The 72,089-nt window shown below is 34.6% G+C and overlaps 1 pseudogene; it reads left to right on the top strand.

Moving 5' to 3' along the window:
• The first annotated feature begins 18,717 nt into the window (after positions 1 to 18,717).
• LOC116154503 (potassium/sodium hyperpolarization-activated cyclic nucleotide-gated channel 2-like) lies at positions 18,718 to 71,070 on the top strand (annotated as a pseudogene).
• Positions 71,071 to 72,089: the final 1,019 nt, after the last annotated feature.

Raw genomic sequence — 72,089 nt, 5'->3', positions numbered from 1 at the left:
CAAGTTCTTTATTTAGTCATCCGCTGATGGGCATTTAGGTTGTTTCCATGTCTATACATTATTTTAACTATAGTCGCCTTGCTGTATATAAAATCCTCATAATTTACTCATCTTATTCATCTGAAAGTTTGTACCTTTTGACCCACCTCTCCCCATTTTCCTCACTCCCCAAACACTGGCAACCACAATTCTGCTCTCTCTCTCTTTTTTTTAAATAAGCTCAATTTTTTTTTTTAAGATTTCTATGTGGACCTAAGTGACACTATAAAGTATTTGTCTTTCTTTCTCTGGTTTATTTCACTTGGCATAATGCCCCCAGTTTCATGCAGTTTATCACAAATGGCAAGCTTTCCTTTTTTTAAAAGACTAGGTAATTTTCTACACATACATACATTTCATGTTTTATTTATCCATCTACTTCAATTATTTTTGCATCTTGGCTATTACGTGCAATGCTACAATAAACGTGAGAGTGCAGCTGACTCTTTGAGATAGTCATTTCATTTCATATGGTTATGGACTCAGGAGTGGGATTGCTACATCATATGGTAGTTCTATTTTTAATTCTTTGAGGAACCTCCATACTTCTTTTTCCATGATGGCTGTACCAATTTACATTCCTTATTTTCCACATCTTCACCAACATTTGTTTTTTTTTTTTTTTTTTAATAATAAGACATCCTTACAGGTATAAGGTGATATCTCATGGGGTTTTGATTTGCACTTCTCTGATAATTAAATAATATTGAGCATCTTTTTATATACTTGTTGGTCCTTTGGAAAAACTATCTATTAAGTTTCTTTGCCCATTTTTAAATTAAATTATTTGTTTTTGTTATTAAGTTTTAAGAGTAGCTTATATATTTAGAGTATTAAAACCCACGGAAGAAAACATAGGGAAAGGCTTCCTGACATTGATTTTTTTGGATTTGACACCAAAAGTAAAGGCAATGAAAATAAAAATAAATTGGACTACATCATATTAAAAAGTTTCTGCACAGAAAATATGAAAAGAAATCAACAAAAGGAAACCTACATATTGGGAGAAAGTATTTGCAAACCACATGTCCAATAAAGGGTTAATATCCAAACTGTATAGGGAGCAAACTGACATGTGTAATTTTTCATCCTTCTCCATCATGGAAGAAGCCTGAAGGGATTTTCTACTGCAAGTCTCTGCAAATCAAATAGTTTTCTATTTGTTAAGCATAAATTTAAATTCCAAATCAATTTTTGAGTTATGCTGGAGTTGGGGCATATGAAAAAATAGCTTTTGTTTGTTTGCTTTTGGTGAGCTATAAGGACAAAACAAACAAACATACAAAAACACCTAAGAAGGAAGCTGCTGCTGAGGTTTTCATGCTGTATAAGGACCTTTTAAAATTATGTTACAGATATAATTATTTACTTAAGGGATATTAGATGCATTTCTGATTCCTAGCCATACCCTGTGTTTCAACAATGAACATAAAAGGTAGTTGTTTGATTGTTAGGCCTTTTTCACCCTGTACTTGTAAAAAATTAAATCAAAGAGAAACGTGTATTTTTTAGTAAATTATTCTTTCTCATATTCATTTTTTTCTGAGAATGCCTTATGTCTGCTCTCCCTTCTTATTTTAATTATCCTCAATACCTTCTCCTTGTGTTGAAGCAAATTATAATCCTCCGTGAATCTTGCATGAGCTTTAGTGGACAGAGAGAAATCCTTTAGTAGTGATCAGATGCCACTGAGATTCTACACTAATAGATTAGGAAGTAGCTGGGAGTTGATGCTTTCTCTGGAGGCATTCCCACTCTGAGCTCGGGCCTCCAACCACGCACAGTTAGTCATTCAGTTGAAGAATGCCATATGGGAAAGAGGTGGCCCTTGAAGCTCTGAGATGTCATGGAACTATTTCTCCCTAGCAGTTATGCAGGTTCTTCCTGTAGGACGTGTCGGCTCCTCCGTGGACAAGAAGAGATTTACCTGCCAAGTCAAAACCTTCATGACCACAGACCCTTCTGATACTGTAACACTAGGGCTGGTCTCCGAAGGGGCACCATTGTGCTAATTCAGCACAAGTTTCCTGCTCTCTTTTGTCAAATTCTCCATTTCATTTCATCTAAAATTTGACCTCACTCTCTTCCTGGCATACTAACATCTCCTTGGAAATAGTGTCAATCAAACCATTTTTTTTGGCACAATATGAGGATTGTCTGAGTAGTTATAATATTATTCAAGGCTGAAAATATTCCCCAGCTAAAATCAGAGACTTAGCATAAGTGTTGTATTAATCAATAATATTATTTAGAGTTGAGATAAGATTGGATATGCACACAAGTTTGCCTTGTAACCACGGCATCTCAGAAGTGAGCAGGAGGCAGGAAGAAATGTTTGCCCACTGATAGAGTAGGATGATCCCCAGTGATGTGCTATTAAGATATATGATATGCAAAATTAATAACTCACTGAGAGTCCATGATAAATGGGGCAGATTTTAAGGTCTTTGATGAAGACTCAACAAAGGCCATGCAGAAAAGTATGTGTGTGTGAAAGAGAGAGAGACTGAGAATAAATTCAGAATGAACAAATAAATGCACAGCAAACAGAGGAATTTACAGGTTATGAAACAAAAAGCTTTAAGAGAGAGTTAAGAAAAGGTACCAGAGGGACAGAGAGATAGAAAGAAAAATTGAGAAAGTCATAAAAGAGGAAGCTGACAATAATGGAACTGAGAATAAAACTAGATGGCTAGGATATTAGGATTAAGGATATACCCACTTCTTTTTAATATTTTGGGAATTAGGGTTGTGTTCTTTGGGGAAATTTACTTGAATTCGACTTTGTCTCTTGAATGAAGAATGAGAAGAGAGAAAATCAGTGTCCTCACCCTTCTGATATTCCATAGTTCATAACTTGTGAAGCTTCTAAATACACACACGTAATTTGAACTAAGGAATTTCATTTGCCATGATAAATCAGCTCTTGAAATCCGATATTATTTTTTCTCACTCAGTTAAATAAGGTCGACACATGATAATGTACAACTCTCCAGTCAGAAAATAAGTATTACCTCAGCATTTGTCTTGGACTCTGTGGCGTGATTGCATTTCGGCACCTCTTATGACAGCAAGCAGAAAAAACAAGCTGAAGGTTTCATTTCGAAAATTCAAAAATAAAGATTTTTATCTTCTATCTTTATCTTTTACAGAAAAAATAAAATATTATCACACTTCCTTGATGAAAGTAAAAGGAATGGCACTAAGGAAGATCTATGATCAAATGATTGACAGTATGGCTTTGCTGACTGCAAAAGATTTAGGTGTGTGCCATTGTAATTCACATTCAGAAATGGCAGTCGATAGAGTTTCTATCCTTGAGTAAGTGAAAATGTACTGGTATGAGCGGAGACACTTCCACTCCCAAGCTATTGAATTATTTCCTAACTTTTCCGAATCATTTCTGCCCTGGACTGCTCCCAATTCTAACTTCCAATCCCCAGAACTATATAACTATCCTCTTAGCTTGAGTTGCCCCTGAAACAAAGATTCTACTAACAGTAGTTTATTTAGAAGACTAAGAATAAACCAACAGGGGTGTAAGAAAATGAGACCAGGAAAGAACAAATATAGATCCATTGTAACTGGTTTAGCTACACTGGGGAAGGTCATGCCACCGTCATGCAACTGAGGGGCACGTGGACAGAGATGTTTAAACAAAAGCTCCTGTCAAATATCAGTTGAAGTTTGAACTTGAGCATTTCAAATGCTGCGTGCATGAGAGAGTGTCTTCAGCTGCAGAGACAGCTCTCAAAGAGACGAAGGGACCAACAGTTGGGGGTGGAGGGCAGAGTGTGCTGATTTCATAAGGCTAAGGGGACTTTGTACACACCTTAATAAATCCTTGCAAACCTACAGTGATGGTCTTTTGGAAAGCTGCTTTCATAAGAGCACGGTTATAGGACAGAGTGCTTTCAATTCCGTTTCGAATATTTTAGGAGATAATATAGAGTTGTGTGGAGGCTAGTGGCGGATAGTTCTCAAGTTTGGTGTTTGAGCAAAATTACTAAAAGGATGACCTAAAGCTATGAAAAAAATGCAGGGTTTGGATCACGCAGCTTCTCAAGTGGGTTACAGAACGGATCTGCCAGGGAAAGCTGTTTACGTGTGGAATATAACATCAAGTGCTTTAGAAACACTTACTGACCAGAGGGGCGAGGTGATGCATGAGAAAACGGTGGTACTTTCATCAGAGATACAAAAATCATGATGATGTTGGAAGTGAGGTGGAGGAGAGTGATGTGCACCACTTATAATCTCTGTGACTTTGTGGTATGATTCACTTATCCTTTAGCAAACTTTCATAGGTTTCTAATTAAGATTACACATTGAAACATTAAATTAAACAAAACCATACCATACCGCATAATTATTTTATAACAATTCTGTCATCATAACAGTAACTTATTTCCAAAAATAAGGAAAAACAGAATCTCGCCATTCCACTATTGAGCCCAGACTGCATATTTTATTTGTTTATAAGCATTTTAAGAGGATTAAAAAATCGTGCCTTTACTTCTTAAATACAAAACAAACATATTTAGGTACAAATGACTCTAAAGTAGAAAGTGATAATTCTTGATTTTTCCATGATTCTGCAGAGATTTCATTTGATGTACCCCATATGCACATTAATGACCCCAAGCCCTCTTCCCTGGGAACCCCATTAACAACTCCAGGTGAGGCTGAAGAACCTGGCTTGCCTTTGCTTCATGCTGTTCCGTCAGCAAGTAGCAGGATAATTGCTGTTCGAGTACTATGAGTATTTTTACTGTTTGGCCAAGCAGCTCAGCTGCACTGGTTAAGAAAAAGATTAACAGGTGCTTTTCAAGCTAAACTGCACTCCTGCTGCCGCATAGCTATCCAGGCTGTAGGGTACCCCTGAGAAAGGTGGGGAAGTAATCTTTGCAGATGCGCTGCACAGTTTCAGTTTTGAAAGATCAGATGCTTCAGAACTGACATAGATGTGTCAGAAGACACCAAAAGACAGTGAACTGTCTTAGGACTGTTACAAATTAGGTGTGTTCCTATGGGCTGAAATAACACATAGAGAAATTGGAGCATGTAGGGTCATTAGCGGAATATTTAATTAGATATCACCCTCATCGGATATTTCTGTAAGTGTGTGAAAGACTGAGGTGAAGAGATGGAAGGTTGAAGTTTCAAACTAGCAAAAAACATTAAAAAAAAAACTAAAGTAACTTTTTAAACTGGTTTGTGGTCTTCCTACCGCATGACGACCCAATAGTGTTTGGACTTGACACACTTTCCAAATTGAGAATGTTTCCAGTAATGACTTTGATGAGAGAGGTCACTGAGGTTTAGAGATAATTCATCCCATCTAAGATCTAAACATAAGTATGTTTTATCTGCAGGGGGAGAGCAGACTTTCACTTGTTTCCAGAAATTATTAGAGAAGTTTTCTTAATTGAATGCACGTGTTTTCTCAGTTGAATACAGTTTTTATTCATTTACTCAACAATTAATTATTGAATACCAACAATGTGCCAGGCTCTAGAATTAAAAGAAATACACCATCCATCCATGCTGTTGGGGGGTTGATGTTGGAAGATTATGAAAAAAGAAAGCCATTAAGGTAGTTACTTGTTAGTTTAATAAGTCCAGATGTGATTAATATTCCAAAATACAGGCATAGAGTACATGACAAATTTCAGGAAAAAGGCCGATTCTAGTTTCTGTTTTTCTAGAAGTCTCCCATAAAAATATGACATTTGAACTGATATTTTGCTTCAAAGGGGTGATTGTTGGTTGGTGAGGTGAAGAGAAGGGGAATATTTAGCAACTACATCATGTTCAAAGTCCCTGAGAAGAGAAAGTTCTTGGTGCATTTTGAAAATCTAAGGAAGATTAAGTTTGACTACATCACAGTCAACCCAAGAGTCCAAATATGGTGAAGGAGGCAGAAGAGATAGGAAGACATCATGTACTTCAGTCTTGTAAAGTATATTAAAATTTTGCATGTTTCCCTAAGGGCAAAAAAAGATGGATAATTTTGACCTAGAACAGTGATTTTTGATGGAGGATGATTTTTGCCCTCAGTAGGCATTTGGCAATGACTAGAGACATTTATGATTGTTTTATAAGGAGAGAGGGGCTACTGGCATCTGGTGGCTGGAGGGGAGGGATGTCACTAAATATGCTTCAATGCACAGGACACAGCTCCCACAAAAAATTATCTGGCCCTAAATTTTAATAGTCCCAAGGCCGAGAAACAATGACTTCCTAGAGTAGTGCACAATTGGATTTAAAAATCACAGTGTTTGGAACAGGTTGAATTCAAGGGAAATGACAGAAGATGAGGGATAAACAGGAAGCTGCTGAGGTGATGTAAGCAAGAGGAAATTGTAACTTGGATTTAAGTTGTGGAAAAATTGCAAAATGTCAAAGGTGATGAAAAGGTGAGATCAGGCACTGTTGCTGCTTATGCATTTTATCATGGATTTGTTGGCTCAGCTTTTCGGTATAAGGCAGCATCCTGGACCCTACAGCTCCTCCAGATGCTGCTGGAAATCTCCTTAACTTCTCCAGTTATTGGGCCAGATTCATATTTAGTCCTGCAATGGTTACTCCAACTTTTCCTACTGGTCGTTGGATTACCGATGTTGGCGATGTGCCAGTGGTGAGACACGATGAGTTCTAGTTTATCCTTGTGAACTCATTTTCTTTTTATGATTAGTCTTCAAAAATGGTTTGGCTATTCTTGAGAGAGACTTTATCTTTCATGGGATATGGAGGGTGAACTTTCTGATGGGCTATTATATTATAATTATTCATGGAATTCCATTAAATTTAAATAGATCAATGCACAGATAACTGCATTTATAAGATTATATGTCTAAGATGATATCTTTCTATATACTTGAATATTTAATATGCTCTTCAAAATATATTTTTTACCATATATATATATATATATATATAAAACATATTTTTATAGATCAGTTATACAGATTCTGCCATTGTGAAGAGGATTTTATTACATTTTGTTTTAGCTATTTTCTAGATTTCAGAATTGCTGCTATCTGAATCTGAGGGCAAACATTGGCAGGTTCTTGTTTCTAGCAAGATGACACATATGAAAATTATTTTAAGATGGTGAACAAGAGGTAGATCCCCACTTAAAGCCCAGGGCTGTGTTGATTTCCACCTACATGGGAAATATGACCAAGAAAAATTAGTGCCTCTCCAACCTGGGAATGGAATATTTATCCTGGGAGCTTCAGACTTATGGAGACGGAAAACACAAGTAATTACAAGGTTCATTTAGTAAAATATAGTACCCAGATGTGAACAGTAATATTTCACATTTACTCTTCACATGGTGCTCAGATGTGAATAAAATATTCACATCTGAGCACCATGATTTAAGTGAATATTAATTACAAGATTGCAGCAAGAAACAAACAGAATTCTCAGAGATGAGAACCCATGCCTTTTTTGTTTATTTAATTTACAGCTAGAGTTTGCCGTGACCAAGGCTATCCTTTTATTGATGGGAAGAACTAAAGCAAAGAACTTGAAGATTTGGTTAGGACATCTACACTTAAAAAGATAATATCAAAAATAATTAAAAAAAAACCTCTCTAGCTTGAAGACATGAAGACTAAGGAATGTATAGTACCCTTCAAACATCTGGGGAAATATTTTTTAGCAAAAGAATACATTTATAAAATCAGTAAGATTATTCGGAAGTTTTAGAGTTGTGTTTTCTCTAAAAAGTAGAGTTTTTCAGCACATGATTTAGTTAGTAAGATGCCTGTTGTAGAAAGTAAGCCCCTTTCACAGATTAAATATAAAAGGAGTTTGTATGGGCAATGATAAGACTGTATATTTGTGTTTGTTAACAACTGACATTAGAGAGATCCTTTGGATTTGAATTCTATTTTTAAAATATCCTTAATCAAATATAATGGACAATCAAGTTTGAATACCATTATTTTAAATGATCTCAAAATTCCAAATAAAAGATTCTACGTTTTTCAGCTATTAAAGAAAATATACGTTAAAGAAAAAGAACTGTCCTTTAGTTTACTATTATTGCATTAAAAAATCCCAAAACAGTGTCTTAAGAAAAATAGGTATTAATTTAGCTTATTTTTCTTGTTTGAGCCAGATTTACCTGATCTCTGCTGGGCTCATTCATGACCTACAGTCAGCTGGTTGGTTAGCTTGGGGCTGACTGGTCTAGGGGGACCTCATTCACGTGTGGCACTGGCCTGGCTGGTGAGACAGGGACCACTGGGCCACAGACCTCTCATCCTCCACCAAGCAAGTCCCTGGAATTATTCGCTTGGCAGTAGTAGCATTTCAAAAAAGAGAAGGTGATCATATTAGACTTCATACAATCTTATTTCAGAACCGATGTACTGACTCTTCTGCAATCTTACATTTTTAAAAGCAATCACAAGGCCATTCTATACTTAAGGAGGTTAAGTAGGCTCCATTTCATTGTGAAAAGTCATATTGCAAAGGGTATGATACCAAAAGGGTAAAGATTTGGGGATATATTCAACTGATCTACCAAAAAATGAAAATAATCAAAGATGCATGTAAACTGAACATACTGATTACAGTGTATCTGTTGTCTCTGGCTTAAAGGAACTGGCTTTGATGCTATTTCATAATTCTCTGATTTCCACTGACTTCTTACTCATTGTCATGCTTACTTAACACCTATGTCATTAAAATAACGCACTAGCTGAAACATGACAATACTAGTGTCGCCCTGATGCTTGTTGAATTCACTGCTTGGGAAATAAATAGGTAAAGAGTAGTGAGACGTCTTCATCTGTAATTTGAATAACAAGAATTTTATATAAGCTTGAAAAGGAGTTGTCTACATGGTTCTAATCTACAATGTGACAAAATTTGAAAGATTTTTACTTTTATTGTTTTAAGAGAACAGTTGGAAAAATCACTAGATGACAACCATTGCTATTCTGTTGCCATGAGTTTCGTGATACTGATGTGAGGCTGAAGTAAATTATCACTAACTTGGAGAGCATAGTACTGCAAACTTGGAGCCTGAGCATTAAAATTGTTGAAGGCAGACAATTCCTTTAAGGCATAGGTTTGAATGTATATGGTGGTTAGTTACATTCTCCATCATGATAAATGTTTCTAAAGTACATATTTGGAAGAAATATGCCTAACTGTACAAGTTGTTATCATTTTTCACCTGCTGCCAGGGAGTACTGAGCTAAGAATTATGCTCAATTGTCGTATTTTTTTTTTTAAAATCACATATTTCCTGGTGTGTTCAATCTTCTCAGCTTAAAAGCATCATTGTACTTGAGCTAACTTATTTTCTCTTATTGGATCTATTCTTTTTCCTTTCTTTAGATTTAGCTTATTCAAAATCATATCCGAAAATAGTGGGTAAATTAAAACATCAAAGGAAAATAATTACAAATTTCTCTGTCACAATTTTTATCTTCATTTAGTTGGGAATACTTATTATAGAAATTTTAGCTAGAGATAATGAGGCAAATAATGTATTTCCGATGAGAAATAGCCCTAGATTCAGATTATAAAAATAAATTGCCTCAGGTGAGGCCTTAACCCCAATTACTTCAATTAGGTGTTTCATGGAATTCATTACAGTCAATTAATATTTGTTGAATTTGTATTCACAACACTTTGATGGGTGCTATCAAAATACATAGACAAAGTGAACTCAGAACTTCTATCCCTGAAAGTTTACTTTGAAATACAGCTATTTAGATTCCTGTAGTGATTAATCAATATTTTATAGGTTCAAATTTTTAACCTATGCATTTGTAAATTCTTTAAGATCTTTGGTTTGACAGTATCACTACTTCCGTTGTTCTAGGATCTATTTATTTCAACTAATGGTTGTTCATAAATGGATCCTACACACTCCCCTCCAAATTCATATCATCTGGTTTCCAGATTTGCTAATGTTCAAACTTCTCCGCATTCTCTTTTCATGTTACTTCTGGCCACATCAAAACATCTGGACTAGCCTACCGCTGTTTCTCACAGCACCTGTGAAACACATTTAAGAATTAAAAAAAAAAAAAAAAAAACAGGTTATAATGTTGTAAACAATGACATCCATTCATTTTCCTGAAGTTTTCACAATTGAAATTTATGAGTAAAATACCTTGTTGGCACTATTAGCTGACAGCTAGTGGTGACACCGTAGGACGAAGCAGTGGAGGTTATTATTGTGGGAAGAAAATGTATTCCATAATTTTACATACAAAGAAACTGAAAGTCACAAAGTTTGGACAACTATTCTAAATGAAAGAACTAGTAAGTGGGAAAGTCACCAATTTTGGACTCTCTAATCCCAAGACTACATGAAACACTTCTTCACATAATTCCGACAGGAGTTACCAAGGACGTATTCTTCCTCCAAAGGGCACTCATTTAAATGTATTAACTTGCCTCTCTAATCCATCACTCACTGGTCTAAAAAGGAAAGTCCGCTCTCATTAGGGACAATAGAAATCTCTAGTTCTCAGAATCATTGCTCAATCTATCTAAATCTGTCAGAATCCTTTCAAGAACAGATAAATGGTAGAGTTTTAATACCCAGTTGTTAAGACTGTCCAGCTGCCCAACGAAGTCCCCAGTGCAATAAAGAAAGTGGGATGGTTTATTGACACAGCTTCATATCTTCCATATTTTGATTTTTCACTTGGAAAAACACATATCATTAACAGTACCTTTATTTTTTATGGTTTACTATGCATTGAGAGTAATTATTTGACTAAATTATCATTTTATTCAATACATTGCAGTATATTCAGTGTATTGATGAAATGTTTCAAATAAATGCTGATTATTCTATAATCTTGACATTTAAACTGAAGCCAAAACTATTTTCTGTGAATTGGCTCAATATCCATATTGGTCTATCTTTGCCTATATATTTGCTGACATTGGAGATGACCAGGACACTCCATCTGTCTGTCTCTAACTCTCCCTGTCTCTCTGTCTCTACCTACCTATCCATCTGTCTGTGCATACATCTATCTTACTTTTATGAGTAATATGTAACTTCCAAAAACTATGTATATGATGAGTTTTAGTTTTAAAATGCTTATATATATACAAATATATATAAAATGAGATTAGATGCTCCAAGTTCCTATAAAAAGCTGATACGTTACATCATATCTGTCCCAAAAGTGGAGAATGAAAAATATTTAAACAACACATTTTCTTGTGTTTTTCAAGAAATTCATATAGCTGAATTAAGAAATTAGAAAACATATGGCAAAGTGCCACATCTGACAGAATCTAGGAAACAGCCCCGCTCACTAAGCTTTGGGACTATTCCTTAAGAATCTAAACTGTCTTTTTAGATTCATGCCCATTGCGCTGGACCAGGGGATCTCCATGTGTGGTCTCCAGACAATTTTTCAGGGAGTTCAAAAGGTAGAGGTATTTTCATAATGATGCTGTGACATTTTTTCCCTTTTGTCTGTCTTGATATTTTCCCTTCTGATTCAAAAGCAATGAAAGGTCCAATCATTGGTAGCTTACCCTGAATAAAGCAGGGCACCAAATTGCATTCCTAGTCCTGCGTTCTCTGCCGCCACATACCATACACAAACACAAAGTCTTGCTGAAAGATGTCCTTGATCAAGCAGTCAAATATTGCATTCATGTAATCCGAGCTCTTTAGTGCAAGTCTTTTTTACTATTCGATGTGACAGTGAGAGAAGTACCCATCGAACACTTGGCTGCCTTTCAAATTATAAGGGTTGACTTGAGAAAGGAAGTCACGCGGTTGCTCTGGCTGTGAGCTGAAATGACAAAAACTTTTCTTAGAGCACAATTTATACTTGAAAGAATGTCTGAATAGTAATTTATAATTATTCAGACTTGGGTAATTGTTAGACATTTTCTCAGAAAAGGATCAAAGTGGGATTGTTACTTCAAGGAAAGAATGGGTAGTATTTTTAACAGGAAATGAGATCTGAGCTTTCAAACAAAACTTAGATTTCTGGAAGACTTGTATCTGCCACTGTGAATTTAGCAGTAACCCAGTACCTTAAGACCCGTATGATGAAATTGATAGTGATATTAGTGAATGTGGTTTTAAAGAAAATATAATGAAATATGTCAAAAGTTGGAAAATCTGCATAACTCAGTGAAACATTTCCAAATGATCAGTGCTTGATATTATAAGATTATTTATGGATAAGGGTTTTATTCAAGTTCAGAACAACAGCTTTTTACATAACAAAGTATAAAGAGTTTCTTGATAGGATTTGAAATTCCAAATCGTAACTAACGTTTAAGATAATACCCCTTGTCAAATTTGGTGGAAGTATCAAAGAAGAATATCCACAAGTATCTGAAAATGCTATTATATTAAAATACCCTGTTTTTAACTGATTTCCATACTGCTAAAAGGCCAAATTTCTTCATATACCTTAACCAAACCAAGATAGGACAGTAGATTAAATGTAGAAGCAGGTGAGAATCAAGCTTTTTTTTTTTAAAGCAGGCATTAAAGAGATTTGCAAAAACATAAAATTATTTTCTTCAGCAATTAATTTTTAAATAAATAAATATAATTATTTTCTATAAAAATTTTTTGTGCTATTAATAGTTTTCTTACTAATTTAAATTTAACTAATAAATAATATCTTTTTAGTTTTAATTCATAACATATTAAATATCTAAAGATAAAAATAACATGAAGCAAAGTCCTCAAGAGAGCAATAATTTTTGTTTAAGCCTTTCATTTTTTTAAGGTCACAAAATAGTGTACTGTAATTTTTAATATTTTTAATGTTTAATTCTTAAATTTAAAATTATTAAATATTTAACTTGTATTATTTTATTTTAAATTATTTTTTATTGAAGTATAGTCAGTTATAATGTGTCAATTTCTGCTGTATAGCACAATGTCCCAGTCATGCATATACATACATATATTTGTTTTCATATTTTTTTTCGTTAAAGGTTATTACAAGATGTTGACTGTGCTATACAGAGGAATATTTTTTTAATCTATTTATATATAGTGGCTAACATTTGCAAATCTCAAACTCATAAATTTATCCCTTTCCACCACCTTTCCTCTGGTAGCCATAAGATTGTTTACTACGTCAGAGAGTTTGTTTCTGTTTTGTAGATGAGTTCATTAGTGTCTTCTCTTTTTCTTTTTTTAGATTCCACGTATGAATGATACCGTATGGTATTTTTCTTTCTCTTTCTGGCTTACTTCACTTAGAATGACGATTCTAGGTCCATCCATGTTGCTGCAAATGGCATTATTTTATTCTCTTTTATGGCTGAGTAGTATTCCATTGTATAAATATACCACAGCTTCTTTCTCCAGTTATCTGTCAACAGACATTTAGGTTGCTTCCATGTCTTGGCTATTGCATATCAAGCTGCTATAACATTGGAGTGCATGTATCTTTTCAACTTAGAGTTCCCTCCGGATATATGCCCAGGACTGGGATTGCTGGATCTTATGGTAAGTCTATTTTCAGTTTTTTGAGGAATCTCCGTACTGTTTCCCATAATGGCTGCACCAAACTACATTCCCACCAATAGTGTAGGAGATTCCCCTTTTCTCCACATCTTCTCCAGCATTTATCATAAGTGGACTTTTGAATGATGGCCATTCTGACTGGTGTGAGGTGATACCTCATTGTAGTGTTGATTTACATTTCTCTGATAATTAGCAATATTGAGCATTTATTCATGTGCCTATTGGCCATTTGCAGGTCATTGGATAATTGCTTATTTAAGCCTTCTTCCCATTTTTGGATTGGGTTATTTATTTTCTTCTTATTAAGTTGTATGTGCAGTTTATATATTTTGGAAATTAAACCTTTGTCAGTCATATGATTTGCAAATATTTTCTCCTATTCTGTAGGTTGTTGTTTTGTTTTGCTCTTGGTTTCCTTTGCTGTGCAAAAGCTTATGAGTTTAATTAGGTCCCATTTGTTAATTTTTGCTTTTATTTCTATTGCCTGGGTAGACTGCCCTAGGAGAACATTGCTAAGATTTACATCAGAGAGTGGTTTGCCTATGTGTTCTTCTAGGAGGTTTATTGTGTCTTGTCTTATATTTAAGTGTTTGAGCCATTTTGAGTTTATTTTGTGTATGGTGTGAGGGAATATTCCAACTTCATTGATTTACATGGTGGTCCAGTGTTCCCAACACCACTTGCTGAAGAGACTGTCTTTTCTCCATTGTATATTCTTGCTTCCTTTGTCAAAGATTAATTGACCATAGATCTGTGGGTTTATTTCTGGGTTCTCTATTCTGTTCCATTGATCTATATGTCTGTTTATATGCCAATGCCATGCTGTTTTGATTACTGTAGCTCTGTGCTATTGTTAGATGTCTGGGAGGGTTATTCCTCCAGCTTCGTTCTTTTTCTTCAATATTGCTTTGGCAATTCTGGATCTCTCGCGATTCCATTTAAATCTTAGGATTATTTGTTCCAGTTCTGTAAAAAATTGCCCTGGGTAATTTGACAGGGATCACATTAAATCTGTAGACTGCCTTGGGCAGTATGGCCATTTTAATAATATTGATTCTTCCAATTGAAGAGCATGAGATATCTTTCCATTTCTTTAAGACATTTTTAATTTCCTTAATCAGTGCTTTATATTTTTTCATGTATAAGTCTTTCACCTCCTTGGTCAGATTTATTTCTAAGTATTTCTTTATTTTGGATGCAATTTTAAAAGGGATTGTTTACTTTCTTCTCTTGCTATTTTATTGTTAGTGTAAAGGAAGGCAACTGATTTTTGTATGTTAATCTTGTATCCTGCCACCTTGCCAAATTCTTTTATTAGCTCTAGTATTTTTTTGGGGGGGTAGTTTTTAGGGTTTTCTATATATAGTATTATGTCATCCACATATAGTGAACATTTTACCTCTTTTCTTCCAGTTTGGATCCCTTTTATTTCTTTTTTCTTGCCTGATTGCTGTGGCTAGAGCTTCCAAGACTATGTTGAATAGAAGTGGTGAGAGTGGTTATCCCTGTCTTTTTCCAGATTTTCTTGGGAAGGCTTTCAGTTTTTCACTATTGGGTGTTATGCTGTCTGTGAGTTTGTCATAAATAGCTTTTATTATTATTATTATTATAACCAATACCACAGCAATACAAAAAGAAAACATAAGAGAATACTATGAATAACTATATGGAAATAAATTGGATAACCTAGAAGAAGTGTACAAATTTCTGGAAACATACGGTCCACCAAGACTGAATCAAGAAGAAATAGACAACTTGAACAGATGGATCATTAGAAATGAAATAGAATTAGCTACTAAAAAAAAAAAAAAAAATTCCGTGCAAACAAAAGTCCAGGACCAGAAGACTTCACTGGGGAATTCTACCAAACACACAAAGAAGAACTCACACCAGTCCTTCTCAAACTCTTCCAAAGATTGAAAAGAATGGAGTACTCCCAAACTCATTCTATGAAACCTCCATCACCTTGATACCAAAACCAAAGACATTGCCAAAAAACAAAATTACAGGCCAATATCATTGACGAACATAAATGAAAAAAATCCTCTACATAGTATTAGCTGACAGAATCTACCAGCACATAAAAAGGATCGTACACCACGATCAAGTTGGATTCTTCCCAGGGACACAAGGGTGATTCAACATATGCAAATCAGTCAGTGTGATACACCACATCAACAAAGGAAAGGACAAAAATCACATGATCCTCTCGATGGATGCAAATAAAGCATTTGATAAAGTTCAATACCCATTTATGATAAAAAAAAATTCTTACCAAAGTGGGTATAGAGGGAACATAGCACAATATAATAAAAAATTATTTAGTTTTTAATTTTATAGATTTTAATATTTTAATTTGAAATTTTAACATTCAAATTTTTTAGCTTTTTAATTTTTTGAACTTTTTAACTTTGTAACTTATTAACTTCAAACTTTTTCAGTTTATTTAAAAGTTGCAAAGATATTATGTAGTGTTGTCATATATCCCTATCATAACTTGCTGTAATTTAATACTGTTCATAACTATGGTACAAAGAAATCAGTATTTGTTCAATAGTATAGATTGAACTGCAGGCATTTTAAAAACTATTTCTCCAGTTTTTCAACTAGTAATCTTTTTAAATTTGTCTCTTTTTTTTTTTTTAACACTATTGTGGTACGATTCCAGTACAGTAAACTACACGTATTTCAGATGTACAATCTGATGAATTTTGATAGAGTTATATACACCAGTGAAACCACCACCAGCATCAAGATAGCTAACATTTCTGTCACTCCTGTTTCTGTTTCAGAATCCAACCTAAGACGCCATATTACATTTTAATGCTGATTCTAATTGGTATCCTGCAACCTACAACAGTATCGTAGAATTGTCTTATCTTTCACAAACTTGCCAGTTTTGAAGAGTAGTAATAACGTATTTTTGTAGAATTTTCCTCAGTTTGAGTTTGCCTGATGTTGTTTTGCAATTACACTGAAGTTATGGGTTTTGTAAAGAGTAGTACTGGGGTGCGTGGGCTTTTTCACTACATACATCAGGGGCCACATAACATCAACATGATGCAGTTGATCACTGTGCTTACTACTTGCCCCTTTTAATACACTTTTCTTAAAACAGAATCAGTAAGTTAAGCCTAGCCTCCAGTGGAGGGGAAATAACAGCCTTGGAATCCTGTCTCTCAGAGTTTCATCACTAGTTTTAGCATTGTTTTCAGTGAATCTCACTTGCAACGACTATGCTTGTGGTTCCACTGGTGATTTTCTATGTCTCTGATTCTTTATATATTTATTATTTGGAATATTTCTACAAGGAAATTTGTTCCACTTAAAAAATGTGTTTATTTTTATTTATTTATTTAATAATTTATGTAAAAATCCATTGATTTATGTGTTTTATTTTTTGTCTCATAATCCAATCCTATTGTAATTAATATATTCCACCTTTGGCCATTGGGAATTCTTTCATTTTGGCTCCCATGTCCCTTTATTATGCCCCCATCCTTTTATTATGGGAGCAGTTCCTCAATTTCTGTTACTAAAAGATGCCTCAGCTTATTTTGTATTTTCCTTATCCTGGCCCTATGATCAAGCATTTCTCCAGAGTTCCAGTTCCATAGGTTGGAGGATGGTATTGGAAACAGAGTCCTGAGAACTAGGTGTGCACAGCACTACCCAGGTGTCACTACTTCTCAGTGATCGTTGTTGCTTCTTCTGTCAGTTCAAATATGCTCTTCAACTACTCTAGTAAAACTTTATTTCAGTTATTGGGCTTTTCAATTCCAGAATTTCTATTGGTTCTTTTAAATAACTTCTCTCTCTTTATTGAGATATTTAGTGAGATATAGTTGTCATACTTTCCTTTGTCCTATATGCATGTTTTTCTTTAGTTCCTAGAACATATAAAGGCCAATTTAAAATAGGTGTCTACTCTGTCCAAAATCCAAGTCCTCTCACAGACAGTTTCTATTAAATACCTATTTTCCTTTGTAGGGACAACTGTTTCTTGTTTATTTCCAAGTCTCCTATTTTTTTTTTTATTTAACCCTAGAGATTTCAGATAATATGTGGTAGCAATTCTGGAATTAGGTCCCCCAATGGTTGCTGTTGCATTTTTGTTTTTGCTAACATTGCTGTTTGTTTATTTACTTTTCTAGACTAAACCTCTAAAGCTTTTATTCCCTGCAGTGTGCAGCCACTGATGTCCCTGTATTTTTGTTTTGTTTATTTTTAAACTTGTTCTCATCCATTTGGGCTGCTATAACAGGACAGCATAAACTGGGTGACTTAGGAATTTGTTTCTCATCATTAGGAAGGCTAGGAAGCCCAAGGTCAAGGTGCCAGCAGATCTGTGTTTGGTGAGAGCCTGCTTGTTGGTCACAAATGTCTTCTTTCTTCTGGGCCCTCACGTGGTGAAAGGCAAAAGGAACTGTCTGGAGTCTCATTTGTAAGAGCACTAGTCCCAATCATGATGGTTCCACCCTCCTGACCTAAGCACCTCCCAAAGGCTCCACCTCCACTGGGGACTGCATTGGGGATTGGGTTTCAACATATGAATTTCAGTCTATATCAATTGTGTCTATTTTAAATCCTGACTTCCTGCTGATTGGTCCTGGGTCAGCAGTCAGCATAAATCAGTGGTCAGCCAGTGATTATTCTTAAGTTTCCTGAGACTGTAAGCCTTTTACCTTTGGAAGAAAATCTGTGTGCACTTAGGTACTAGGGTTGCCGTCAATGTACAGGTAGTGTTCATTCTGCCTTATGCATCGCTTACTGCTTGTGCGTTGCTTCAAGAACACCCAAGGTGAAAAACTGCAGCCATTCCCCGTCTCTCCTGGACTTGCACACAACTTTCTCAATCACCAGGAATGAGTCAGAGCTTTCCAAAACCCTCTATGTTCTTCCTGTTCCCTAGATACAACCTTTAAATATTTGGCTGTGCTATTGTTTGTCCAAATTAGTATTGCAGCTTTCGTCAGCTTCTATGTTAAACAGTTGCAGCTGATTGTTTTCAATGCCTGAGAATAAAGTTTTGGGTTTTTTTAACTCTCTCTCTCTCTCTCTTTTTTTTTTTTTTTTTTTTTTCCCTTCCTGAGCTCTGCATCAGCTCAGTCAAAATACCCACAGAGTAAGGCTTTTCCTGGTAGCTCCGTGTTGGGTCATACAGTGGCAATATGCCGGTGATGGCATTTTCCAAGGGCTCCACAGGTATGCTTTTTCTGATGGCTGAGAGGTTAATGGGTTTTGAGGCTGGGGTTTAGTAGTAGTCCTAAATTAAAAGCCCACAAAACCCACAGTTCGAATTGAGATTTAGTATTTTCTTCTTGAATAAATATTTTTCTATTTGTTAACCTTTTTTTAATTTCCAAAGGTCAGTGTTTGTGAAACATATCTTGAATAAGTGCTGTGCTTTTAGATGAATTTTAGTTTCAAATAAATTTCCAGTCAAAATCCTAGCTATTGACGTTGTTGTTGTTATTGTTATTATTATTATTTGTAAATGACAAAATGATTCTAGAATTCATCTGGAAGTAGACTCCAGTGCAACCTGACACATTTAGATAGAAATACAGATATAAATAATTTTTTCTAACACCATCACTGTTTTTGAATGATGGGATACTCCATGTGTTATCTGTTCTATTTCTTGGCTGCTCAAGGATACTGGTTAACATACAGATTCTGAAACCAGACTTACTCATCCATGTATCAGCTGTCTAATGCTAGACGGATTTGGTAAAATTGGAATGAAGACTTGCCTACTTTGCAAAGCAGTTAATAAGAATTAAGTGAATTAATTCATATAAAGCATTTACAGTGCCTGGCACATAGTACTCAATACATGTTAGCCAATTCTATTCCCAAGTAGTACAAAAAAGAGATCTCTTTTCTCTATTGGATATAACAATAAAGAACATCTTTGAATTTATGTTACTGTTTCATGAAAAGTTCTGTAGTGATATTTCTAATTTGGAAGTACATTTTTAAAATGTACTTTCCATGCAGATATAAATAAAAGGGTCAGAGGGAGACACAACTAATCATATTCTTAAATTGCTTTTGGAATAACCTCTGGTACAGACCCAAACTCAAATTCATTTCCATTTTCTCTGAGTGGGAACGTCCCTGATCTCCAAGTCATTACTTTTAATGTAATATCATATTCTTCAGCACTTTCTAGCTTCAACTGAAGAGGACTCAAAGAGTGGACTCTCAGGGCTTGAAGCTCTAGTTCTTTACCTGTCTTTGATGAAAGCAATTCCTTCATACCTACAGTTTCCTTCTAGGCAACAGGCCTTGGTGTTACATTCACCCTTAGTTAACCCTCTGATTTAAACCTGACTTCTATTTCTTAGAATTTCCTGGGAAAATTAATATGTCTTGTACAAGAGACCCTATAGTTCTCATTCCTCTCTCCAAAGCCATATTTATAAAGTTTGGAAAAAATACCACGGGGAAAAGGAGGAGGTGGAGGGATAAATTGGGAGTTTAGGATTTGCAGATACAAAGTACTATATATGGAAGAGATAAACAACAAGGACTTACTGTACAGCACAGGGAGCTATATTCAAAAGCTTGTAATAACCTATAATGAAAAAGAATATGAAAAGGAATATATATATATATATGTATAACTGAAACACTGTGTTGTACTCTAGAAATTAAAACAGCATTGTAAACTGACTATACTTCAATTTAAAAAAAAACCAGGAAAAATGTAATAGACAATCCCATAAATTCACATTTACACAATTACTTTTGATTGCTCTTACACTGTCAATATGTTTTTCAAAACATTTGTGTTTCACAACATGCCATCACTTTAGGGTCGCTCTGTCAGGTCTAGCAGAACCACAATTTAGGTAAATTTGCTGATTAAACCAGTTATGTTATACTATTATTTAAAAAAAAAGAAAACATTATTATTTTAGCATAGTGCAGCATATTTTAAAAGCAATATCACAAGGTGATCACTGTAACATTAAAAAAAATTCTTGTACCACAAACACTTTAATTTTTTGTTAAAGAAAATAAAACATATTATATGAAATAAAAATAAGATATAAACATATAAAGTAGATGGAAAAGAATTCAAATTCCCAGTGTTTAGAGATAACTATTGTTAACTTTAGAAAGATATTTAACATATAAAGTTATATATGTAATGTCTAACAAAATTTCTGGGATGTATACTCTGTTGTGACTTTCTTTATAAAATGAACAAGGTATATTCACTCTTCCATATTGTAAAATGCTCTGAGACAATTATTTAATTATACTTAAGTTCCACTTGTTACTTAACCAAAATCATGCAATGCTTATTTTCATCTATAACTTTCATATGCTTCCTTTTATTTTGCATTAAGAAATTTCCTAAAAATGGCCATTTAGGTCAAAAGGCAAAGACTTTTTAACAATTTGGTTACATAGTAACAGATTATAATTTTGAAGTGAGATTTTATTTATTTGGATGTGTGAAAATAACAGTGATTGTAGAGCATTTGGAAATTATTGCTATACATAAAGGAAAAATTGAATCACTTAAAATCTGGACACTTACTATTTATTCAAATATTTTAATATGTTCAATAATTGTTATATGTGTATATATCTGTGTTTCTGTGCATATATGTGTGTATATTATATATAGAAAGAAAGAGAGAGAGAGGGAGAGAGAGAAAAAGATACTGATACAACATTTATATATTTTATATGTATATTTCATTCTCATCATTCATTGTAGTTGTGTTCTATAAAGTTACAATGAACTCTGAATTAATGAATACTGAACCATTGTTCCTGGACATAATTAGGTTTCTGTGAGCGTCTAGCCATAATATTTTCATTAATTGATCAATACGTAACATTGTTTATCTGTGCTTCAGCTTAAAGACTTTATATTCAATGTATGTTGTTGATTCATGAACATTGAACTCACACTCACACTCAACAGAACTATTGCTTGTGCCTGAGTAAAGTTTATCTAACACACATATTTTCTCAGTAAAATATATCATATCTCTCTTGTACTCAGGAGTAATGGACAGCACTTCAGCACTATACTTGGGAGCCATTTTAAACAACAAAATTACTAGCAGAAAGAGTGAAAATGTGACACTACACTGAAAAAAATAATACTATTTTTAGAATATGAGAGATGAAGCAAGAAGGCAGAACATAGTCTTGTCTGATCTCAGCTGGGAACCTGAGTATCGGGCAACTCAATTTTTTTGCTCCACAGCACATGTCTGAATTACCGCGAAAGTATCTAAATACTGATTTGGAGGTTCAAAATAAATTTTAATAAGTAAGCAGATGGCAAATATGGAGTCCATAAATAATGTGGATTGACCGCAGATATTTATATCGATAGAGACAGAGAGAAAAGTAACATTTTGTCTAAATGAGGCACAGCTACTCCATAACCAGAAACAATATTTATAACCTTACTTACAACAGAAAAATAGTCACACTTTTTCCCAGAGGCTAAAGCTAAAATGCTTGCTGACTTTCGCGGTTAGATTGCCTCTCTGATTATATCAAACAGATGGAGGCAACAAAGTTCTTTCCTTTTGATCTTCACTCCTGTTGTTCCTACACTCACCCTATTCTCACTTGTACCTTTCGCTAGGGAATTCTGGGTCTTGCCTCTTCAAGTCAAAGCAATTCACCCAAGTGGCCATGCTCAGTAAAACTCTGCCTAGGTCTTCAGTCTTCAGGTTGCACCATGAGTCTAGCCAATACCAACCACGTCTCTATTCATAACTTTAGCATACTAGTTGACAAATTACCCACTCATAACCAGAGCTGATGATCCAAAAGCAGCATAAATAAAAAAAAGACAATGAACCCTATTTTGCACTGCATAATTAACACTCATGTTCCAATTAAGAATTTACTGAGATCCCTTGAATGTAAATTTCTCGGGAGGGAGTAATCACAGGATATGAACACGTTTAAAGCATTAAATATGTATTGACTTCACAAATAAACTTCCAGAAAATTGGCATGCATGTACATTTCTGCCAGTGGTCTATGAGAATACTTTTTTCCGCTGTATTCTTATTAAACTTTTAACTTTGGAATTTTGTAATAAAACACATTAAAATTTAAGTTTTATTATAAATAGTGAGATTGAATTTACTTTTAATTAATTATTAGGTTTTAAAATATTTTTCTATCACTTGTTATTTCTGATCTATTGAGATAAGTGCTTTATTTATAGATTTCCATTAGCATATGGCTGATCAAGACTATTAAATTTGGACTGAATCTTTATGCTACAACCCTGAATTTTACAGCCTCTAAATATTTTCTGAGTTAAAAGTTATCTAATCTATGAAAATAGAAACAAACATGCACTTGATATTTGTTATCATCTCTAAATAACAATTTTTAGTATGATTTCATTTATCAATCCCTCTTCCTACCTCACCCCAATTCTCTCCTACAAAAAAGCTTTTAAAACATTTACTATAATATCAAGCAGAACACCATTCTGGCCGTTACATAAAGTATAAGACACTGCATGTATGAAAATTAGAAATGGCAAGGGAAATAAAATCAAAGAGTGATTTCTTTCTTTACTGTTTTTAACATCTTTTGATTTTTGTGGAGACGTAACTCTCTGCTCTCAGACCAGTTTCTGTCAATCCATTTCCTGCAGCGTTGCTAGTAAGAAATTCTATACCATTTATAGTTTCATCTCCACCTCGTCTCTAAATCAGCATTAAACCTCTGTGGTTGTATACTTACAGCACCTTCGCTAGCTACAAAGCCCAAGATGATGCTCTTTAGTTACTGTTGGTGTGCTTACCGACCATTTCCCCAGGAGACCAAGACTGCTCTTTCCCAGAAGCCACACCATAGAATCTCCTGGTACTTTCTTGCATAAGATCCTATTTGTATTAAAGCTGATCTCATTTCACTATCCCTTGCCTTTCCCATGAAGATTATCTTGGGTCATGATCCTCAGAACATTATTTTCGTATAACTCCAGCTCAAACTGAAAGGATTTTATACATTTTCTTGGCTTAATCATCCAAATACTTTAAACATTTAAATATTTAAAACATTGTCTCTATCATACTATACAAATTTTATACTATTTTTTATTAGTATTCATTGACTGTATGCATTGTTATTTCATTTAGTATTGGATATCCCTATTATTGCTTTAGGAATAATGTTAATTAACATTTATACATGTATTACTATATATGATTATACATATAGGTGCCCAGAGACAAATCTTGTTCACAGTTCTGCACATTTATACACCAATACATGAGCTGCCATTTTGGTTTGGACTATACTTCTAAAAATGTTTTAGAGTGATCATCCATGGAACACCTATTGTTGTTCTCTGGAGCAGATGTGGCTAATATCCCAGAAATTAGGATCTCTCCCTCCATGGCAATTTGGTCATGTTTGCTACAGCCCCATATATAAGATCAGGGTTTCCTAATTTCAGAGTGTCTTTTCTGTAATACATTTTGCTGAATGTGTAGGTCACCTGGCACTCATCACATAATACTGAAGATTGGGGTTTAAGGCTCCATCACAGTAATGTTGCTCTTACTACTGCTTTTACTGTTAGTAATAAAATATCCTGTGTCTCTGACCCAAGAGTCTCATATCTTCTGCCAACATCTATGAAACTAGAAAGATAACTTGTTACCTCTCAAGTATGATAAAGCTGCAGGCTTTTCACAGTTCTCCAAAAGAGGTTGCAGGATAGCCAGGCTTTTGAAAATAATGACACTCTTTAAGTGTGTAGATTGTTTTTATATAAGTGATTTCATTTAATCTTAACAATACCTCTGAAATGTAAAACTAACATTGTTAGTTTTTAATCATAGAGAGAGACTTAGTTAACCTCATTGAAACTTAGTTTTGTAAAAATGATAATTACTTCCTCATGAAGTCTTTATGCAAACTAAAGTAGTCGATGGATATAAGTACTTAACAGAGTAGCTACAACGGAGTTGGGCCTCAGTATGTCTCAAATCTCATTATTCTTTCTGTTATTACAAGACATATTGATCATCCAATTTCTTATTTAAGTGGTTCTCCTTGATAAAGCTTTACATTGTACCCTCTCATTTCTTGAACCATTGATTTGTTATATCAGGGCATTACTTATAAATTCATAATATGCTTTTTTATTTATAGTTTTCCGAAATCTCCATGTAGACTGTTGTACTTTGAGAGCAGAGACTAAATCACATGCATCCTATTTTTCTATTTATCTAATAGAATCAAGTCTACGTTGGTGATTAGCGTTTGATAAGATTACCCTTAAAGCTCAATGAATTCTAAAATCTGGACATATTGGGACAGTATTAAATAATTTTGAACACATTTATTTCAAATTATTTCATAGGTCAATTTTTGTATAGTTTTGTGTGTTTTTTTATCATTTTAGAAAATAGACATTTATTTCTAGAAATGTACAAAGAATGCTACCTTACAGTAGGAAAACTTCCACAAAATAATTGTTCTTGTGATACAAATGGTATGAAAGACATCCACAACTCTGGACACCTTGCCAATGGTGCATAGTTGTCTTTCCTAAATATAGTATTACAGAACAGTAAGTTAGTATGAGCACAAGAGAGCACTTCATGTTGCTATGTGAATGCGATCAGTGAAATTACAACTAGGAAACAATATACCTATTGCTTGGCACAAATACTTATATCTAATTTAGTATATGCTTCTATTTACCTGAGTCCAACATTTATTTAAGATATTTGTATTTGTAACTTACAATGTATTCAAAGTAATTTTAAAACTCAAAAGCACATTCATGTTTATTAAATATGTAAATACAGGTAGCTCAGATTTAAATATTCTGTATTATGGAAGTTTCCAGAACTATGTGACATAATATCAAACATAAAACAGAGAACTACTAATTGTGTTGCCATTATGCCAAGAAGTAGAAAATAGGTACTCCAGGGTGAAAAACAGAATAGAAATACAGTTTAATCAAACTTTAAGCAGAAACATCTAAAATTAGTCCAAAAATAGGTTAGCAAGAAGTGGCATGGATCATAATTATTTAAGAGTTTTCCTGTAGATTAACCTTGGAATTAGGTTGACATTAAAAGTAACCTTTTGTTCTGGAAGACACATCAAATAGTTTTGGAGAAAATGTATCCCCCTTTATTCTGACATGGAAGAAACTAGCAAAATCAGAATAGCATTTGCAATACAATTCCAACATAACTGGAGTAAAGATTTATTAAGTAAGTAATTTGCATATCATACAGCAATTTTATGGTTTTTCTAACTTTTTTCAAAAATTTTAGAATAATAACTTAGATACTCAATTTAATGTCATATACTATATAAACAAATTTAAGTGTTAAATGATAAATGAACATTCTACAAGGATAAAATGAGCACTGTGCCAAAGAACAAGCTATTAGTATCTGTGAAATCTGCAGCAGAAAAATTGTTTTTTATTTGTCTGATTCCATTTTTTTGTGATTTGCACAATTGCAATACTTCAAAAGAAAATTAAGAGACCACTTTAATCCATATTAAAAATTTAAATTGAATTAGTTGGCACAGAATTACTATTCTTGATAAATTTATATAATTCATTTTGGGGATAATCGATGTGCAAATATGACACCAACTGATAGTTCTGTTGTGTCACTAGACAATGAGTGTTCCATGATATCTTGTGTCTTCTAACAAAGAAAATGTGTATTTTTAGAAAAAACAAATCACAATTAGTAGTAAAATGTGCAACAGATGGTGGAACTTATAATCATTCTATCAGTCTAATAGTGTACTATCTGCCTTTTGGAATTTGCTTTTCCCAAAAGATGATGTTGGGTTGAAGCCATATTGACAGCTGGTACATTCCTAATGTAGTTAGTTTGATATACCTCATCTATTAAATCCTGTATATTTTCCAAAATAACAGATGACAATTGCAGTTGACCACCTGGGAAAAAGCAATCTCAATAGAAAGAGAAAATGGGTCTTCTCGTTTGGTGATTGTAGAGTTGCTTACCACTTTTTCTATTTTGGGTGGCATTATTAACCACAGCACATTATTTGCTTTAAAATAGCACACGTTTTAAACACAGACAATGATTGATAATAGTCTATGGACAGCTAACAGATGTTTTACCTATCATAATTCTTAAAAATGTAAACATGTTTTGTAGAATATCAATTCAAATGCACATTTACCATATATGTTTTATAGAAACTACATGGAACTACCAATTAAATAACGAATTTCTCTAATATAAACAGGAAACTTATATCACTGACAGTTCAATAGTATATGGTCATTTGTATAAATCTGATTAATTTTTGCAGAAAGTGAAGTTATTCTTTGTAATAAAATATAATGTCTGGCACTTTCAGGTTAAATGAAACATCTTATGAAGCTTCTTTGGTTTCAGTAAGACAAGATAATACGATAATTAAGACAGGAGAATAATAAACCATAACTGCATGAAAAGTATATGCTACAAAACTATGTTTTTTGACTTGTTTGTATCACTGACAATGCGTATGTTTCTAATAAAAACTGATGTCAGTGCACAGCTCTGTGTAAGAATGTTTTGTATTTGGGGATTTGTAAAAAGCCAAGGTGTAGTACAATATTATTAGATAATAAAATAATTCTATTTCTAACATGATAATATTATTCCTTATCAAATTTTGAAAAATAAGCAAAAGGTATTTTAATCAAGTGAATTGTAAGACAACATTATCACATTTTCAAACAGTAGAAGATTTTAATTAATAGTGCAATATTTTGATTCATACCAGATATATGCTTAAACTGCTTGGTTTTAAAATATGTGTTATAAAAGCTTTTGAGAGTAATAAAATTATTTATTTAACAGATCAATAACACTGTTATTGGAATATTTATATTTAAAGCTAATATGTTACATTTATTTTTATGTTACATTTATTATTATTTTTGTGACAATATAACTAAACTACAGCATTTGAGCTTTATGTTAGTTAAAACTTACCAGAATTTTAATGCTTAAATCATATAAAATACAAAAAAAATGACAATAAATATCCTTTAAAACAACTAATGGATTGGAGACGATGTAGAGAGAAAGAAACTCTCTAACACTGTTGGTGGGAATCTAGTTTGGTGCAGCCTCTATGGAAAAGAGTATAGAAGTTCCTTAAAAAACTAAAAATAGAGGTATCACATAATCCAGCAATCCCCCTCCTGGGGATATATCTGGAGAAAATGCCAATTCAAAAAGATACATGCAACCCAGTGTTCATGGAAACACTATTTACAATAGCCAAAACATGGAAGCAACCAAAATGCCCATCAACATATAACAAGATAAATATGTGGTATATATACACAATGGAATACTACACAGCCATAAAAAAGAATAAAATAATACCATTTGCAGCAACATGGATGGACCCAAACATGATTACCAAAGAGAAAAGTGGGGCTGGGAGGGATAAATTAGAACCTTAGGATTAACATATACACATTACTATATATAAAGTAGATAAACAACAAGTTTCTACTGTATAGCATAGGAAACTATATTCAATATCTTGTAATAATCCATGATCAACAAGAATCCAAAAAATTATATATATATAAACATATATCAGTCACTTTGCTGTACACTTGAAATTAACACAACATAGTAAATTAAATGTAATTCAATAAAAAAATGCCAAAATAGTAAAACAAAAATAAAAACAAAAAAAAAACGATGGAGTTTATGATCAATAAAACAATTCAAACAAGAATATACCTGTTTCTCCAAGTTTTGCAATCAAGTAGATGTAATCAAATTGTGAATAAAATTTCAAATGTATTACACAATTTTTAATCTCTCTAGTTCAGTATTTTCTTCAATGTTTAAAATCCTATTTAAAAATAATACCAAGTTTACTTTATGATAACATATTAAATCTATTATTAATTTTAAAGCATTAATACTATTTAAGCTGTGTGCAATTACTTTTCTCACCTCTACAACAAAATTAATTTTAATTAAATGATACCTTATAATGAATATATAATTATCAATATATATCATATTTTAGTATCTGACTGGGTATATAACTAAATTAATTTATATTAAATTCACAATTATCCACTGTACATTATAATTCAATGAACAGAATAATATAATGTGTAAGAGCTTGTGAAATTCAAAAATGATAAAATTAAAATAATTGCAATATGTATACAATGAATAGTAAAAAATATATATGAATCATAAAAAAGTTTCATGATGGTACATCTCAGAATAGTTGCAGTTATCTAAGTGAATTATCATAAAATTATCATAAACTTATTATTCCACATAGATACCGATAGGAATGAGAAAGCAGGACTTTGAAATGAAATAATATGATTCCAAATAGTAGGTGAAATATACTGCTGTTGACAAAAGTCTGTTTCGCATGTAGAATTTAAGTATTTTGTCACTTTAAAAGTCTCTATAAAGAGTTCTTATGACATGGAGAAGTAAGCCTACTAAATAGTAGTGGAATAGTAGAAGGGAATTAAAACTTGGAGAGTGACCTAGGAAACATTCGTTTCCTACATTCCCCCTCTTTTCTTTGGATGGGTTGCCCTGATGGCAGTAGTAGTGTCAGAGCTGTGGAGAAGGCAGATGACTAAAATGGAGACAGGTCCATTTTTCTGGCCAGAGGAACCAGAAATAAAGGCACCAATGGGCCAGGAAGTGTGGGGCAGAGGAAAACTCAGAAAGCAAACACACTGAAAACTGAATTTATATTTAATCTGACCCAATTATCAGATTAACCCCTGAGTGGCAAACATATGGAACTGATCCAAAGCAGATTCAAGAGTAGAATTTGTATTTAAACCATAGTCCATTTTCAGATTAAATGAGTGAAATGTGTAAAAAACAAACAAACAAACAAACAAAAAGCAGCATAGCAAAAACTTCAAAACCTGAGCTGAGATTGGAATACATTCAGAGAAGGCACAAAATGAAGTTAAAAAAAAAAAGTGAGTTGACTGATGTTAAAACATTCACATGCAGAAACAAAAAAAGAGTTGTAACAAGATTAGAGTCTACAACATAGCAGTCAAAATATCTCAGATATAATACAAAATTATTTAACATACAAAGAACCTAGCAAATATTATTAATCCCCAAAGAAAGGATAATCAATAGATGTCAGCCCTAAGATTACCCAGATATAGGAATTATCAGAGAAATAATTTTAAACAGCTATTATAACAGGTTTATAAATTCTATTATATAAATGTAAATATGCTGGGAATGAATAAAATGAGAAACATTGTAAGTGAGGGGAAATATCTATAAAAATTTGGCAGTTATGGAACTGAAAAATACAGTCTGAGATAAAATATCCTTCCGATGTTTATAGTAAATAAAAGATGGCAGAGGAAGGAGGCAGAGAACTTTAAAATAGATGAAAAACAATTTTCCAATTTGAAGTACAGAGAGAGAAGGAATGAAAAATAAAAATTAAGTGAGCAAAACTTCAGAAAAATGTAAAATAATAACTAATAGAAAAAATATACTTTGATGAAAGGTACGAATTTGCAGATTCAAGCAGCTCACCAAATTCAAATAGAGGTAAACTCAAAGAAAGCCAGGCCTATACATCATGACCAAATGACTGAAAACCAATGACAAATTTTTTAAAAATCTTAAAAGCTATGGAGGAAAATAAAAAGAGAAAAAAAGATAGAAAAATTACAACAAAATGATACTTTAAATAATTCAAAAGAAAAGAAATGAAGTAACAGAGAAAACAGAAACAGTCTAAGACAAAAATACAATAAATAATCAAATGATAAGCCTAAGTGTCCACTTGACAATTCAAGAAAGAGAAATAGTCTTTCTAACAAATAGTGTTAAGAAAACAGGATATTAACATGCAATGTAATAAGCTTGGACCCTTACCTCACTCTTATATAAAAGTTAACTCAAAATAGACCAAATACCTAAATTTAAGAGCTGAAACTATACAATTTTAGAAGAAAGCATAGCATATATCTTTGTGACATTGTTTTAGGACATTTTTTTAAGGTGTGACATCAAAAGGAAACACAACTCTCCAAAAAGTGTGTGTGTGTTATATGTATATGTGTGTGTGTTATGTGTATGTGTGCACAAACATGTGTGTGTATGTATATATTGAGTATTGAGTATCCATACTATATAGACAACTCTTACAGCTCATCAGCAGATGACAAGTTACCCAATTTAAAATTTAAAAGGACTTTACACGTTTCTCCAAAGAGGATAAACAAATGGTCAGTAAGGACATGCAAAGATATTTAACGTAACTAGTCACCAGGCAAATGAAAACCAAAATCATGAGATAACACTGCACGTATGCTAGGATGGCTGTCACCTAAAAGACAATATCAAGTTTTCACAAGGCTCTGGATAAATTGGAACCCTCATATATTGCTGGTGGGAATGTAAAATGGTTCACTCTCTGAAAAAGTCTGCAGTTTCTCAAAAAGCTAAATATAACATTACCAATGATCCAGCAGTTCCCCTTCTACGTAAATAACCAAGAAAATGGTATATGTCCACACAAAACTTGTACATGGATGTTCACAGAAGCATTGTGCATAAGGGCCACAAAGTAGAAGTGACACCAATGTCCATCAATAGATGAATGGATTAAAAGAATGTGTAATTTCCATGCAATGAGATATTTTCCAGGCATAAAAAGGAATGGAGTACTGATACATGCTACAACATTGGTAAACTTGGAAAACATGCTAAACATATAAGACAGGCACAAAAGCTCACAGAGTTTATGATCCCATTTACATGGAATGTTCAGATAGAAAAATCCGTAGAGACAGGAAGTATGTAAGTGTTTCTGAGGGGCTGGGGGAAAGGGAAATAGGAGTGACTGCTCATAGGCATGTAGTTTCTTTTGAGGGTGATAAAAATATTATGGAATAAAAATAGTGGAAATGACTGCTCAATTTTGTGAATAAACTAAAAACCACTGAACTGTACATTTTTTGTAAAATTTTATATGTGAAGTATACCTCATGACTTATTCATTTTGAAGATGGATGTTTATACCTCGGCCTCTCCCTCACCTATTTCATTCGTTTTCCCATTCCTACCCTTCTGGGAAACACCAGTCTGTTCTCTGTACCTATAAGTCTGTCTTTTTGTTATGATTATCCTTTAGTCATTTTTTTTAAAGATTCCACACATAAGTGAAATCATAAGGTATTTGTCTTTCTCTGTCTGACTTTTCAAATAGCATGATACTCTCTAGGTCCATTCATGTTGCCATAAGTGGCATGGTTCATTCTTTTTTGTGGCTGAGTAATATTGCATTATATGCATATTATATTGCATTATATATATATATACACACACATATACACACATAAAAATATTACATCTTATTTATTTATCCATTCATCTATTGATAGACACTTAGGCTGCCTCCATAATTTAGCATAATTGTAAATAACTCTGAAATAAGCATAAGGGTGTATACATCTCTTCAAATTTGTAATTTTTTTTCCAAAAATATCAGAAGTGGAGTTACTGGATTGCAAGACAGTTTTATTTCTAATTTTTTGAGAAAACTTCATTTTGTTTTCTATAGTGATTGTACCAATTAATATTCAAAACAAGAGTACAGAAAGATTCTCTTTTTTTCACATCTTTACCAAAACTTACTATTTGTCTTCATTTGATGATAGTCATTCTGACAAGTGTGAGGTGGTCTCTGATTGAGGTTTTGATTTGAATTTCCCTGATGATTGGTGATAATGAGCATCTTTTCATGTGTATTTTGTTGGTATGTGTATCTTCTTTGGAAAAATGTGTATTCAGGTTCTCTATTCTTTTTTTTTTTTAAATCTGGTTGTTTGTTATATGGTGTTGAGTTGTATCAGCTCTTTGCATATTTTGGATATTAACAACTTTCATTATCTCCTTTGCAAATATCTTCTCCCACTCAGTAGGCTGCCTTTCATTTTGTTGAGAATCACCTTCACTGTGGTCCTGAAGTGTCTTTGCATACACTATTTTGCATATAAAAATACAGACATAAGCCATTGCACCAAAAAGACGATGCTAGAATGTGGCATTTTTATCGAGGCAAATTACATGGGCTCAAGTCTCCTTTATTCATCTCTTATTGTCTTGGAAGTTTGACCGTACAAGTTTCATATACAGAATTTACTGTGTAAATATGAAGATCGAACTAAGACATTTAATTCAAACGAAATTACTTAAATTAAAGTTTGTCTGAAAGAACGATTAATTTGACCCCTTCGAATTCCCAGAAAGGTTTTAGCTTCCATATGACCACTACCACCACCACCTCTGGCTGACCAGAAGTCTATTTCTGTTTGGAAACCTGAGGTGTACTATTCAGATCATTCCTCAAGTCTTTAAGCACTTGAGCTCTTTTCCCTCTTCTCTGTTAATGTGCCTCAGAAATTTCAGCTGCCTCAACCTCCTTTACCCTGCCTCTTCAGCTTAGCAAGTCGGTGCCACTACCAAAAGTACCTGCCTCAGGAAGCCATGTTGCTGGCGGGGCTGCTCTTGTGAGTTTATTTTCCCTGAGAAATAATAGCCCTGCATTGCTTGATGTACAGTGTCCAAAAATATCTGCTTCATATATTTTGCTGATTTTTATATTTGTTTATTGTTATTATAATTAGTCCTGTACTGGATGGCCAGAGGTAGACAGCTCTGGTTGTTACTTTCCAGGAAAAAAAAAAAAAACCTACGAGGTAATTCCAAAATACATCTGTTAGCTATTATGTATAAAAATAGATTTAAAAAAACAAAACAAAACAATTTTCTTCCATATAGCACAGGGAACTATATTCAATTATCTTGAAATAACCTTTAATGAAAAAGAATATGAAAATGAATATATCTATGTATATGCGTGGCTGAGGCATTGTGCTGTATACCAGAAATTGATACATTGTAACTGACTGCACCTCAATTAAAAAAAAGTACATCTGAACCTAGAGTGAATTTTTATATCACAAAAATCTTTGCCTGTTTGTTGTGTAGTCTCTCCCTAGTAATCTGAGTCTCACAATCATATAATAGCACTATATTATGATTTTATTTTTTGGATTCCATTTTATCACATTTAGGGATTTACTGCATTTTGTACCTAATATGTGCCAAAAATTTTACTTCTGCTATTTGTAGTATTCAATATTATGCTATAAGTTTAATAGCATTGTACTTTCTTGATTACACAATGTCCATGTTTTACATATTAGTAATGCTGAAATTATGTATTACCTCAAAATCTATTGCATTTTATGACAACTGTTAGCCAGGTGGTGATCATGTCAAAGCTGTCATTGCCTGACATGTAAAAGCTTAGTTATTACTCTACAGTTGGACAGTTATAACCTCACAGTTCTTCAGTTCTCAAAACGTTAAAGGACCAGTTGAGTGAGGACTATGAGTATGGGCTGTTATATGAAAATCTATGAGTGGCTTCTGGTAGGTTTACAAAAGCCTTATATATAATTTGCAGAAAGATGTCAGCACTTCGGAGGAAACTCCTGGAGAAGAAAGTAGAACATTGTTTTAAGCAATGTTGCACCATCTACATTCTTGATTTCCCTGAGGAAAGCAGTATGTGTGTGTGAAAAACTACAGACATCTATTACTCTGAGATGAAAATGATTCAGAGGAGTCAGACTTTGAAAAAAACAAGTTTGAAAAATTTTACCTAATATGTCATTTATAATTTCCTTTTTATATATTCAAAAGAACATTATATATTTTTAAATATATTGTTAAATAAGCTTAAAATAACTTCCTCTGCATATGAAATAACAATGGTAATATATTTTAATTTATTATTTTATGTCAGTGGTTTTTTTTTTCCTTTTCTAAGTGGTACCAAAATTATTTTCAACTGTATTTTAAATATTTTAAATATGCTATATAACTGTGTATTTACATATGAGGAAACTTAAGATCAAAATGGGTTCTTATTTATCATTACTGTTCTCTTCATTCTCTGTTGATGGCATTCACAAGGAATAAACTTTTAAAGGGTCTTTCCCAGCAGACAAGGATAAGAAAAGCCTAGAAATATATTTTCAAGCGGCCAATAAATTTTTGAAAATTAAAACTGGCTACAAAAGACGTACACAATAAAGTGAAAACCTGAGAAACTAAATATTTTGGAACAAAACAATCAAATTAGACATTCATACTTATGTGAAGTGAGATATTAAAATTATTAATGTATAAATATATTTTTTCCCAATTGCACAGTTATCTACATTCTTCACTTCTTAAAATACTATCTCAATATTTACCTCTTCTTTCAGCACATTTAGACATAGAGCAACATCTCTGGCGCCTTTTCTGTACCTTTGATCAATTTCAAAAACCCATATTTGATGTTTCCTTGAAGCGATGTCATAGAATTGTTTAGCAGGTGATTGCAAGTCTTTGTTTTTTTTTTAGTAGTACCTGCTTGTCCTTTGAATAAGAATTGGGAGGAAACAACATGAATATCCACTGTAGGCATCATTTTTAAATACACCATATGGAGTTTGTGTCTATGAAGGCAAGGACTGCTTATTAAGAGGTTAAATGGGGTCATGTCCTGAATTGAATTAAAACACTTGTGTGCATTCATACACAAGCATTCTACGCACACACTCTTGTAAATGGCTGAGTTATGGAAAGCACCATCAGCTATGTGCTTATAGGTACCACAGATACTGGTGGTTGCTGCTCTGATACCTATTGTATGATTTCAGGACAGCTTTTAGAGGAGATAAATAGTTCTCAAATAGATTTTCTGTCTTTTATCACGATGCACCTAAATCAAGGAATAATTCACTCCTCCATCTAATTCTGTTTGCTCATTTGTTTGCTTTGCATTGTCACAGCTGGATATCAGATATGCTACAGTCAATGTAAAATTGCCTAATACCTTATATATTAACATTCAAATTTAACTTTTTCACATGTTTTCAAAAGGTACTATATTTTTATAAACCTAAATATCTCTCTCTATATATCTGTATATATCTATTTGTGTGTATATATATATTTGTGTTTATATATATATTATGTATATAATATATATAATACAGATCTGTGTAAATGGGGGATCTTCCAGAATCTCACTTTCTCTATATAAATGGATTCAACAAATGCTGTCCAAGTGTATTCCACTAAAAATGTCCTATAGTCACATTAGGGATAAAATTATAAAGCAGTTTGAATTTTTGTGAAAAATGGTAATTTACCCTTACGGCATTTGTCTGATAGAAACGTTTCCGTGTCATAAGGACTTTACCTCACGTATCTCCTACCTCCCTCTGTCACGTTCCTGGACTCCTGCATCGGGGGAACTGTACCTGCCAACTTCTTTGGTGGGGTTTCACTTCTCTAAGTGTTTAACTGTTACAGTAGAGTTAAAAACAAATACCTGACTATTGAATAAAAGAATATCCACGAGTGGTATCCAACAAATTAATTTATATTTGCTTTGCCACGAGCTTTAATATGTATTTATTCTGATTTTTCTGAATTTTGGATGTTCAGAATTCTTTAAGATAAAGCCATGAGAAATAAATTCAGCCTCACTAAGAAATTAAAAGCTCTCCAATTTCTTGAGCTTCTGTTTATATTATTTTTATTTAATGTTGTTAACAGTATTCTCATAATTCAGTAGTTTCTTATCCTCATGATGAAAATCATTATGAAAAAAAAAAAACAACAGACTTTATGACACAACTTGCTGGCTCTCACCCCATCTTGAGTATAAGAAATACAAAATAAATTATATGTGTTGAGGTATTAAAATGCTTAATATAAATCTTGCTGAACTTGCATAAACCAAATTTTATTTATGCCAACAGAACTATGTTGTAGCCTATGTGATTATGATGTTCGTATAAATTATAAAGTAAGGTTTAAATTAAACAAGGTAACATGAAAATATTTAAATGTGAGTCACTTGAGTTAATTAATGATGTTAAAATAAAAAGTTGAACTCTGCCCATTTGGCATGGTTTTCCACACTAGAATAGCTTTTTCTAAGCATTCTACCCACCGCCAAAAAAAAAAAAAAAAAAAAAGAAAGCAAGCCCTGTGTAGTCATTACAGACATGAAATGTAATCCACATTCAACCTATAAATAGCTTGTCTATCTAAAATTTGTTACTTGTATTAGCATTGGTATGCTGTGTTTTCCACATAACTGTCATTTTATTCTCTTTTGACAATTTACCAAAATTAACCAAAAACTTATTGTTTGAAAAATATGAAAAATAGTATAGATATGACATAAATAATATTGTGATTCTTTCTATAATATTAATATATTTCTTTACTGTATATATTCAAGTTTTGAATTAATTTTTCAGAGTAACTAAATATATGAATAAGCTTTCAGATCTTATTAAATCATTTGCCAATAATATTTTGTGCCTGTTGCCAAATTAGAAAAGCCAGTAAAACATAATAGGGCAAGCCAGAAAAATAATAATAAATGGAAAACTAAAGTCCACAGCTATTACCAGTCATGTAAAAATATTTTATTTAATACACTTGAAAGGTTTCGGTCAAACCACTTTTTATGACAAAAAAAGATCATTGGAGACGTTAATTACATTAACGAGCTTAATGTTCATCTGATACTTAGACCTCATGTCCTCTGACCGACTGGAAATGCTGCACTCATTAGTGTATTAAAGATTTTTTTTTACTTCTCTCCTGGCAGGCTTGCATACAGGTAACAGTACCTTCCATGATTTACTAATGGGCAAATTAAGAAATCCAAGTTTCACTGTTCTATCTAGGATCAGTTTGAGACCTATCAAAAGAATGATTCTAAATCACATGCCTCTGTGAAGGCCTTCGATGCAGCTTTTTTAATGTCAATTTTGTGTATCACATAGAATATTGCTGTGAGCATTATAACTAGAAGAGTTTTGGGTTTTTTTTTTCTGAAGTGGAATTTTCTAATGCAAAATTGCTGAGATTGTGTCTCACTTTTCACACAGGCTGGGTGACTATAGGAGTATTTTGACTTGCTTTTAGCCACATATAAAGAATAAGGGGCAAAGAATCTGTCCTGGAAATGACCAGCATTTGCACTTTGGCCGTGTTATTTATCTGGGTTAAATATATGTACTTAAAAACAAGTTTAGTATGGTCTATCTCTGAGTAGTTTGAGTCTATATTTTATTTTTGAAAGAGCTTATGTTCAAAATGTTCTTCCCTATTTGGCTGGCCTTCTGTTATTCAATCCACCTGCCTCAAAAGGCCTTGTTTTTTAACAAGGAAATTCAGCCTTTTAATTCTTTCACCAGAGTAACTGAAAAGAAGATACATTCCTAAAGTAAATGACTCTTGTACAAGAAATGGATGGTTTCAGATAATTTAGTGTTGTTTAAGAGAAGAAAAAAAAACTATTATTTTTATAAAATGAATAGCATATGATTTAAATAAGGATTTTTTTAAAGTGGACATAACCTAGTGAAGTTTCAACTAGACATTTAAAAGCCTAAAACCTTTATTTACTTGAGGTTATTTGGATGGATATAAAAATGATAGAAAGGACGAGAGTGATTCATCTTTCTAAACTGTTCTAGATAAACCAAAGTAGGACCCTCAATATCTGCCTGTCATTTCTGAGGATGAACACTGCTGAAATTGATGGAGGTGATAATGAATCTACTTGATGAATATCTTGGCTGTATTGCCCCCCATTTTCTGATATGTTCTTTAAAAGAATTCATGAACATTTAGACTAAATCTGTACTTATCACCTCAGAAAATAATACACTTACATTGCTAGTGTCACCCTCTTATTGGGGCTCAATTCTCTTCTAATTCCCCTGACACTCCAATTACTTCTATTTTTGATATTAGTTTGATTATTGATCTGAAACCTCCATGATTTCAACTTCCACTTCTCCCTTAAGACTGTTCCATCCAAAGTCTTCAAATGCAATGAAATATTATGGTTTGGATCTGGAACAGAAAGATGACATCTGTGAAAGCTTTGTGAGACATTAAAAAAATCTGGAGTTTAATTAATTAAAAGTATCAAACCAGCTTTAAGGAGATCATGTGTCAATAATATACTACATTAAAAATTTTTTAAAAATAGCATAAGAAAGTGATGTTTTATCAGCACATGATAAGGCAGTAATCTGGCAGTGTTCACAGTATACTAGAGGAATCACATACTTTTTCTTCATTCTAAGTCTTTTATCAATATTTCATTGCCTGGAGGATGCAAATAAATATGCTGTATTTTTTTTTGAAATTTCCTAATTTTATGCATGTAGATCTATATGTTAGAGTAGATAGATAGCTAGATATTAGCAGAGAAATAGGACATGGGCTAAATGGCAGGAAACCATACATCTTGTGAACAACAGGGGTCCTTGGGCAAGCAAGAAAAGCAGGAACCTGTATACTAATAAGAAATCACACATTTTGGGTTGACAAGTGTCCTGGAGGCAGACAAAGAAAGGTTGAACAAGACAGGAATCTTTAGCATCTGAATATAACCTTTCATTCATTACACCCCTATCCAAATGTAACCTTTTGCTAATCATGCCTTCATCATGAAGGCTGAATGAGGACAAAACCCAAAATCCCTCCTCCCCTCAGGAAGGTGGAACTGGGATGAAGATCAGGAAAGATGACCGCTCCCCATCAATAAATATTCTGCCCACCCATTTGTTGTACACCCCACATAACTAGCTTGCCAAAGAAACTCGGGGCAGATACCCACCTGGGTCGGCCTGCTCTCCCCTTGAGAGTGTATTATCTATCACTCAACAATCCTTGCTTTGCTTTCTTGACCTCCATGTCTCATTTCTGAATTCTTTCTGTGATGAAACAAGAACCTGCTCTCTGATAACATATGTTCATATACGTATGTAATCAAAGTATATCAAAGTCTAAATATTTTTAAATCTGTATATTAGTTATAGGTTAATTAAATTTTGTATTTTATTATTATAGGTTAAAATCTTCACAAAATAAAAATTCATATTTAAAATTTTAACTTCAAGTTAGTATTTAAAAAGAAGAGATATTTTCCATCTTTCACATCAACTTTTACCACTTAGAGATACATTTAACAACAGAAAAATTGTTCACATTCTGAAGAAGTTTTGATACGAAAAGTCAAAAAGGAAAAAAAAATTGCCTATGTACCAACATTAAAATTTTCTAATTCAAAGATGATGATTTTAGTATTTTTTAATGTCTCAAAATGTAATAATAATAATAATACATTTGCCAATCAATTTATTCTTCTGACAATGTTACTAAATAAATTCTTTATGCTTTTCCCTTTGCATGGTAGTATGAGATCATAAAAGGCAAAAACTTTGCAAAGGGATTATAATAATCACTGAAAAAGATTATGTTTTTTTCTGTGATCTTTAAATTTTTTATGATAACATTATTAGTATTTTTTATGAATTTATAAGAAAATTGAACAGTAAAACTATATTTATTTATATTTATTTAGTACTCCAGAATTTAAAATATAAGAAATGTTGAGAATTAAGTGTTTTATTTCTTTGTAAAAACTTACAGAAAAAAAATGTGACAATGAATATATATATATGTTCATGTATAACTGAAAAATTGTGCTCTACACTGGAATTTGACACAACATTGTAAAATGATTATAAATCAATAACAAATGGTAAAAAAAATGCATCTAGCCCCCCCAAAAAAGCTTATGACAAATAGTTTAAAGAGCGCTTGTCTTTTTCTTGTATAAATTATGATATAGAGAGAATTTCATTTTTTAGTAAATCATTGCACTTCTTTCTAAGTTTGGATTAGCTTCCAGCATTTTATCCTTTGTGATTTCAAACTCAGGAATTATATCTGAGAGTTCCTTTGATGTAAAAATTTTCCCCTTGTCACTTTCTCTGAGATATCATCATCCTTTTAGTTACAAACACCTGTCTTAACTAATCCTTGGAATCCAGCTGCAAATTTCACAGCAGCAACATTATTTGCATTAGCAGCTTAACCAGATAGTTTAACGTTAATCAGTGCATTCCATCTTCTGAAGTGATGAAACCAGTCTTTGTTGGTAGGAAAAAAACTGATTCTCTTTCAGTCTCTTTGTAATTCCCGTTTTTATTCACTTTCGCAACTAACTTCAATACTTTGACCAGATTCTAGCCAAAGAGACTGGGCTTTCCTTTTTTATTGTGGAAGTATTTATTCCAATGTAGAGCTACTTCATAACATCCATAAGCAGTTTTCTGTTTCAGGAAGAAACTTCACCCTGTTTTTATGTCCCTTGGACCTTTTCAATACAATTCATACCTTAACTTCGTGCAGGCTTAGATCAAGTCCCATGTTTGCTTGACTGTTGCCTTTCTAAAGTCTTATGGCATCCAGTTTCACTTCCAGAATTATCATATTTTGTTTCTTTGCTACACTTTCATCTTTACTGGTCAGTTTCATCCTTTGATAATCCATTTCTATAAAACGTCACAAGGGGTTTCACTAGGAGACAAGGAGGCAATACAATTCCATGCTTTGCTATCTGTTCACATGAACTGACTAACAGATGCACAGCGATCATTTTCTAAAAGAACTTGAAAGAAGTGACATGATTAGTTACTTTATGATGGGCATCTGTTATTTACATAATGATTCATGGACTAAAGATCTACCAGCAAAATCCATACTTCATGCTATTATGTATAGCTAATATACTTTGGTAAAATAAATTTTAACAGTGTTGTCAGGAGACTAGTTCTATTTAACTAAAACTGTGTCAATTATAATTCATATACATCAGGATCATGCAAAGTGATAAATGCTCTACATAAGATATTATAACTCATCTCTTTAAGCTTCATAATCTACAGAGCACAAAGGCAAGCAGATGATTAAACATAAAGTAGTTCATTATGCTTTATTATAGAGGTATATACAATGTGTTATCAGAGTCCAAAAGAGATCGGGGTCACCAGGAATGTCAAAAAAGTTTTGCTGAATGATAAAGAACCTGATGTTCAAGCTTAAAAACGTAAATGACACACTAGGATTAAACATTTTTATATGCAACTTTAAATATTGTTTAGAGTAATAATAGATATTTCTAAATGTTACATTGTAAATAACTAGATAAAAAAGAAACATGTATGTGAAGATATCTGAGCCACGCCAAGACAGCAAGAAATTGAGTAGCCAAGATTTGAAGGAAAGGGACCTTAGAGTAGGCTCAGCTTTCTTCATTTTTAGTTCCTTGAAGGAACTTACCAATATGTAAAGATGAGGGCTGGGAGTCTTTGAGTTTAGTTGAAAGAATTGGCAAGAGATTATGGCCCCAAGTTGAGTGTTCCCACATTTTCACATATTTGCGAAAGAGTAATTGGGTTTGGGAGCAAATCAGATATGGAACCTCTGGTGCATACTCGTCACGACCCCGGAGAGATAGTCTCTTGATGGACATCTCCAGAAGTTAAGTCAGTGAACAAACACACATGACTGTAACCTAGCTTTAAACATCTCATTCCAATCAATCAATCAGTCAATCAATAATTGATTGCTCCTATTTTGATTGCTGCAAAATATATTTAACTTTGTAAACCTACATGGTAACCATGCATCTTGGGCTTACAAGTACAGGTTAAATAAAATGTGACAATAATTACACAGGAATGGGAAAGAGAAATTGGAAATATACTTTTATAAGATCTTTTCACTACACATGAAGCAGTGTGATATTATCTGAACATAGACTTCTATGCCTGAAACAGAATTTTTATTCATGTGAACTTGTGAAGATGGAAATTATAACGGTAAGAAAGAAATGTACTTGTGTATAGTTAAGTTCTTTAGGCAATCTGAATTCTTACATATACAGAGAATTTAGTAACTCCCAAACCATGGTACAATTATAAATTGCTTATTATTGTATTTATAATCTGTCTTCCATAATTATGTAATATTTAAGAAGCAAATGTTCACTAAGAAATATTTAATATGATAATTAAAGATAATACATATTGACTTCAAAATTTAACCATTGCCTTGTGCTAAGGAATTAAATTTTATGAAGAAATAAATCCAGTGATATAGCTTTTTTTTTAAATTATTTTGTTCATCATATAAGTAGAAGGAAACATGTATTGGAATGAATCTTGTTGAGATGCTAAAGCAAAAGGAATTTATTATTCTCATGTTCTCTCTCTACAATTTGCCTTCTGATGCATTAAGCAACTTCATGGTGGGCTTTTAGCCTATAATTTTCTCTTAAGTCACATGAGTTTGCATAATCACAAAGTAAACAGAGTGTGCGTATACATGTATGTGTGAGTTTAGGAGAGCAGAATTAAATACAACTCTATCCTTGCTACAAATATAATTCTTCCTCCTTGCCAAAGACAAAGGGCACATATTGACCATAATTCTTATGTTTCTCTTTAGCTCTGCTTATTCACAGTCTAACACTTTGTCTATTTTTTTTTCACAGTGTCTCTTTTTCCTGGCATTTCTAAAGAATTGCTGTCATCTTGTTTGTGTGCTGATCAGAGTTAAAATATGTTAGCATCATTGATATTATTTCTATATAAAATTTGATTCCTTAGCACAATGCAACAAGTACATTTGGAGATCACTATTTCAAATATTTTATGACCAATATTATAGTTTTGATAATGTTATTCTTGGTGAACATTTGATTTCTAAATATTAAATAATTATATTATCTTGTGCAACTGAAGCATATTTTTTTTGTGCCTTTACAGAAAATGCTTTCAAATGGCAATGCTGTCACAGTATAGGTTTGGAAGATAAACTGAAAAGTTCAAATCAATTATTCAAAACCACATGAACTTATAATAAACCTATAATTGCAATTATACATGATTGTTTATAAGTTACCAATGACACAGCTCAATTTATATAAAATCTAAAAGAATTATATTATCTGAGGCCTGGCATCAGTTTTTCACAATTGGTGAATTTAGACTGATCCTAAATGGCATAAACTTTTTAAAGACTCATTATTTTCAACAAGAGCTGAAATAAATTAATTTCCCTAGACTCACTCTCACATTTTCTTCACTCTTATTTTAAGGAAGTTTTTAAATAAACGTGGAATTTTTGAAACCAAATCTTTTTTTTTTTTTCTTTTTTTAAGACTATCCAAACTGAGAATTACCAAAGTGTGAAAAGGGGTTTAATCATTAAGCACTGACTGAGGAGATTTGAGTCTTTCCAAATCTTAGAAATTAATTCTTCTGCTTCCGTAATGTGTACAACTTGAAGATTGAAAGGAAAATCTCTTTAGTCATTTTAGACCTAAACCTTCAAAGTCCAGGAACTAAAAATGAAATGTTAAATGTTTCCCCTCTAAAAACATTGATCTTGTTATAATAGATAATTTAAAGCTGGTTTAAACCATTGTTTTCTTAACAATGGATATTGTTTGTATATTCAAAATTATAGATTTTATCATTTTATTTTTAAATTTTTTACTTAGTTTATTGGTTTTATTTGTTTCTCTTTTTAAAAAGTTTCCTGTGTTTATTTTTGTTGTTTTTAAAATGCTATTTATTCATGGGGTAACCGAAAGATATTTTCCAAAAGTGGCTATTTGTGCAGCTTTTTTACACACAGTGAAATTTTAACCAGTAGTAATTGTTCTTAATACTGTGTGACAAAGGAAGTTTCAGTACCCGTCTGAGATCTAAGTCACTCCACATGAACTTGTCATTGCCAAATAAATTTCAAAGTATTTATTATCCAATTGTAGGTAGGGATTTTATAAATACATAGAGAGCAAGGATTCTATCATTTTCCAGAGTTTCTTACTGGATGCTGCAAACCCAAGATGACCTACAAGACGGTAAACCAGAGATCGCACTTAATTTATGAGCAGCATTGGCCAACATGGGTCACAGCGAAAGGGGTTATTAACTAATGAATTAAAAAAATCTATCTCTTAAACAGAAAGATGAAAAATCCCTAATGATGTGGTTGAAAATTTCTGCCAAAACTTCTAAAGTTATAAAAGGAAGGGTTTAAATTTTCTGTTTAAGAGACAATGAGAATCACACCGAAAAGACTTCAAAGCCTGAGCAGCATTCACTAGATCCCTTCTTGCTCAACATACTGAAAACTGTTTCTTTTTTTTTTTTTTTCTTTTTTACTGAAGTGTAGTTGATTTACAATGTTGATTGCAGGTGCACAGCAAAGTGATTCAGTTATACGTATACATAAATGTATATTTTCTTTTCAGATTCTTTTCCATTATTTATTATTATAAGAAATTGAATATAGTTCTCTGTGCTATACAGTAGGTCCTTGTAGTTTCTCTGTTTTATATATAGTCATGTGTGTCTGTTAATCTTCAAGCCTTAATTTATCCTTCCCCACCCTTTCCCCTTTGGTAGCCGTAGTTTGTTTTCTATGTCTGTGAGTCTATTTTGGGTTTGTAAATAAAATTGTTTTTAGATTCCACATATGTGATATCATATGATATTTATCTTTTTTTAAAGGAGAAATTATGGGAGCTTATCAGCAGTACATTTAACTGGAGTTGGCTAGTAATAATCTAGACTCTGACCCATACAAGTTTATTTAGCAGGAAAGAGAAAATAAAATAAACATGTAAGTCATGACGTATTAATGTAAACAATGAATTGCTTCCACTCAGATTCACATTTTCCAAGACAACTGATGATGTTTTCATCTTGTTAATTAAGGAGATTTTGCATTTTTTTGTGATCATGTCACTTGAACAAACTAAAACATTTCACACTTATTGTGTATTTGCCTTTTCTCTCTTTGTTTCAATTTTTACATTTGAAATCTTTTTGGTAAGTGTGTTTGTGTATGTCTTCATCTCTTCTTTTAGATTTGATGAACATCAACCGTCTTCTGTTTCATAAGATTTGCTTCAGCCTGTTGAACACCTATGCAATATTATTTTATCTAACATTGAAAAGAGAGACCAGACACATTTTAACAAATCTGCTGAAGTTTGTTTTTATTCCATCTATTGGTTACTGGTCACAGGAGACTTTTGAAACTAGCTAAAGACCAGGCAAAATGCTAGCATTAGTGTTCAAAGAAGAAAAAGAAGAACAGGGTGGAAGCAGTGGAGAAGGAAGTGGAAGTGAAGGGGGAGGGGGACAAGGGGGAGGAGGAGGAAGAGAGGTGGGAGGGGAGAGGCAGGCAGAGGGGAAAGGGCAGGAGAAGGAAAGGAAAATGTTCCAAAATTACTCATTTTGACATGTCAGACTCACCACAGGCTAAATAATCCCCAAGGCGACCAAATAAACCAGATCCTATCCAAATTCAAGAGACTTGCTAAGTCAATGCTTTTATTTCATTTATTCAGTGGTTCTTTTGAAGAAGACTATAAAACCTACTAATTCCAGGTAATTTTCTTCTGATATTCCACAATATGAAATTAGAAAATTAAATAGTTAAGAATTCTTTCCCAGGGAGAGCCCCACAACAAAATCCCTAATATTTAATATTAGTGTGTAACATCATTTTTTGATAACTTTATGATTTCTAGGAAGTACGCAGAATGGAAAATTTGTAATAAAACTGCTTAAATAAAAGTGTTGTCCTTGCAGGTCTTTCAATTAAATTTGCTCAAACTGATTCAACTCCTATTAGGCTAAGTGTTCAAAAGGATTATCCTGTGCAGATCTTCTCAACCTCTGAACAAATGAAATAAAACAGAAAATCCTTGGGCTTTGATTATTGATAAAAAGTTCCAGTAGGAAAGAAGTCTCAAATACAGCATATAAAAATAGTTATCCACTGACTAGTTTTGATCAGTGTAATGATAACCTTCTGGTGTATTATATTTTCATTTATGTTATTGCTTGTCTGCTCAAATCCAATAGCGGGTATATGAGAACAGAGTCCTTTCTTTTGCTCCCTGGTGTACACTCCAGACCTAGAACAGAGTCTGACCCATAAAAGTGCTTATTAAATATTTCTTAAATGAATTAATGCAAGATAGACATACTAGTTACTAACCAGACCACAAAAGCTGACAACAGGAAGAAACCTCGTTCAAGCTTGAATCCAATATTGCACAGAAAATATTCTCATGGATTTCAGTTCAGGAATGATTCTTGTTTATTTGTACAAACCCCTAAAGTGAAATAGGAGAATGATACTGGAAGTCAGGGGATTTGCAAAGAAAATTGGTTAATATGCAGGGTGCACTGGAAAACCTGGTCAGTTACAGCTGTCAGTGATTATTAACCCCAGCGTTTTTCTCCTCAGTGGGCTTTTACCCCAAACATATTTTCCATTAACATGCACACCCCTCAGATTGACACACAATGAAAGCAATTATCACAGACTCTTCTCTCATTGCTGAATCCTTATCTAGGTCCCTCATGCATAGTGTCTGCAAAGAAGCTCATTGATTTTTTTCCCATTACAAAGAATTAGGTTCCACCCCATTCTTATAAACTAGGTCTCTATATATTGATCATGATAAACAATTAATAACCATAGAATCCTAAACTCCAAATGGCAAATGCCTTCATTTCTCCCTAGTTGTAGTTCTAGGGAGCATGTGATCTAAATTCTCTCCAGGAAAAAACAACAAAAAAAAAAAAAACAAAAAAACAAAAAAAGTGTTTCTTTCTTTCTTTCCTTTCTTTCTTTCTTGCTTTCTTTTTCTTTCTTTCTTTCTTTCTTTCTTTCTTTCTTTCTTTCTTTCTTTCTTTCTTTCTTTCTTTCTTTCTTTCTTTCTTTCTTTCTTTCTTTCTTTCTTTCTTTCTTTCTTTCTTTCTTTCTTCTTTTTCTTTCCTTCCATCTTTTATTGATTTTCATTGAAGCATGGTTGATTTACAAAAAAGATATTATAGTTTCTCAAACTCTGACACTTTTTCTAATCTTTCTTTTAAACTTTAATATTGTTTGCTATCAGAGACCATGAACTTTAGACAATGAATTTTCTCATATCCATGAAGTTATTTACTATTATAACCTAAACTCAAGACAAATAAAAGGGGTTTCAAAACTGATACCAGTTTCATAAGCATGAAGCTGACCAACTTCAAAGTATGTATTTATGATAAAGGAATGCACATTTTTTAGATATTCACTTCCAAATTTGACAATTTTTTAAACTGCTGAAAATTTCCCATAGGCTTATCATTAATTCTTAATAAATATTAAAATATTTAGCAGGCTGCTAAGTCTATACTCTACTGACATTTGCAGATCATCTCACACCTGTATCCTTCTTGCTCCCTAGGTTCTAACTACTAGACTCTTTGTTTCCAAACCATAATCTCTGTTGATACATGATCTTTGGACTTGGTATTCTTTTTGCCAAGAATGATCTTCCCACTCATCTTCTATTTAACTTTTCCTTTCAGATTTAAAATACTCATAAATTAGGATGTCTCCTCTTTAAATTGTTTATAAAAGTTGCATGTATATGTAGATGTATTTTTAAATATATATGTATACATACCAAACTAATTTGCTTACTAATATCCTATTGAGTATTCTGCACGATGTTAGATGTAAAGACACACTGATGTCCAAAGACAGCCTGATACCTCTTTTCCTGATGGTTATGTATTAGGAACAATAGTTTTCTCTAATTTTTTTTTAATAAAATCTGAATTGGAAAGATTGCAGATCACTTCTCTATGAAGCACAGCTATACTTTGACCTTCTGTAAAAAAGAAATTCTCCCTTAAGTAAAGTAATCAACTAAGAAATTTAAAAATTTACATTTACAAATGTTTTAAAGATTGCCATGGGTTAAGCATGGAAGTGGGGAGTGTAATTCTATGAAAGAGTTTGAGATTCAAAGTTAAAATTTATAGTTTTAGTTTTATTTCTGGTATATTGTAAGTATGTAACTGTATTTAGCCAATTAATCATTCTGTACTTAAGTAAAGTGGAATTAATTATAATGCTCACCTAATACAATGTATTTCCAGTTATTTCACAAAATATACATTGAATATCTACTATGTGTCAGATGCTGTACTTGGAGGTTAAAAAAAAAGACAAAATCTTTGCATTCATGGAGTTTTCTTTATTGCTATGTTGACTGAAATAAATGCACAGCCTAAAAGTTAAGAGTTATGTTTTATTTGGTGGGAAGACTCGAGCCAAGATGACAGCCTCTCAGATCGCTCTGAGGGACTGCTCCAAAGGGAGGGGGGCGCTAGGATATACAGGAGCTTTACAACAAAGACCAGGTAGTTAGAACAATCAAAGATTACTTGTTATCTAAAGAAAGGCAGGCATCTCAAGTTAAAGAATTTAGCACTTTTCTGTGTATGAGAGGAAGAAAACACTTGGGCTCATTAAATTCATCCCTTTGACAAGCACCTAGCTACCTAGGGCCAGGATCCTGTCCTTTCTTATTCTGGGTCCCCTCAGGGTGCACCATTGTGAGTGGCTGCAGAGGCCGGGCTGCAGGCTTGTCTTCACTGGGGGGTGGGGGCAGCCGCTAAGGACTTGGTGACTTCAGCATTCTTTGTTTACTGGTATGGTTTGCAGCATTTTTCATTCACAGTAACCACAGAGCCTATTCGATACAGGAAAAAGTGTGGGAAATGAGAGGATGGCCATGTCCTAGGTCTCAGTTGAGCCCCTGGGATGTATCCTGCCAAGTGAGGGCCCTTGGCTTCACTCAGGAAAGAATTTAATAGTGAGCCACAGTTGAGTAAAAGCAGATTCATTTTGAGAGATGCGAACTCCACAGAGTGCAGGCCATCTCAGAAGGCAAGAGAGAGTGACTGTGAGGCGTGGTGGTGCTAGTTTTTACCTGCTAACAAGTGACAGGATTATTCCAAATACTTTGTAGGAGGGAGGAGGATTCCCAGGAACTGGGCTACTGCCCTCTCTTTGACCTTCCATGGTCAGCTTCAGAACTGTCATGGTGCTTGTGGGTGTGTCATTCACCGTGCTAGTACATTACAATGTGCATAATGAAACTCAAGGTCCCTGGGGGTTGAATCTCCCTCATCTTGAGCCTTCAGGTCTATGGGGGGTCAGCTTTCCCACCATCTTGGTGCTAACTGCTGTGTCACTCCTTTAATGGCTGTGTTCTACCCCGTTCCTTCCTGTCTCACATTGAACTCCCCGCTTTCTTGCTGACTGGGAAGTTCAAAAGTAAGCTTTTTCTCCTCTACCTGAGGTTCATTCTTTGAATTTTGAGCTCTCTGACTTTACTTAATATGTGTTTCTATGAAGCTTCAGTAAGTCACCCATTTTGTTCAAGAGAGAGGAAAACGTGGTTCCTGGTGTCTTAGGACTGTCACTGGGCCTTTCATAATTAAAACGTCACAGAAAAGCCAAATGCAAGGTAGGTCCTACTTGGCCCTTGCACCAGAATCTTTTGTCTTTCTGAGGAAAAAAAAAAAAAAAAGGTGAACATCTAGATAATTTGAAATTATAATGGCCATTCTGGGAAACCTTGTTTTATATAAGTCCACTTTAAGGGACACACTTAAAAGAGAATACCCAAAGTCTCACAGATAGGGAATCCATTATGTGATTGATATGCAAGGGCTTCTAAAAGACAAAATGACCTCAAAATAAACCAACACAAGCAGCTCCTAAAGAATTCTTATAGTATGCCAATAAAAAAAAAAAATCCATTTACTGGAAAAACAGTATGGATCTAACTATTTCTCTGAATTTTGTACCTGAGACATAGAAACATTTTTAAAAACAAAAACTGTAAGATCTTGATGCCTGCCTGTGTGTAGTGTATGTCTATGTGTGTATGTCAGGACTATGATATTTCTCTACCTCTAGATGGTATTGCCAAAATTAATTTGTAAAGAGCTCTACTTCACTGGCTTAAAGAAATCCTAAATGTTTATATAAATCTGGTACACTCTTAGAAATAACCCACCATAACTCAGAAACTAACCCAAATGGTTTGTAGTAGAGAATAACCTTTGTTTTGCTGGAGAGTTACAGGGACACCATGACCTGGCCCACGGGGACCGTTGCAAGAACAAAGAATGCCTGCAGCAAGATTACAGCAATCAACTACACCCCCTTCCTTATTTTCCCTCCCCCTCCCTTATTTTTTGTATAAGAGGAGCCTGTGTTCTGACTAGAGCAGGATGGTTCTCCAGGACTTTAGTCTGCCATCCTCTCGGTCTGCTGGCTCTCCAAAAAAAGTCGCTATTCCTTGCCCCGACACCTTATCTCCTCATTTACTGGCCTGTTGTGCAGCGAGCAGAAAGAGTTTGGACTTGTCAACAGTTTTTCAAGTTCACATAATCTGAGATAATCTTTGATACACAAAATCTAGTTTAAATTTATTGGTTTAATGAAAATAAGCATATCTTTATGTTGTGGAAAGACCACCACATCCTTGACGAGCCAAATAACCCGGAGACAATGCCTTGGAGCTGAGAAGAGAGGAGACAATTTTATTGCTTTGCTGGGCAAAGGGGACTCACAGCAGGCTGGTGCCTTCAAAACTGTGAGCCCGCCTTGGGGGTGGGGTGGGGTGGGGTGGGTATACAGCCATAGCTCAAACAATACAGCACCGATAACCATCAACAGAATCATTTTCTCATCAGAAGACTTAGAATGGTGACATGATGTCTCCAGGCAGCCAGTTCCACAAAGGCCAGCAGTTAGATCTCTTTGTCTTGTAAGCACTCAGGGTGTGGTCTTCTTGGCAAGTCAGGCTATTTTGTAAGGTTACAGTCCTGTGACTTCTTGGAGAAGGACCCAGAGACCAAGCTTATTACTTTCAATGACTGGAATAAAGTAGAAACAGTGAGATAAATAGCTTTAGTTTTAATACTGGGCCTGGAACTGTGAGTAGCAACAGGTCAGTCCAGTCATTTGACTGTTTTAAGGGCAAGCATAAGAATAAACAATCTGTTAGCCTACATGCGGCCATTTTATAAATCCACCTTCATTTAGAGTTACCAATACTGAATGTTTTGCAAAATAGAATGCAAATATAGAACTTTTTATACCTGAGTTTAGTGATCAAATGAGCTCATGATATTTCTAATAGGGAATTTGTCAATAAGAAAAACAACTTAAGATGATGGTTAGCTGTTAATGTCTAATCCAAGCATAACTGTTAAAAAGAAGTGTTTTAAATAAGTGAAAATAAGATAAAAGTTTATTCTAAGTTAAACTAAATAATGAATATTCATGGAATAGCTAAATCATTTCCAAATAAGATACACATAAATGCTAAATGTAAGTTTATCTACTTTTAGCTTTTTAATTTTTACAGAGACAAAAAAAATTTTGCATCTATTAATAAACATGTTTATACTGGATCAAAAATTTATTATGGGAAAATATACTGCTAAAAATGTTTGATATCTTTATAAGTTTGTTAATCTGCTGCAGGATGCTAATATAGGATAGACAATTTTTAGTAGAAAGCAAACATTACAAACAGTTAAAAATGTTGTGAAAAGAGCTGAGAATATGAAATAAACCCAGAGAAAATGTCAAGACATTTAGAGTCATAAATATAAATTAACTCCGCATGAACTGTGTGCTTTTGTTAGATAGTTATGTAAGTGGGGGCACCAGGTAGATAAGGCAGAGGAGAGGGAGGATGGTCCGGAAGATGGTGATATGCCTGCCTTGAGCATAAAGTGGCTTTACTTCCTCTAAATGAGTGCAGAAAGAAACTGGCTGGACCCCGAGGGCTGTAACTGTGCAGTAGTGACAAGGACCTAATCAGACATGACCCAGGCTCATTATAATATAATTAGCATTGCAGTTTAGCCCCTCCCCCAGGTTTTTCTGGGTGCATCATAGGTAAGGACATGTGCAAAAGGGGACAAACATGACTAAGCACTCCAGGGGCAAGAGCCGTCAATCAATCAAAACATCACCCCTAAGTGAGGATATGAGAGAAGAGGGTAAACAAAGACCACTGCTAACCTTCCTTGGATCAGCCCACCTCCCAGTCTTGAAGGTGTACTTTCCCTTTGCTAAATAAATCCTTTAAAATCTTTTACTACACAGTGCTTTGTCTCTTGTCTGAATTCTTATGTTTTGATATGACAAGAACTGCGGTCTTTTCCCTTCACTTTTTGGGGTAAAACTTGATGCTGAGAGGTTGCAGGGAAAGCAGCAAATGCCTCTTTGGAAGATAAGAAGAAATGGGGAAAAAAAAAAAACAAAAAGGAAGCAATTGAACATCCATGAAAGACTTCTACTCTGGGAACTCTGGGAGGATTTACTGTAACTTCTTGTTTTTCAAACTGTGGTCACAGGCTACTGGTGAGTTATTATTAACCTTTATTTAAATAGAAAATGTACATATTATGTATATTTTACACAGAGATGTGAATACTATATATCTCATCTTTATCTATAATTTAGAGGTAGATTATAGATATTTATTATCTATATGTAAATAAAAAAGAATAGTTTCATAAAGTGCAAAATAGAATTTATGCATGATACACACTGAAAAGAAAAATATGTGTCAGTTTATTAAATTTTTATTTCAGTTATTTATATGGTTTTACATGTGTAGGTGTGTGCTGGGCCATAATATACACTATATTTCTTACTTTGGAATGTTCTAAATGTTTGAAATCCACTGTTCTCATACCACACAAAGTTGAGCACCAAAAGCGTCTACGAGGCCGGCCAGCTGAAAAGGCCAGTACAGGAATAACCACTCATTCTGTCCTGCACACACACACACACACACACACACACACAATGGTAATTCCTCAAGGCCTGGGTATAATCTCTCTCTGATAGGCTCATAGTTTGTTGCCTGGTCTTTCCAGATCTGCAGCCAGGAAGCCATCTTGGATTAAAAGAACTGAATACACAGTAATTCTCAGCACTTAAGAAGAAAAAGTTGTCCAGATTAGATATGTATTTTCCATAGATTATGTGCTGTTTAAATTTGAAGATGAATGATGGCTTCTGCCTCGGAGGCAAAAAGTTGGAAAGAGCATTGAATAAAGTTTGAATAAAGACCAAGCATACCTTTACTTAAACCCATCAGGGAGCTGAGGTTACAGATTACGTATAAAGGATTCTTGTGTAATACAAACCCCACATGACATATTAACAGAACAAAACATATAAATAAAATATCCAGACCCATCACTGACTCCCATTTAAATCAGTGCAGTTTAAATTATTAAATCCCATTTAAATTATTGTTTTGCTTTATTTTGTTTTGTTTTAATTGAAGTATAGTCAGTTTATAATGTTGAGTCAATTCCTGGTGTACAGCATCATGTTTCAATCATACATATACATACATATATTTTTCTTCATATTCTTTTTCATGATAGGTTACTACAAGATATTGAATAAAGTTCCCTGTGCCATACAATAGAAACTTGTTGTTTTTCTATTTATATATACAGTTAGTTTTGATTTACTTATGGTTCTACCATCTAATACACTTTTAAATAACAGATATATTAGCATGTGAGTGCATCTCTACCTGCTGAGGTCTTAAAAATATTTTTGATCTGCCACATTCCTGAAATGTAGCAGACAGGCATCACTACAGCCTTCAGGGCCCTTTATTTCATTATGTAGATTTGAATTATGGGCAATGGTAAGTGCAATGTAAGTGATACACTTTTAAAATCAGAGTATAAACATTAAGCTCAAATATTCATCTAAAACATAACAGATATGCTCGTGTGAAATGTCTAGTTCTAAAGATACATATCCGTGTAGAACTATACAAACAAAATGAGAGTACGCCCAGTTTATGATCATTAAGTCAGGCAATGGGGTGTAAAAAGCAGAAAGAAAGCCTATGAGTTCATGTGGAGATGTTAGAATTGTCTTCTCTGTTTACAAAAATAAAGCCGAGGATTAGGTCATATCAGCTTTCAGGCTGGTTTCCTTAGGGAAGAAACAGAGTGTACCTCTTATCTCGGTTTACTCAGAAGTGGCAAAGCTTAGAGCCACATAATGTGTCCTTCTGTCAGTGAAACTCCCGCCCCCTGAAGTAAGCAGAGACCCTTGACTCCAAAACAAAACTGTCAGAATTGTGGAGGGGGCGGGCAGGCTTTGGGCTCTCTTAGCCCTGGGCCTGCCAACGTGTGAGTTCTTCAGCATAAATTGGGGAATAAAGCTGGCATTTATGAAGGAATATCTTTCCAGGTAAGTTGAAATATCTTATATCTCTAGATCCCCTTTCCCTTAAGTATGTCACAACAGTGAACCTGCCAAGCTGGTTCTGAAACTGCTTTTGGACTGTTCATTACTGAAAAATACTATGACAGCACAGAAGACAACCCTACGTCACCTTTTTATTTAAAATAATTATTCAAACTCCATTAATATAAATGTTAGTTTTTTTAATTTGATCATTTGATGTGTTCATTTTAAGAAAGGCATTTCACAAAGTATTATTCTTTGATAAGCAAAACTGTTTCATAAAATAAAAAGTAAACGTCTTTGCCAAAACCCTGCAATGATTAGTTCTAATAAAGTTTTGGAGAGACCAATTATGCCTTGTAAGGACGAGATAAAGGTATAAGAATATTTAAAAACTAACCTCCTTCATTAAAAGGAAGAAGATAGTGTCAATAATTCATAGCCACTTTCTTCCTACAAATGGGCGTATTCACACAAAACGTGTGAAAGGGTAATTGTTCCACCTTATTCTGAAAGCAATGGAGTCCATTTAGTCTGCGGGCTGGGGTGTGGGAGGGAGGGTGTCTTCAGCTATTCAGAGTCCCTTGGTGTGGAATGGGGTCCACTGAATTTGTCACAAATGTCCCGTCTCCTCCCTATATCCTATATACCATCACACCGGCTCCCACAAATGATGCTTCCCACTGACTGAAATGTATCAGCAATGAATGCCTATTTAGTTACAACTGCAGGATACAGAGACATTGACGAACGTTCCTTGTCTACTTTTGAAGATTATTTCCTGTCAATAAACTGGAAAAAGTAAAATCTGATGGCTAATGGGGCAATTTACAAGATCACTGAAACATCCACTATTCTCAATAAGGTCTGTTCTACACCATATAACTCTCTGAGATCTATTCTTCAGTGATTCTTTACAGCCAAATTGTTTCCCAAGAACACCTGACTTATATATTGATTCGTGTAGTCCTCATTAACATGTCAGCGATGCAAAGAGAACATATTAAGCCTCCTATTTTATAGATGGAGAGACAGAGCAATATAAAGTTTAGCCAATATCAGAACTCACGCCCTCATAGAGTTGGACTTAAATTCCATGACAGGTTCCTGTTCTAACTTCCATTACTGGTTCCTACAAAGGTTCTAAAGTGTTATACAGACTATTAAATCTTCTAAGGTTTCTATTGAAGTTCTTAGTATTGTATTAATTCCAGTGTAGTAATTTTGTAAAGTATTGTTCTTATATAAAGATGCCATATACAATACTGTAAAAATGACTGTGAATACAGAGTTTAATAAACTGGGATTAGAAATAACTGATATATAATGCCACTGCATCTTAGTTCCCAACTTTATTTTGGCTACATTTTAAAATATGAGTTAGATAACAGTAAACACTTTAAAAATAGATATTCAGGCATATCTGCATGCACTTGCAGGTGCTCGTTAAGTAAACGTGATATTTAACAGATTTAGCTTTTTTGCTGATTGATGAATTAGCTACATAGATAGATATGAACTGCAAGTTCCATTAAAAAATGCTTAGCAAACACCGCCTTACTGAGACCTGCATCAGTAAGTCCCAGCCCCATGAGTCAGGCTTAAGGGAATGGGGACTCAGGACAGGGAGTGGGAAGTTAGAGTGGAGGGTTTAAGAAAAAAAAAAAAAAAACAGAAAAGTAGGTTCAGACTTTCTCACCTGCCTTCACAAATTTCCCTTGACTGCATGTTTCATGGAAAATGCAAAATTTCCCATGTACTCAGGAGGTATATTCCTGTAGCTCTGAGCAGAAAACCAAAGTATCTGCTGAGAATTTGCAGCTGAAATAAAGAACTCACAGAAGGATGTGGTGGAGAATCCCCGCTGTGCCAAGGAAGCCAGGCTGGAGCCAATCCAGTTGAGACAAGGAGCTACCGCCAAGTTTTAATTAGGCTAAGATCACAGATGTAAACAGATCAATGCTGTAGATGTAAAATATTGACAGTAGGCAGTTTATAACTCCATGATGACTGGCATGGCCCAGAGAACAGGACAATAACCTGTAATCAGATGATGGTCTATGGCCAAATCTTTAGTTGTAGGTTATTTTCTGCTAGTCTTCTTCAAGGCATTCCCATCGATATTTGCTTCATAAATAGTTGTAACTTTCGGATGCCCACGGGAGGAAGCGAGCTCAAGGTCTTCCTTCTCTATCATTTGGCCACTCCTTTGGTAATTTTCAAAATTTAAATTTCTAATTGTTAATTACTACTAATATTGTGTAGAAATATAAGCAAAATACATATTAACTTCCATTTTTTCTTTTTTTTTAATAAACCAATACTTACACACTTTTCATTAGCTTTACTCTTGTAATTAATTCTTCATTTCTGCTATTTGTATTCTGTTCTTTAGTTTTCTTTTTATAATTTGTTGATTTATAGGCTTTATTCGTTAATTTTCATTTTTGCTTACTAATGCAAATGAATACAAATATTTAGGTCAATTAAATTTTTATAAGCAATGAATTTGCTAAATCCTTAAGGTTATCTGTAGTCTATTCATTTAATTGTTTATCAAATATTCTGTAATGTCTTCTTTGAGATTTTGCAAAGTATTCTGTTAATACATTAAAATTGGGTTGATTTTTTTACATGTTTGTTTCTGATTTAATATTTGGCAAGATTTAATTTTAATAGTAGCAGTTTAGAGGGATGCTGGTTTAGAATATCTGCTTTTATTATCTAATATATGTTAATTTTTTTTAATGGTTCTGTAGACACTTGAAAATATTTGTACTATATGTCTCAGTGACATAATGATGGTATATAAATACATATATGTAAGTTATATTTAACTTTTACAGTATATTATTTGTTGCCTCTATTTTCTTAATACTGTTGACCAATATTTGAGAGGGATGAATGTGTTTGTCTCAGTTTCTTTCTGAAATATCTCTCTTCTCAATTTATGAATGTAGATACCCATGTTATTTTGTGCACAAATTATCCATTGCTGATTCCAACTTTTATCATTTTAAAACACTCTTCTTTCTCTTGTTTAAAGATTTTGGGCACTTAATTCAAATCCATGTAATAGGAAGATAGAAACAATGGTCTCTCTGTGTTCCTGCTTTCAAATTCCTATTGATCAGCTCAGTCAGAGCAGATAAATTCCTTTAGTTAGAAAACATGATAATTTCTAGAACCTTATTTCTAAAGAGCATGAAAAATTAGAGACAGCAATAGGGAGACTTTAAAAATAGTCCAGTTAGCCATCTAGTGTTTGAAAATGAGTTTTCTAGTTTTTCAATCAACAGAAATTTATAGTTTGACTGCTGTAGGGACTCAAGTATCCTCTCTAGACTCAAACTAACAGACTTGATGGCCCAACAAGTTCCCTAAAAGTAAAAATGTACTTGGGCTTAAACAACTCACCTGCACAGAGCTGCATTGCTTCCAACCAACCCTGAACTGACAAGCTGAGACTTGAATAAACTGGTCAATCTCGTATACTTTTGTAATGGTGATGCGTTGAACACTCTTAAGGTTTACCCTTGTCCTTATGTACTGTTCTCCCAGGGCCACGCCCCTTCACATATACCTTTAAGAATAGATCTTCCACAGTCTACATTCTCATTTGTGACTTCTTTACCACTTAATCTGAAGACAGTCTCCTTTAGGAAGGGCCTAAACCTCGTGTTTCATCTGCCTTCTGCTGTCTTGCCAGGCCATAGACCCCACAAGATTCTCACTCTACCTGTGTCTAGAGTTTGGCTAACTAGAACAGGTCCCATACAAAGGGAAACAGACGAAAGGTAAACCTTCCTTTCCCCAAAATTATAAAAAGGAATGCCTCACACAAGTATTAAAATCAAAATATCACCAAGAAGAAATGCATTGAGAGTTGTTTATATTTTCTCAAAGTAAAATTTCAAAACACAGAGTGGATCACTTTTCAGCAAGGTCAATTTAAAAAGAAGGTATAAGTCAGTAAAGATGAGTGAAGAGTAGAATTTGAAAAACCTATTTTCTTCCTGGTCCCCTCCTGACTTCATATAGTAAGGGAAAATGAAAATCAATGTTGCTCTTTTTTTTTTTCCCCTTGTATAACTCAATGTCATTTCTATCTGATTAAAATGGAAGACAAATGTTATATATACATCAAGATTTGAAAAATATCACTATCTTATATTCTAATAATCATTAAAAGTGTGTCATCAGAAAACACTTTTGAAAGGTTTAAGTTAGTAAATTACTATTTATCGTGACTTCTAATATTTTTATGACTATCAGTACAGACTATTTCAAATATGTATTTCCCTATTTTAAAACCCCCAAATGTATGATTATTCCATAATTTTTAAATTACTTTGAAAGTATTGTAGAAAGTCTTTTTGTTCAACTTGCCACAAAATACTGAGATTTTTCAAATATAAATCCACTTATTTCTCAAAGATGCTACTTTATACTTATACCTGCTATAGAAGTGATTTAGTTTAAATTTAGTCTAATATAAAGTTCAAACCAGAAAAATATTCACTAACTTCATTGTGGAACTTATACTTAGCATTCTCTGGCAACCTCTGAGTATCTAGATGTAAAATAATAAATGAAGGTCTATGAAGAGATTATTTCTCCAAACTCCCCTTGTAAGCATCACAGCAATTTACTAAATTAAGAATTCTGACCTGTAGTAATAAAGTTATTAATGTATTTATAAAACTCTTTATGAAATATTAATATCAAAAAATTCTAGCAGACTGGCCTTGAACTACAGGGTTAAAATTATAATGAAGCCACTGGACTGAATGACGCCTGAAAGAGATGTCAATTACTTTTATTACATCAAAGGGAAAGATATTATTGATTTACTTTAAAAGTTGCTGATTTTTTTGTACACTTTTTGACCTGCAAAATGGCAATGTTATGTGGTTCAAATGTGTGACTCTATGAGGGCGTTCACATAGGTTGAGTTGAGTCATGGGAGCCTTCTCTTTGGGATTGGCCAGGTTCCCATGTGTCAGGGGGAATGTGAGTTGCAGTACCTCCCACCCAGAGTCAGACAGCCCCACACAATACACGCCAGGGCTGTCTCTTAACTGACCTGTCCAGCGTGGAGAGATTCCCTGCTGACTGTCTGATTACCCTGATTATGACGCTCATGTGAACAATGAAAGCATCTCAGAGAGTAATTCCTGTTGTTCCACTGGTCTGCATTGACTTCTCACCTTTCCTCTTCAAGTTTAATTCTGAGATACTGTTGGGCCTGACAAAAGATTTGCATCTAGATGGAGAGAGATAAAAGGGCATGCGTTCTGCCAAGGTGAAAGTCAAACTGTGAGGGCAGCTCCACACTTGAACTAAACGTTTTCTCCCAGAGGAGTCCTAGCAGATTACTTTCTCCTGTATCTTGAGATGCATTAAGCACTAAACAATGCTGACTGGCATAATGATTACCTTAAGTGCCCCAAGTGTTAGATCCTCCATATTTTAAGTAAGAATTCTATTTACTACAAAGTTAGGTGATGTGTGTTGACCTTCAAACCTTCTTTCAGACATTATTTCATCCTTTAAGGAATTTTGTGAGCTTCCCACATTTACACTGGAGCAGTGTTGCCAGAATATAGCACCAACTGTATTATTACTGAAGTCATAAACTTGACCCTAAGAAACTACTTCAGGCAGATGTCTTTTAAATGTAAGAGTTTATCTGAGATAGTTTCAGCAAAGCATTTCATCAAATTAAAAAGTCGAGCCCTTCACCATAATCATGGAGCCATAAGAATAAACCAGATTGAATTAAATCCACAGTTCTGTGTTATGCTGCCACACTCCCCTGTTGAATTATTCACAATAGTTTTAAAACTATAAACCGAATATTAAAAGTAATGCAAGTGTTATTTTCTTGTTTTCTTTACCTGTTTCCTAGTTTTTTTGAAACTTAACATAATTTTCCTCCCCAAATCATATTCCATTTTACATTTGACCTGAAATCCCAATTTCTCCAAAAATGCACATATACTGCATACTTTCTAAATATGCAAAAACAAAACAAAACAAAAAAATAAAAATAAATAAAAGGGCAATTAATTTTCAATTTATAATCACTTAAAATATAATTTTCTCATTTAATAATGTATAATATTGAGTGATTCATTATAAGAAAAGAAATTGTAAGGAAAATAAGTTATAATTCTCCACGTATTTTCTTTCAATATAAACATTTTTTCCAAGTATTAGTCAAAATCTTTCTTATTTTTTTAAAAATATGTAGATGTTTTATTTTATTATCAATTCTTTGTGATAAAATCTACTTATATTCCACTTAACATATAAAAATACAGTATTTACATCTAGAATCGGCAATCATCTAAATATAACTTTATCAAAATATATCTGAAGTATGAAATCATGGCTACTTTGTTAATCAAAATCACTAACATGCTTTGTCTTTTAAAGTCAACCTATGTAGTTAATGTTAAATTAAATTTTTTCTTGCTCAGAAGCCTATTCATTTTATTCAATTTTCTCATATATTCTGCATTCTAAACCTCAGTGAAAATGATTATGTATATAATAGGCTGTCTTTTATAAAACTAGCTATTTTTGATGAAGCAACTTATTTTATTTAACAAACACAGTGTGGTGAAATTTGTTTAGCTTATTTTTTCCCTCCTTTTGAATAGTAATTGCAAAATATCTTAGTAAAATTAAAATCAGTAAAGCTTATGGAATTCTTTCAATAGTTAGATTTGAGACAAGTGATAATCTACAGTACTATATTTATCTGTGGATAGTAGTCAATAAAATTTTTAAAACATCAAATTTATGGATATATTTCAGGAAAGTATATTTAAGAGATAAATTTCCCTTGCTAAATTAAGGCCCCCTTTGACAATGACAGAGTTGTATGTTTTCATTCATGTCCAGTTCCTGCTTTGTTGGACATTTTTAAGGAGAGAATTTCCTGGAATTTAGTTTCTTCATGAATTCTAAGAGCAACACCTGTGTCATATATATCTTTGATTTTTACCATATAATTGAAGATAAGGAATTACATTTGAATATGGAAGAAAATGAAAGACAATGTTAAGTGCATTTTCTTTGAATTGGTCAAATATCCTGGGTTGAGCTGAAGGTTGGGTAGCATATCAGGTATATAAATGCATATTCTTAATCTTAGCCACCTCACATAGATATTAGTGGATGCATTTCTAGTAAAACATCTGTATGTCATCTTAATTTCCATCTTCACTCTTTGCTCCCCTTATACCCACCATTTTACTAAATTAATTTCACAGAAATAGAACCAAAAAAAGTCTACAATTTATATGGAATCACACACACACACACACAACCAACATATACAAAGCAATCTTGAGAGAAAAAGAACAAAGCTGGAGGTAACACACTCCTTGATTTCAAACCATATAACAAAGCCATAGAAATCACAACAGCATGGCATTGACAGAAAACCAGATACACAGATTAATGAAACATAATTGAGATTCCAGAAATACAGCCAAGCCTATACAGACAATTAATTTAGGACAAGGCAGCAAAGAATGTACAATGGAAGAATGATAGTCTCTTCAATAAAGAGGATAGCTGCGTGCAAAAACTATAGAAGACTGTATCACATCATACAGAAAAAAAATAATAATTCAAAATGGAAGGTTTGAATGTAAGAACTGAAACCATAATACTCTTAGAAGAAAACATAGGCAGGGCAGTCTTTCACATGGGTCTTAGCAATATATTTCTAGATATGTCTCCTCAGGTAAGGGAAACAAAAGCAAAAATAAACAGACCTGACTACTTCAAACTAAAAAGCTTCTGCACAGCCAAGGAAACCATCAATAAAACCAGAAGACATCCTACTGAATAAGAGATGTTTTTTGCAAATTATATATCCCATAAAGGTTTAATGTGAAAAACATCCATAAAACTCATACAAATCAACATCAAGAAAAGCTTAATAACCATATTAAAATATGGGGAGAGGACCTGAATAGACTTTTTCCCAAAGAAGTCATAAAGATAGCTAACAGGCACATGAAAAGATGCTCAATATCACTAATCATCACGGAAATGCAAATCAAAAACACAATGAAAAAAAAAAAAGCATAAATACAAAACAGAAATAGACTCATAGACATAGAATACAAACTTGTGGTTGCCAAGGGGGCGGGGGGTGGGAAGAGACAGACTGGGATTTCAAAATTGTAGAATAGATAAATAAGATTATACTGTATAGCACAGGGAAATATATACAAGATCTTATGGTAGCTCACAGAGAAAAAAATGTGACAATGAATATACATATGTTCATGTATAATTGAAAAATTTTGCTCTACACTGGAATTTGATACAACATTGTAAAATGATTATAAATCAATAAAAAATGTTAAAAAAAAAATAAAAAAAAACACAATGAGGTATCACCTTACACCTGTCAGAATTATTATTATCAAACAGGCAAGAAATAATGTGCTGGTGAGGATGTGAAGAAAAAGGAACCTTCATACACTGTTGGTAGCAATGTGAATTGGTGCAGCCACTATGGAAGATAGCATGGAGATTTTTCAAAATATTAAGAATAGAAATACCATATAATCTAGCTATATCACTCATGGGTATTTATCGAAAGAATGTGAACATATTAATCTGAAAAGGTATCCGCACCCCCATGATTATGGTGGCATTATTTACAATACCCAAGTATGGAAATAGCCTAAGTGTCCATTAACAGCTGGATGGATCAAGATTATGTTTTATGTGTGTATGGTTTATTACACACACACATACACACACAAAATAGATTCACTGTTTAGCCATAAAAAAAATGAAATTGTGCCACTTGCAACAGCACAAATGGACCTTGAGGATATTATACTAAGTGAACTAAGTCAGAAGGAGAAAGACGAATACTGCGTGATTTCACTTATATGTGAAATATAAAAAGTAAACAAAGAAACTAAAAACAAAATGAGTAATCCAAGCAGAATGAAAACAAACACATAGATACTGAGAACAGAGTAGTAGTTACCAGAAGGGAAGGGGCGAGGTGAGAGTGCAAAATGGGTAAAGGGGATCACCTGCATGGTGATGGATAAATTTATGGTGGTGAGCACACTGTAGTGTAGACAGAAGTAGAAATAGGAGGTTGCACATGTGAAGTGTGTATAGTGTTATAAAACAAAGCTATTTCAATTAAGAAATAAATTAGTCCCTATCAATACTAAAAATGAGGGTCCATATCTCTGTAGGACACATATTTTAAAGAAATATACAAAAATGTAAACATTATTTTCACTCCAAATAAACCCAAATGCAAAACGATAGTTATCCCTGAATGACACTCACACCCCCCCCACACACACATAAAAAATCAGTTCTTAAAACATCTTAGTTACATCTTTTTATTCATTTCTTGGCCACTTTGGCTCAGGCCCTATATTTCCCTTATTTGAATTTACTCCCACATTTACTGCTACCAAAGTAATCTCCCCAAACTACAACTTTGAACTCAACATTTCCTTACCTCATAATTTCTTTTTTTTTTCTTATCTCATAATTTCTTAGCCTTGCATACTTTCCTAATACTCTTTTCATACTCTTTTTTTCTCCTTTTTTACATGTCTACACTGCAGCCAAGTTTTTTTGGGTTTTTTTGTTTGTTTGATTTGTTTGTTTGTTTGTTTGACTATGCATGCCCTCAGTTTATTGACAAGGGTTTTCTTTATCTATAATTTCTCCTCCTCTATGATTTTTCAAAAAATTACTAATATTTCATCACCTAAAATTTAGGCTTTGAATCAATGAGTTCTTCCTCATAATTTTTTTTTCAGATTCTCTGATGGAAATGATGTTCCTCAAGACTCAAGTTTAGCATTTCTTTGCATATCTGTTTTAAAAGGCTTTTTGTTAAATTACTGATTTATTTATGCATATGAGTTTTCTTCTACTCATTACTTAGCATACTTTTTTGTAGTAAATCCATGACTTTACCCCGATTATACTCAGGCATACAGTGTTCTCAGTACATATTTTTGATTGATTGAATTAAGGATAGGAAATGGTTTATAATTTTATTGTACTCCATTTAATTTTACATTTATCTCCTTGTGTAGCAAAGTGGAGTCTGTACATCAGAGCTGAGTGTAAATGTATACTTTTCTCATTGAAAATTTAATAAAATATTTATTTTATCTGAAATTTGAGAGTAAAGACATTTCATTTGGATTTTTCTCATTTTACTGGTAATCATATGACATATAACTTAAATCTCTCCATTGAGAACAAATCACACATTTTTGAAGAAAAATAAAGTTATTAATTTGTAAGCATATACATGGCTTTTGGGAATCATAGTTGTCAATCTTTAAGAGATTGTACTAAAATAAACAAAAGACTGGTATTTTCAGTACTCTTTAGAATAATCTCAATTCTTATTTACACATAATCTTCAAAGTGTTAAATGTTAAAAGAAATTTCTTCTTAACTAAGCATGACTCGAAGAGTTTAAACCATTTAATCAATATATATTTCAGTATTACTAAACCTGATTAACAATGAGCAGAAACAAAATAAAAGTGTTAGGCAGTTAGATAAGTGGGAGATCCTGACAGATAAGGTGGAGGAGAGGGAGGATGGTCCAGAAGATGGCGGTCAGTATGCTTGCCTCAGCATAAGGAGCATTACTTCCTCTAAACGAGTGCCAGCAAGAAACTGGTTGAGACCAGATGGCTGCGACTGTGCAGCAGTGATAAAGACCTAACTGGAGATGACCCAGTGCTCATTGTAATATAATTATGATTGTGGTTTAGGCCCCCTCTCTGTTGGGCTTTTCTGTGTGCATCACGGGTAAGGACACGCATAAAAGGGGCCAAGCATGACTAAGCGCTCCAGGGGCAAGAGCCGTCCGTCAATCAAGAGACCACCTCTAAGTGAGGGTGTAAGAGAAGGGGGCAAACAAAGACCACTGCTATCTGCCCTTGGGTCACCCTGCCTCCCTTGCTTACAGGTGTGCCTTCCCTTTGCGAATAAAACCTTTAAAGTCTTTGGCTACACAACACTTTTGTCTCCCATATTAATTCTTCTCTTTTGAGTGAGACAAGAACCAATGATTTCCCCTTTCTGGGTAAAAAATATAATCTCAATGCGTAATTAGACCATTATAAAAATATGCAGGTACATTGGTAGATTTCCCTAAATACATTGTAGATAATACCTTTCAGAAAAATCAGCAAATAAAATCTTTTATTTTGATTTCTTCCAGAAAACATTCAGAAAATAAAGACAATCTTATACATAATTGCATAATCTTAGTTTTGCTGTTATATTTATGAAAATATCTTGTTTATGCAGCCTTGTTCTACAGACTCTCTTTTAAATTCTGGTGAAGCTCACATGAGTTTTCAAGTACTCTCTGTTTTCTCTGGATTTTTAAAAAAAAATTACCAGTATTAACCTTATAAGGAAGTCAAAAAGGCAGTCATCATCGATTTGTTATGTTGAAAGTGGAGCTCCCAAGATTAACTCTTGTGATCTAAAAGAGCTTTCTTCTTAACCTCCCACAGAGCCTAAAACCTGGCTTTTAGAGAATTACATTGTGGCAGGGCTCTTCTTTTATCCCGCATCGTGTTATTTCAACTAGTCTGTGTGTGTGTGTAACAGCAGGCGAAGTGAAGGCCTCTGAGGAAAAGCCTTGTTAAACTCTGCGTATCTTTCAGGGAAGAGGTGGGCGCCCCATTAGGGGCCACTGCCCACTTGCCTGGTTACTGTGTGGACCTGATCCCTGCGGTCCCTGCTCCCATCTGTGTCACATGCCTCTTTAAACTGGTGAAGAGCTAATTAGACCTTTGTAAAAAGGTTATGAATAAGTATCCCCAAAGGACTACAAAATAAGAGAATCAGGTTTTGTGTGTGTTTAAATGTTTATGTTTATAACCTTGCTAAATCTTGTTTTGGGCACAGGTAGGCAAAAAGTATACTAACTGAGTAAATTTATAGGGCGTATTCCATTTCCCCTAATGTGCCCTGGTGTTCTTAGTCCATTGGGAGTTATACTTTAACCTTATTTTATTCATTCTGTTACTCGCCCAAAAAAGTAAATACCCCAGTTCTTGTCATACTCGAAAGATGAGTTTATAGTGGAGAGATGGTGAATTGCGTGGTGAAAGATTTTAAAAGATTTATTCAACAAAGGAAAAGTACACCTCCAAGAATGGGAGGTGGGCTCACCCACGGGAGGAAAAGTGGTGGTCTCTGTTTGCCCCTTCTTTTATACCTCACTTAGAGGTGGTCTTTTGATTGATTGATGGCTCTTGCCCCAGAATGCCCAATCATGTTTCTCCTCTTTGGGCATGTCCTCACCCATGGTGCACACAGAAAAACGTATGGGAGGGGGCCCAAACCACAATGCTAATTACATTATAATGAGCATTGGGTCATGTCTGGTTAGGTCCTTGTCACGACCCCACAGTTGTAGCTGTCAGGTTCTAACCAGTTTCTTGCTGGCACTCATTTAGAAGTAAATTCTCTTTATGCTGGAGGTGAGCATAACATTATCTTCCAGACCATCCTTTGTCTCCTCCACTTATCTGCCTGGTGTCCCCCGCTTATTTAACTACCTAACAGGTCCATCTCATGTTCCTCTTCTTCTGAAGGACTCACCTTCTGGAGAATTAGTAAGAGTCAAGAAACAAAATCCTCTTCATTCTCAGATTTCACCAAATTTCCCTAGAAGTTGTGTCATATCCTTGCCCCTCTGACAATAAGGCTTAAAGGAAACCAGTCACAAAGACTCTTTCTCAAACCCTCCAACAGCATCTACATCTATTATATATGGTTTTTAATTTCCTTTTTCCCTTCACAGTCTTACAAATTGTACTAATCCTTAGCTAAGAGAAATGAGAATTACACCAACATGCATTTTTATAAACCCAAATTAGAGAATATATTTGATCTATTGATATAGAAGAGCTAAAATTAAGAGATGCAAAATATTATCCCACAAATAATCATTAAAACCATCAGGAAGTTCTTCAGGGAGTTTATAAAGACAGAAATGACTATTTTTTCACCATTTTTCTCATGCTTCTGTGACAGTAAACCCAGAGTGCCTTCATTGCTGCTTGATATAAGACTTATAAGGAAAAAATTAGTAAGAAATAAAATCACATCTATTCATAACTGCAGTTAAAGCTGGTTACTAAAATAGCATGTGTTTGTCTCCATTCTATTTTCAAATCCTACTATTATGATTATTATAGAATAAAACTAGTATAAATGGATAAAGACACGGAGAATTTTGAGATGACCACAATAGATGAGTGATGTCAAATTAACTGTTTATGATGCTCTGCAGATGGATGTGTAATAGCTGACTTAGGATTAAAGCTTGTTCTTTTTTTCTAATGAGAATATCAAGAAAGTCAAAGTATATAAAATTATGTCAGAAAATTCAAGAATGTCTTAAGTATTTAAGCAATGGTGTCTTTGGAAATGCATCATTTAATGGGACTAAAAAGATGAGAATTGGTGGGAAGATAATTTAAGTTATATTTGGATTCCAAATGCACTTTCTCCAACCTGAATGCTTAGTGATGGCCCACTCCACAGTAACAGAAGACAGAATGTATTATTGTCAGTGGAGCTTCAACAAAAGAAGTCCTGAACTACAGGAAAGCATGCCGAGCTGAAAGAAGGGAAGAAAAAAATGTTGAGCCTGTAAATTGAAAGGTAAGAACCCAATGGTCTTTCTTAATTAGCTTCCAAATTGCTATCTGTAAACTTCAAACTCCTCTTAATAAAACCCCGCTTAATAAAAGAATTCCTTCTGGAAAAACTGGCAGCCCTAAGAGACAGACACTACCAACCCTAATATTTGAGAATTCTTTAACGAAATGGTCGATTCCCACTAAATCACCTTAATATTAGACACCATTAACAAACCCTATGAAAGCAAACAAAGACTCTCTCTTAAATATATATTCAAAAAATGAGCATTCCAAAAGATGTTGCAAACGACAGAGACAAAAATACAAATAAACTAATATATAGCTGAGAAATATAGAGAGCAAGATAAAATGAAAACATGTTTATGTAATACAGCCAATATCCTCAACTATGAGACATTATACCTGTTAAACAAGAGTAGGGTGTCTTGCAAAATAAAACACAAAGCCTCAGAAGTGAAAATTATATACATAAATAATAGTAAAAGTAGGTATATTATAACACTGTTAAAATATGATAGAAAAGTTGAGTTTCATTGATGGTAACATTGGGGCCATTTCCTAAAAGAAAAAAAAAAAAGAAGAGAAAGGAAAAAAATGTAAAATTGAAGACTAGAGAAGCAATAAATTAGCAGATCTGCTGGGAGGTACAATATTGAAATAATATAATCCCTGGATGAAAGAAACAGAGGGAATTATCAAAGTAATAATAAAAGACCGAAGTGCTGAAGGAGCCCACTGAGTCCACAGCAATGTGAACAAAAAGACCTCTGACAAAGCATATCATCATAACAGTTCAAAACACTGAGCATAAAAAGAGAATAAGAAATTGTCATTCCAGATTTCCAGTCTCTACAATATAATATTTTGAGAGGATCTATTCATTGTTTGTGTGGATAATCACTTGTCTTCCCTGACTGATAGTCTTGTGCCAGAGGGCTCTACTGGAAACCGATCCAATATGCAGGATAAATTAATTCTTACCTTGTGCTTTGGGGTCACCACTTTGGTGGTTGTTTAGATAAAATGCTCTGCTAGCTATGTTTTCTCGGGCTAGATTTTCGTCCTGAAATTTCTCATTCATTTGCATAGTGTCACAAAGCAATTTTGATTCACAAAGCTACTTTTATCTAAAGTTTATGCCACAGTTTACTATTTTTCAATATTTACTGAGCATCTCATCAAGACTAACCCATTGGTAATGTGTATCTGTCAGTTCCAAACTCCTAATTTATCCCTTCCTCACCCTTTCCCCTTTGGTCACCACAGTTTGTTTTCTATGTCTGTGAGCCTATTTTTGGTTCGTAAGTAAAATTTGTATCATTTTTTTTAGATTCCACATATAAGTGATATCATATGGTGTTTGTCTTTCTCTGTCTCACTTCACTTAATATGACAATTTCTAGGTCCATCCATGTTACTGCAAATGACATTATTTTATTTCTTTTTATGCTTGAATAATATTTAAGTATGTGTGTGTATATATATATACTACATCTTCTTTATCCAGTCATCTGTTAGTGGACTTTTAGGCTGTTTCCATGTCTTGGCTACTGTAAATAGTGCTGCTCTGAACACTGGGGGCTGCGGGAGGAGATCTGTCAACTTCAACTGCCGGAAGCTGGTGGCCTCAATGCCACTGTTTACCAACGTCGACCCCAACTTTGTCACAGCCATGCTGACCAAACTCAAGTTCGAGGTCTTTAGGGGGACTACATCATCCGCGAGGGCACCGTCGGCAAGAAGATGTACTTCATCCAGCACGGTGTGGTCAGCGTGCTCACCAAGGGCAACAAGGAGATGAAGCTGTCCAACGGCTCCTACTTCGGGGAGACCTGCCCGCTGACGCGGGGCCGGAGCACTGCGAGGTGCGGGCGGACACCTACTGCCGCCTCTAATCGCTGAGTGTGGACAACTTCAACGAAGTGCTGGAGAAGTAGGATACCCCATGATGCAGCAGGCCTTCGAGACTGTCGCCATTGGCCGCCTAGACCGCATTGGCAAGAAGAACTCGGTTCTTCTGCACAAAGTGCAGCACGACCTCAACTCGGGCTTGTTCAACAACCAGGAGAACGCCATCATCCAGGAGCTCGTCAAGTACGACCAGGAGATGGTGCAGCAGGCCGAGCTGGGCCAGCGCGTCGGCCTCTTCCCGCCGCCGCCACCACCGCAGGTCACCTTGGCCACCGCCACCCTGCAGCAGGCGGTGGCCATGAGCTTCTGCCTGCAGGTGGCGCGCCCGCTCGTGGGGCCTCTGGCGCTTGGCTCGCCACGCCTCGTGCGCCGCCTGCCCTCCGGGCCCGTGCCCCTCGCCGCCGCCTCACCCGGGCCCGCGCCTACCGCCAGTCCACCGGGCGCAGCGGACCGCACCCTACGGCGCGCCGGGCTCCCCTGCTGCGCCCCGTGCCGGGCCCGCGCTGCCTGCGCGCTGCCTGAGCCGCGCCTCGGGGCCACTGGCCGCCTCACGGCCCTCGCTGCCCCATGGTGCGCCTGGCCCCGGGCCTGCGGCCTCGGCGCGCCCAGCCCGCAGCTCCACGCCGCGCCTGGGGCCCACGCCCACGGCCCACTGGGCCGCAGCGCCCAGCCCGGACCGTAGGGACTCGGCCTCGAGCCGCTGGACTCTGCGCGCTCACGCCTCTCGTCCAACTTGTGACCCTCGCGCGCCGCCCCCTGGGCCCGGGCGGGCCTGGCGGGGCTGCCATCCAGACCAAAGCCATGCCACTGCGCAGCCCAGGCCACCCGCCCCCGAAGCCATAGAGGAGACGTAGGTAGTTGTAGTTGGACGGACGGACGGGCGGCCTGGGCCGGCGGACAGCCCCCTCCACCCCCTCATCGCCCTGCGCCCACCCACGTCGCCCGGCCCCCCGCGGCCTGCGTGCCTGCAAGGGGGCTCCCTGCACCTCGGTGCCTCAGTTTCCCCAACTGTGAAACCGGGACCGGGGCCTGCCTGTGGCCGAGGAGATGGCTGTGGAACCCTGCCCACCTCGTCCCCGTAGGTGGACCACGTCCGATGAGGACTGGTTTTTAAGTGCAATACTTGGCCCCCCGGCTTCCCGCTGCCCCCGTCGCGCTCACGCAATAACCAGCCTGGTGCCTGTCCACACGCGTCCGCGGTGACCTCCCTGGAGCAGGTACACCTACTCCCTCAGCACCGGAGGACCGGCAGTCCTGGCCGTGCCTGGGGCCATGACATTCGTCGTGATGAATGTACTGGCGAGCCGAGGCAGCAGCACCCCCACAACCCACCATGCCCCACTCACCCCCACACCCCCATTCCGTGCAATAAACAACAGCATTGGCGCCCGCCCAAAAAAAAGTGCGTCAGAGGGGAGCGTAGGAGGCGGTCCCGGTGCCGAGACGTGAGGGGAACCTGACGGAGGAGGAAGGGGCCCGGAGTCAAGACGTGAACCGACAATGGTGAAGCCCTCCCTGAATCCATCCCGTCAGCTCCTGGGACCCTGCCTCACTTCACAGAGGAGCCAGAGGATGCTCATATCATCAAGAGCAACCCCATCGCACTGAGGTGCAAAGCTAGGCCAGCCATGCAGATATTCTTCAAATGGAATGGCGAGTGGGTCCATCAAAATGAGCGTGTCTCTGAGGAGAGTCTGGAGGAGAGCTCAGGCCTCTCCATCCCACGACAGCGGAGCTCGGGCGCATCAAAGATACTCT

The sequence above is a fragment of the Camelus dromedarius genome, chromosome 6 (genome assembly GCF_036321535.1).
Source record: "Camelus dromedarius isolate mCamDro1 chromosome 6, mCamDro1.pat, whole genome shotgun sequence".
NCBI classification, from domain to species: Eukaryota; Metazoa; Chordata; class Mammalia; order Artiodactyla; family Camelidae; genus Camelus; species Camelus dromedarius.
The sequence above is the reverse complement of the archived record's forward strand: the minus strand, read 5'-3'. Positions and strand labels throughout refer to the sequence as shown.